This window comes from Scyliorhinus torazame, chromosome 12 (genome assembly GCF_047496885.1).
Source record: "Scyliorhinus torazame isolate Kashiwa2021f chromosome 12, sScyTor2.1, whole genome shotgun sequence".
Taxonomy (NCBI): Eukaryota; Metazoa; Chordata; class Chondrichthyes; order Carcharhiniformes; family Scyliorhinidae; genus Scyliorhinus; species Scyliorhinus torazame.
Window position 1 is genome coordinate 23,012,261 of NC_092718.1, and position 72,089 is coordinate 23,084,349.

The window sequence follows — 72,089 nt, forward strand, 5'->3', positions numbered from 1 at the left end:
TCTGGGATAATACGGATAGTGGACGAGTCTGGAATTTGAGATCCTGCCCATGCTATGCAAATTAAAGGTAACGGGCTGATTGTGCTCATCAAAAAGGCAATCGACTGCCATAATGCGTTGAGAATGGGATGAAGAGCTTTCAGAGTGGGATTCACACTTGACGTGTTGGCTTTTTTAGTGTTTTGTGACCACAGGAATTGTTCCAAAAAGTAAATAAATGGAAAATCGATAACATTTCTGATCAACAAACCTGTGACCTCCTGCAGAGAGGTACGTTTCAGAACTGACCATGCTCTTGTGCTGCTAAAGAGGCGGGCATGGGGATAGTTGTCTCTAAGGGAGCTGCATCCTCCAGTGGGGATGAGGTGATGGAGCATCCCAACGTAGATGTTTGAATGCACTGGCTTAGATTGCATGGTTGGCTGTAACACGAGATGCCTTGATAAGGCATAGGTTTCGACAGGTTCCGAGGACCTGGTCTCACAGATGTGAGAAGAGCATCTGTCCAAGTGTCAATTCATGAAGAATATGAGACTCCGATTTCCATCCATTCAACACACTTGCTTGTCCATGTAAGTCACATCTATGGATCCCAGCCTGCCTCAAGCGCTTTAATGGATGATAAGGAAGTTCCACAGCATATTGAGATAAGCTCTTCATGAGGGACAATGAGGCCAGGGTTTATTTACACAATGCAGATGAGAAATGTAATAAATAATCATAACATAAACACCAAGAGGTCCCACTTGGTGACTACTGTGGAGTTTTCTTGTTTGAGTGCTCCAACACTGTGCTCTCCCATTCACTTGCAGCAGTAAAGAGATGTAAGGCACCCCTTCCCCTGGATGACCATGACAGTCCTCCATTTGTATGGCTGATGCTTTGAGGGTTCCACCACATTAGAAGACTCCTGCTGTGTGACAGGAGGAGCTTCTGTTGCTGCGGCACTAGGCAAGGTTGGGGTCAATGATGAATTGACTGGGAGAAGCGACCACTGTCAGAAGTGCTCTGAGAGATGCCCCCACATACAGGAGCTGCTGATCAACCTGCCACTAGGGCCATATGGACCTTCCTGCAAGGTGGCGCAGTGCCCTGGTTCCCTGTTGCCCCTGTGAGGTGGCGCAGTGCCCTGGTTCCCTGTTGCCCCTGTGAGGTGGCGCAGTGCCCTGGTTCCCTGTTGCCCTAGCTCTGGACTCAAACTCAGAGCCAGCACACCGGTGTACAGATCAGAGTGTGTATCAGCAATACATTCAGTTTCCTGTCAGACTGTCCATGGAAGAAGCTTGTCACCTCGAAGAGTGGGTGGTCGCAGTGCACAAGTGGACACCTCCACAGTCCGGGCCAGAGCATGCAACCTTTGGTATATCCACCCACCTCGCGCTGGTGTGACAGACTGAGAGAGGATGCAAAGATGCATCGTCCAAGGGCTCTTCACCATCCTCTGAGGAAAATGATAAGCCTGCCTTGAGATCACCGCACTCTAAGGTGACTTCACCTGTGCCAAAGCTAGAAATAACGGAGTTAGTGCTGTCTCAGAACCATTCGACTGAAGCACAGTCACAATGCTCAGCAACAGTCCTGTTATATGAACCATGAGATATGAAATGATGAGCGTCTATGCAGAATTGCAGTTACATTATAAGCTTCTGACTATGAGGATCCCCTGGGTATTAGCATTGGTCAGATTTCCGTGGTCCTGACATCTATCAATTCACCTCCCATTTTCCCTTTTCCTTCTTTATCCACATGCCTGACATTTGCAATCTCACCAGACCCTCACCTTTGCCAATTGACATTGAGGGTTCCAAAGAGGGCAGCAGGAGCTGCTCCTCAAAGGGGGTTGATTGTCATCCTGTCTGGCACATCCCGTCCAGCGTGGAGTCTCCCTGGCATTATGATCAAACCTCCGCTGAAAACTGAGGTAGTGGGTGCCTGGAACTCGCTGCCGGAGGAGGTGGTGGAAAGAGGGATGATAGTGACGTTTAAGGGGCATCTTGACAAATACATGAATAGGATGGGAATAGAGGGATATGGACCCCGGAAGTGTGGAAGATTTTAGTTTGGACGGGCAGCATGGTCGACACAGGCTTGGAGGGCCGAAGGGCCTGTTCCTGTGCTGTACTTGTCATTGTTCTTTGTTCTTCTTTGACATTTCTATCACCATGACTGTTTTCTGGATGTCATCCCACCCACGCAAGACCTGCACATTACTTGGCAGAAAAAGTGCTGATCACCCTCTTCTCCTGCACAGGCTCTCTCACCACCCCCTCCCACAACCCCCCCCCCCCTTCACTAAGGTGAAGGGTACATACTGACATTGACACAAAGGGCCTCACTGCCTTTGACCTCTAGTCAACCTCATGTCTACAGCCTTTGAGATGATAACCTGCAGCTTCCGAGCACAATCACCCACCAACTGAGAAGTTGCTCCCCCTGGCCAATCTCAGGAAATGATTAAACCCATTCTAGTGCTAAGTTGATTGCGCCGCATTAGCCCAATGTTGCTGACCTCCTCGGGTGGCACATCTTTCTGAGGGATATCTCCTCTTTCCATCAGCTGGAATTAGTATTTTCTGTCAACTGGACACAGCCCAGAAGAGGACACTCTGAGTCACCATCAAATCTAGGGACTGCTTTGCCCCTTTTCCCCTTTCTCAGTGGCCTCCATCAGACAACTCCTCGATGTTGAGATCTGGGACGTTTTGAAGGTTCAGTTAGAATGCCACCTGTGAGCAGTGACGAGCTTGACACATTTCATAGTAAGAACATCGAACAGTACAGCACAACCCTTCGGCCCATTATGTTATGCCGAACATTTATCCTAATCTAAGATCAACTTAACCTACACCCCTTCAATTTACTGCTGTCCCATGTGCCTGTCCACGAGTCGCTTAAATGTTCCTAATGACTCTGACTCGACCACATCCGGAGGCAGTGCATTCCACACACCCACCACTCTGTCACCTTAAACTAATATCTCCTCGTGACAGCCATTTCCGCACTGGGGAAAAGTCTGACTATCCACTCTATCCATGTCTCTCATCACCTTGTACACCTATATAAAGTCACTTCTCTGCCTTCTTCGCTCCAGTGAGAAAAGCCATAGCTCCTTCAACCTTTCTTCATAAGACATGCCCTCCAGTCCAGGCAGCATCCTGGTAAATCTCCTCTGCACCCTCTCCAAAGCATTCACATCCTTCCTATAATGAGGCGACCAGAACTGGACACAGTATTCCAAGTGTGGTCTAACCAGGGTTTTATAAAGCTGCAGCAAACCTCGCGGCTCTTAAACTCAATCCCCCTGTTAATGAAAGTCAACACACCATACGCCTTCTTAACAACCCTGGGTGGCAACTTTGAGGGATCTATGTACGTGGACCCCAAGATCCCTCTGTTCCTCCACACCTCCAAGAATCCTGCCTTTAACCCTGTATTCCGCATTCAAATTCGACCTTTCAAAATGAATTACTTCACATTTATCAAGGTTGAACTCCCATCTGCCACTTCTCAGCCCAGCTCTGCACCCTGTCAATGTCCTGTTGTAACCTGCAACAGCCCTTGACATGATCTACAACTTCACCAACCTTTGTGTCATCGGCAAACTTACCAACCCACCATTCCACTTCCTCATCCAAATCATCTATAAAAACCACAAAGAGCACAGGTCCCAGAACAGATCCCTGCGGGACACCACTAGTCGCCGACCTCCAGGTGGAATACTTTCCATCCACTACTACTCGCTGTTTTCTTTCGGCCAGCCAATTCTGTATCCAGACAGCCAAATTTCCCTGTATCCCATGCCCCTAACTTTCTGAATGAGCCTACCATGGGGAACCTTATCAAATGCCTTACTGAAATCCATATACACCACATCCACTGCCCAACATTCATCAATGTGTCTTGTCACATCCTCAAAGAATTCAATGAGGCTTGTGAGGCATGACCTGCCCTTCACAAAGCCATGATGACTATCTTTAATCACACTGTTTTTCTAAATAATCATAAATCCTTTCTTTCAGGATCCTTTCCAATATTTTGCTCACCGCAGACGTAAGACTGATGGGTCTGTAATTCCCAGGGATTTCCCTATTTCCTTTCTTGAACAGGGGAGCAACATTCGCCTCCCTCCAATCATCTGATACTACTCCAGTGGAGAGTGAGGACGTAAAGATCATCGCCAACGGCGCAGCAATATCCTCCCTCGCTTCCCGTAGTAACCTTGGGTATATCCCATCAGGTTCAGGGGACTTATCTATCCAGATGCGTCTCAAAATTTCCAGCACATCCACCTTCTTAATATCAACCTGTTCGAGCTTATTAACCTGGTTCACGCTGATCTCACAAGCAACAAGGTCCTTCTCTCTAGTAAATACTCAATCAAAATATTCATTTAGGACCTCACCTACCTCCTCAGACTCGAGGCACAAGTTCCCTCCACTACCCCTGATCGGCCCTACTCTCGCTCTGACCATCCTCTTATTTCTCTCACAATTGTAGAACGCCTAATCCTTTCCGCCAGGGCTTTTTCATGCCCCCTTCTAGCTCTCCTATGTCCACTTTTGAATTCCTTCCTGGCGACCTTGTAACCCTCTAGAGCCGTGCCAGATCCTTGCTTCCTCAACCTTAAGTAAGCTTCCTTCTTCCTCTTGACTAGAAGCTCCACTTCTCTTGTCATCCAAGGCTCCTTCACCTTACCATTCCTTCCTTGTCTCAGTGGGACAAAACTATCCAGCACTCGCAGCAAGTGCTCCTTAAACAACCCCCATGTTACTGTTGTGCATTTCCCCGAGAACATCTGTTCCCAATTTATGCTCCTCATCTCCTGCTAATAGCGGTTTAATTTCCCCTCCACCCCCCCCCCCCCCCCCCAATTAAATACCTTCTGTTCCTATTCCTCTCCATGACTATGGTAAAGGTCAAGGAGTTGTGGTCACTGTCAACAAAATATTCTCCCACTGAAAATTCTGGGCCGCGATTCTTTGAGCCTCTGTACCGCTTGCGCGGGGGCGCTCCCAGCGCTAATCGCGCGCGGTCGACTCGGCGCCAGTCGGGTGCCATTGAAAGAAGCCCAATTCTCCGCCGGCAACTCGTAGTTCCACCCAGCAGGAGCTCGGCGTGGCGGCTGCGGACTCAGTTCACTGCCGCGCTGGGGGGGGGGGGGGCGGGGATCCGTCACCGTGGGGGGTCTCTGTGGGGCCACCGATCGTTAGGCGCGCGCAATCTGGCAGGGGGCCTATATTGTCGGTGCCGGTCCTTCGAGTGGGCTGGCCATTTTGCACACATTCGCGGACCTCCGCCTGGAAGTGCAGGACCCCGTATCAGCAGCCAGAGCTGTGAGGAGCACTCCGGGGACCTACTAGCCCCCTGCAAAACAGAGAATCATTCTGAACGGTCTCCAGGAAAGCCCAGAGTGATTTGAGCCCGTCTTCTCGTGGCTGTGGAGACAAAACCCCATTATCAGAGAATTCCGCCCCTGACACCTGGCCTGGTTCATTGCCAAGCACCAAATCCAATATGACCCCCACCCCCCCAGTTGGCCTATCTACATGGTTGATTCTCCGGAATCCGGCGGGCGGGCCGTACCGACGCCAAAGAGTGGCGTGAACCACTCTGGCATCGGGCCGCCTGGAAGGTGCGGAATCCTCCGCACCATCAGGGGCTAGGCCGGCGCTGGCGAGTTGGAGCATGCGCGGGAGCGCCAGCCTGTTCTGGCGTGATCCCAGCGCATGCGCAGGGGGTTCTTCTCCGTGCTGGCCATGGTGGACCGTTACAGCGGCCGGCGCGGAGGGAAAGAGTGCCCCCACGGCACAGGCCCGCCCGCAGATCGATGGGCCCGAATCGCGGGCCAGGCCACCGTCGAGGCCCACCCCCAGGGCCAGATCCCCTCCATGCCCGCCCGAGGACTCCGCAGGTCGCCCGCAGAGCCAGGTCCGGGCGGTAAGGACCTTGTTTGATTTACGCTGGCGGGACTGGCCGAAAACGGGCGGCCACTCGGTCCATCGCGAAGCGGCGAATCGCCCGAGGGGGGGCCACTGCCAACGGCCTCCGACCGGCATGACGCGATTCCTGCCCCCACTGAAAAACCGGCGCCGGAGAATCCGGCAGCCGGCGGCGGGGCGGGATTCACGCCGACCCCCCCCCCCCCTCCCCCCCCCCCCCTCGGCGATTCTCTGGCCCGATGGGGGGTCGGAGAATCCCGCCCATTGAGTCAGGAATCCTTCCTGGACACCAGACAAAATCTGCTCCATCCAAATCATTTGCACTAAGGACATTCCAGTCAATATTAGGGAAGTTGAAGTCACTCATGACAACGACTCTGTTACTTCTGCACGTTTCCAAGATCTGCCGCCCAATGTGTTCCTTCATCTCTCTGCTGTTATTGAAGGGTCTATAGGAAACTCCCAAGAAAGTGACTGCTCCTTTCTTGTTTCTGACTTCCACCCATACTGACTCAGTAGACAAACCCTCCTCAACTACCTCCTTTTCTGCAGCTGTGATGTACTCCCTAATTAACAGTGCCACTCCCCCTCCTCTTTTACCTCCCTCCCTATTCTTCTTAAAACATCTAAACCCCGGAACATCTAACAACCATTGGGTGCACTTCCCGCAGGTGTAGTCACTGGGGACACTAGTAGTGTCCCTTACCTCCCACATCCTATAGGAGCAGCATGCAACTGCCCTAACTTCCATCCCCTCTGATCTGAATTCCCAACGAGATTTAAAAGGAAAAAAAAATAAAGATTAAACACCCATTAGGCCCTTAACAAAAATATACTGCTGCTACTCTCTCAAGTGAACCCTCTAAAATTGGTAATTCTGCTGAATGATACAAATATAGCTTGTTGCCCCCTAAAAAAAACAACTCTTGCCTTACAGAATGTAGCGAGATTCTGCCCTGTGAACCAGCTGGAACTCTTTGTAACCTCCCTTCACGCTCTTTGAGGAAATGTAGGAAATGAAAGGAGCACCTTCCTCCCTCCTTACCAAACTCCCTCAGCCACCAAAATCTCACTTTAGCACTCTAATGCAGCCCAACATCAGCACTCTAATGCAGCCCAAACTCAGCACTGTAAGATGGCTCACTCTTATTCTGACTGACTCTAGCCTCTGAAAACTGGCTTAATCCAGTACAAGTTGCAGCTGTAAGTAGAGCCAGAGTAAACTCTGTTTAAAGCTGGTATAAAACTCATCTTCTAACCCAAACAGCAACTTTTAAGTTAATTTCTTACATAAAAGAAAGACTAGACTTTAGCTAGAAATGAACCCTTAATATCTCTCAGTCACCGAACTCCCACTTCAGCACTCTAATGCAGCCCAAAGTCAGCACTGTAAGATGGCTCACTGTTATTCTGTCTGACTCTAGCCTCTGAAAACTGGCTCAAGGTGAACTCCCACTTTAGCACTCTAATGCAGCCCAAAGTCAGCACTCCAGTGCAAAGTCAGCTTTATAAGATGGCTCACTGTTATTCTGTCTGACTCTAGCCTCTGAAAACTGGTTCAATCCAGTTATCTAATTAATACGTTGCAGCTTCAAGTAGAGCCTGAGTAAACTCTGTTTAAAGCTGGTTTAAAACTCACCACCTCACCCAAACAGCAACTTTTAAGTTAATTTCCTAAATTAAATAAAGACTAGACTTTAGATAGAAATGAACCCTTAATATCCCTCAGTCACCGAACTCCCACTGTAGCACTCTAATGCAGCCCAAAGTCAGCACTCCAGTGAAAACCTTTAAGCTTTAAAAAGTGAACATTAGCCTTCAGGGCCTGTAGATATCGCTTCCAAAATGACGTTGATTTATGAACAGTTGATCCATTTGCTGGGTCACCTGACACTGCCCCATGCCAGGTGTCCCTTTTAAATCGCTGACCTTCTGGGTCACGGCCAATACGTTCCCACGCCAGCGATCCTGCCCTCCAGCTCTGATTGGGCAGGATTCCCTCGGCCTGCAGCTCTTAACCCACATGGCACTTGCAACTGGCCCAATTGATGCATTATTCGGCGTCTTTGACTAGTGGGCTCGGAAAATGAAATGCCAGTCGTGTCCGAATGTGGGACCCACCTGCCTGGGTCCAGGTGTGGTGCCTGTCCACTGTGTCCGGACATGTTGTTCATCCCATTGTGCTTTGGAATTGTTCAAAGTACTTCAGATGATCTGAAGCCAGATCAGAAATCAAAGTGTGAATTTAGTCAGTAATCCCTCCCTGTGACAGCATGAGATCTCTCTTGGCACACACTGTCTAATTGAAGAGGCTCTACATTGCAGTGTAACACATTCACTTGATTTGAAGCACAAAGCCATCAGTTAATTAGCTCCTTCATTCTGGAGTTGTGGTCACTCAATTATACACCATTCATTGCACAAGAAGTTAGAATGACTCTCGAGGGTTCCATGTAAAGGACCATTAAGGACCATATGAATAGACTCTAGTGTACTTGTGTTAATGGCGTCCTTAATTTTCCCTTAACATCAGCCTTTACAGAGTCTTCGGGCTTCGGGTGTAAATTAATGAATACTTTTTAATTGATATTATTTTGGGCAATCATTTTATTCTGAAATCAGCATTTAATTCTAACTTTCGATTTTATCCTCCTGAAGGGCTTTGGAGTTTTATCCGTCAGTACTCTTATTTCTTTAACTTGGCTCAGTTGGGAAAGCTGCTCAATGTTAAATCGGTCAGCTGTTTATTTAAGCATTGCTCCAGCACTTGGGCACATAACTAAGTCTGTCAGCTCCGGGACGGAGAGGGTCAGAGGAGCTGTCCTATCCATGGATCAGGACCTGCCTGTCCATTCCTGTGGCTCAATTGGTTGTTTCAGATCAAAAGACAGTACTGGAAGAAGAGACAAGGTTTCACCCACTATCCTGGCCAACATTGTTCCCAAAATAAAAACCATTGATAATTTGCATAATGTTAATTCTATTCATCACATGTAAAGTTCAACATTATTTTATTTGTGTGATTTTTCTTTAATTTTGATCGTTTATCCAATTGCAGTTTATGGGATCTTGCTATACGCACAACGACTGCTATATTTTTCTCCAGATAAGTCACTTGTGATGAAAGTCCATATTGTTCCCACGCCACAAAACTTATCTGGTGTGCGCGAAGGTATGCACTGGGAATTTGGATTCAGCTTAACAGAGGTCACAGACCTGAAACGTTGGCCTCGATCTTCCCAAAGGGAACAAAGTCCCCGAGCGAGCGTGTTTACCGCGTGTTTCCCGCCACTCACGGCGCCGAGAAACACATAACTATTCAACACGTCTCACTTTCAATACGGAGCCTGAACGGGAACGCGTGGCCAATGCCGCACCTAGCCCCGTTTTTTTACAATGGAGACCGCCACGCACCGGAACCCTCCCAAAACAAACCCTGACCTCCCCATCCATTGCAGGCTGCTCACAGCCAAAGGCAGTTAAAATGACCTTCAGCATAGAACCAAGAACAGGGCTCTGTCCTGGAAATGTTTGGCAGGAGGTAGCAGCTGTAGTTGCCCCTGTTATGGATCTCCGCAATATTTAAAGATGGCTTGAGGGCATCACGGACAAAAAGCCCCTGACCACCACCATCTCAACGCCCCCTCCTAGCCCAAGGGCGAACTTTGGCCTGAAACATTTCAGCCCCCCCAACCAAGCCCAACCCCTCCCCTAGTGCCCTTGAACTGCATGCCTGAAAATGTAAATAGCTGCTCACCTGAGTTCCCCTCAGCAGCCATTGTGCCAGCTTCACATTTTAAAATAGTAATACTAAACAACGCCAGTGTGATTTCTCACTGGGGAGCCAGTCAATTCCTGGGAGATGGTTACATTCGACTTCAATCTCACCAGTGAGATAGAAATTAATGCAAATTTGAGTTCTATTTGGGAGAGAGATCCATAACTTGCCATCGGGAGCAAGCTGGTTAGATAGCAAACTGGTTTGTAATGGGCGCGAATCTCGATTTTGGCCTTTCCCGCTATTCAACCGGTGGTTAAATCGCGCCATCGTCATTTTTTGGGAAAATCACACCCATTGGGCCGGATTCTACCGTCCAGCCCGCCGCAAGATCACCACGGGTGGGGCACAGACTATGTAAAGGTCCATTGACCTCTGGCGCGAATTTCCCATCGACAGATGGGCGCGGCCGGAGAAACCCGCCCATTGTCTTTGTCTTGGTGTCAATCCATGATGACACTTCTGTGAAGTGCTCTGGATTGTTTTACTATGTTAACGGTGCTATATAAATGCAAGTTGTTATTGAATTAGAAGGAGGAAGCTGAAATTAAATGAACTACAGGAGATATGATGGCCTGGGATGTCTGCCAGCGCGTCTGTTACTTCTGTGCTGGACATTGTCTGTTGTGGCTGCAGAGGCGGATTCATGAGTGGCAGTCTGGCATGGATAAATAGCGTTGGTCCAAGGCCAAATTATACTTTCATCTTCCAGCTGGCCCTTTTCTGCCATCTGGTCATTTCTTTTATCCTGTGCTTTTTCCACACCCTTCCTGGCTCTTTGTCCACGGGCACCCTGGTCAGCAGTGAGCTTTTCCCGTGTGTCAACTCCAATCCCAGTTAACTTGAAGTCTCACTTTGCAATCTTCCTTGTATCGCAGAAGTGGCGACCTAGTCTTCTCTTGCCAAGTCTTTGGGTATGCTGCAGTCATCAATTCAGCTCACATGACCCAGCCAATGGAGCCATCAATGACTCCAAGGAAAACAGCACCACTGTATGCTGTGTGTGGTGTACTTCCACATTCAGCACTGTCTTGCCAGAAGGTGTCCAATATTCATCTGAGGCAGTGGGGGTGCAAGCTGTTTAGTTGCTTTTCCTTCCTTGCCTAAGTTCCCCACTTGTGTAAAGGAGGGTGCAGAACACCAGGCCGGCACACACGGAGCTTTGTATTTTTGGTTACTTTGCTGTTGGGCTACATTTGACTTCTCAACTTTGACATGACAGCTGCAGCCTTGGCAATCCAATTTCTGCACCAAGGGACAGGTTTCTGATAATCATTGATCGAAGTGGTTGAAGACCACCTTATCCTGCAGGTTATTTTTGATGGAAGGTGGAATCTCCCATGTCCTGGCCCATGACATTGATCTTCCTGACGCTGATTGTCATTCCAAACTCCTTCCAGGCCTGCGAGAGCTGGTCTACAAGCTGTGGCAACTGAACTTCAGGATGGGATGGCAACGCAGAGTCATCAGCAAACAGCAACTCACCAACTGGGACATCAAACACTTTGACCTTGTGGGGAGGAGAGGGGGAAAGTCTTGCAAAGTTGAACAGCTTGCTGTCAGTGCTGGCATGCAATGGTGTGGGTCAGCCTCTCCTTTTTCCTATACCGTCAGATGTACCTCTAAAAATTAGCCTCTCCATCACCACCTTTCAATGTTCAAGGTATTTGATTAGATACCTTTAAGGAGAAAACAGAGGGGGCTGATTGGAGAGGCAACAGTGGGGGCTGATTGGAGAGGCAAGAGACCTGGGGCCAACCTGTGATCTCCATTAACCCACTTTTTCCTCAACATTCCTTGATACATTTGGTTAACAAACATTTATCAACCCCAGACTTAAAATTGACATTTGACTCCGAATTAACTGCCATTTGTGGAAGAGAATTCTAGTTTTGTTTTTTTTAAATTCATTTTTTACAGGATGTGGGCTTCGCTGGCTAGGACAGCATTTGTTGCCCATCAATTTCCCTTGAGAAGGTGGTGGTGAGCCGCCTTCTGGAACCTCTGCAGTCCGTGGTGTAGGTACACCCACTGTGCTGTTCGGGAGGGAGTTCAAGGATTTTGACCCAGCGACAGTGAAGGAACGGCGATTTATATTTTCAAGTCAGGATGGTGAGTGACTTGGGAGGGGAACCTCCAGGTGGTGGGGTTCCCAGGTATCTGTTGCTCTTGTCCTTCTAGATGATAGCGGTTGTGGGTTTGGAAGGTGCTGCCTAAGGAGCCTTGTTGAGTTCCTGCAGTGCATCTTGTAGATGGTACACATGGCTGCTATTGCTGGTGGAGGGAATGAATGTTTTAGGAAGGGGTGCCAATCAAACGGGCTGCTTTGCCCTGGATGGTGTTGAGCTTCTTGAGCGGGGTTGGAGTTGCACTCATCCAGTGAACCTTTGCTTTACCTCCTCCATGGCAAGTATATTTGTTTGATATGGAGAGCAAAACTGCATACGTATTCCTGGTATATTTTTTCATTCTATCATGGGATGTGGGTTTCGCTGACAAGGCCAACATACTTTCCCATCCCTAATTGCCCTTGCATTTCAGAAGGCAGTTAAGAGTCCACCACTTTTCTGTGGGTCTAGGGTCATATGTCGGCTAGACGAGGTAAGGATGGCAGATTTCCTTCCCTATAGGGCATTCGTGATGAGTTTTTATGACAATCGATCGTAGTTTCATGGTCACCATGACTGAGACCAGCTTCATATTCCTGAGTTGGTGACTGAATTTAGATTCCACCATCTGCCATCATGGAATTTGGATAAGTTCTGTATTCAGGTCACATGATCTCTCACCACCAACTGCTATGGGCTTAAGCTCTCCTCTTTGGTTAGCCTGTCAATCATCGGGGCACTCATCAATAATATCAGCCACAAAACCCACAATCCTCTATTCTCCAGAAACTGCTCTCTCCACAGTGTGGGTAGCCACCAGCCAGAATGTGCTTGTGCCAGGCTTATATTGTGGTCCTGCTAGTTTTTAATCCACCTGGAACAAAATGATAGAACTTGCACCTATGATTTTTCCCGTGAACTGCTTGAATATCTGAGGGGTGAATGTCTGACTCTGGGAAACTCCAGGTTTGTGCTGTGTTTGCTAATATCTACCAAATCGGCAACTGGAGATGCTAGTTGGTGTTAGTTTAGGAAAAGGCAAATTGATCAGAATTCCTTCTCCTTATTCAATGATCTTTGAAGCAAAATGTTACTTGTGTGCATGATTAGATAATGTAGCAGAGTGGGTAACTTCCCTGTCTCTGAGCCAGAAACTCCCAGTTCGAGTCCCACCCCAAGGCTTGATGGGCAAGGAAGGTGCGTTTATCATGCAGCCAAACAGGGTGAGTGTCTCAACCTGCAGATCCTTCCAAACACACCAATGTCTTGGCAGTAAGCGTGGGAGAGACACCTGGCCAGACACTCTTGGTGTGAAGAGGTGCTCCTCAAGCCAGAAGCCCCTGGCGACAGAGTAGCAGCCTGTTCCAGGAATAAATAGCTATGGGAACAAACAAAAGTTCTGTCTCCTCTACAGGCTTGGTAACTGGATCCCCCGGTGTCTTTGGTGATTGTCAGCTGGGTCAGTACCTGGTGGCAGTAACTGAGTAGACTCTTCTATGGCCGGGGGGGCGGAGCCAGCGAGTGTGAGGCAGACAACAGGCGGACGCTGTTCAGATCAGTACGGAAGGAGATTTGGGGGGGGGGGGGGGAGATTTCAATGTGCCTGTTTGTGTCCTCAATATTTTACTTATGTTTGATGCCAATGGAATGAAGAATCACCTAAACTGGAGCTTTCATGTGTTCTGCATTGCATTTAAAGTTTGCACATGCAAATGGACACTTCATAGTTAAGTGGCAACTGTTTGGAAAACCTCACCCCTTCAATATTCAGCATCTCCGGGACAGAGAAAATTGGCAGGAAAAGAAATAGGCTACCTATTCTTCCAATTGCAAACTATGACAAAGCATACTTGCAATTCAGTTTACAGAATTGCCACATGATATTGTCATGCCTTGAGTGATCACTGAACAAACGAGCCAAAGAGCTTTCACCATTTGCAAATGGACAATTTCAGAAACATCCAATACCCACAGAAGATATTTGGAATGGGGAATGGTTTGATGACAATTCTGCCTGTAGCATTACTTGATATTTTGGGCGTGATTCTTCGGCCGCACCCCGGCGACCGGAAATTCCCGCCCGAGGTCAATTGCCCTTTACGTGGTCCGCGTCCCGCCCGTGACAATCTTGCAGTGGGCAGGGCGGAATTATCCAGCCCTTAGATTTATTGTCACATGTACCGAGGGACAGTGAAAAGTATTGTTCTGCATACAGTCCAGACAGATTATCCATACATTAAACATTGGCCATACGATAGAATCACAATGTAAATACATAGACATCAGGTGAAGCATATGGAGCGTAGTACTACAACAGTGGAGAAGATGCTTAGAGAGATCTGTTCAGCCTATAAGAGGGCCATTCAGGAGTCTGGTAACGGCGAGGAAGAAGCTGTTTTTGAATCTGTTAGTGAGTGTTCTCAGACTTTTGTATCTTCTGCCCGATGGAAGAGGTTGGAAAAGAGAATAACCTGGAGAAGATGCTTAGAGAGATCTGTTCAGCCTATAAGAGGGCCATTTAGGAGTCTGGTAACGGCGAGGAAGAAGCTGTTTTTGAATCTGTTAGTGAGTGTTCTCAGACTTTTGTATCTTCTGCCCGATGGAAGAGGTTGGGAAAGAGAATAACCTGGGTGGGAGGGGTCTTTGATTCTCATAGATTATCATAGAATTTACAGTGCAGAAGGAGGCCATTTGGCCCATCGAGTCTGCACTGACTCTTGGAAAGAGCACCCTACCCAAGGTCAACACCTCCACCCTATCCCCATAACCCAGTAACCCCACCCAACACTAAGGGCAATTTTGGACACTAAGGGCAATTTATCATGGCCAATCCACCTAACCTGCACATCTTTGGGCTGTGGGAGGTAACCGGAGCACCCGGAGGAAACCCACGCACACACTGGGAGGATGTGCAGACTCCGCACAGACAGTGACCCAAGCCGGAATCGAACCTGGGACCCTGGAGCTGTGAAGCAATTGTGCTATCCACAATGCTACCATGCTGCCCCCTATGCTGCCTGCTTTCCCAAGGCAGCTGGAGGCTTAGCGTCAATGGATGGGAGGCGGGATTGTGTGATGGACAGAGAGCTGTGTTCACGACTCTCTGTAGTTTCTTACGGTCTTGGGCCGAACAGTTGTCATGTCAGGCTGTGATGCAGCCAGATAGGATGCTTTCTATGGTGCATCCTATAAAAATTGGTAATTTTGTTGGACTGGAGAGAGAACTAAAGGGCCCAATAACGTTTTATCCTGAACTTCCCACACACCATCTGAGCAGTTAAAGCTTCATGTTGGATGATCGGAATGGGCGCCTTAAATGCATAACTGGCCCAACCATCCTGTACCTTGACAAAGCACCCATGGAGTTCACAGTTAAGGCTGCAAAAATCAGACATTTTAAATGAGAACCAAGAAGATTGCAATGTACAGAAAAAGCCATCGGTCAACGGTAAAAAATAAAGTTAACATAGATGGACATCAGGTAGGTATCCTTCAATGTGACTGCGGTTATCAATGTTAAAAAACATTGTGGCTAAGAAAGTAGTCAGAATTGTTGACTTTTCAATTGACACAATTTCACGGTATGTACAGATGTTTTCTTGTTGTACCAGTCCTTGGGCAACAGCCCCGTAATGTAAATGGGTTGGATTCCAGATTGTATACAACCTCAGACCGAGCAGAAAGGTTCCAGAATATTAAGAAAATATTAATGCCTCATCACGTCTCTCAAACACCTGAGGCGTTACACAGGCAATGGATTACTTCTGAAATGTGGTCATTCTGAATGTAGGCAAATGCATCGGCCAACTTGTAAACAGCAATAGGATTCATTATTTGGTTTTGGTTGAAGAAGAAACATTGGCCAGGACAGCATGAAAATTATCACAGGATCTTCACAGCCACCCGAGCTGGCAGACAGGGCCCAGGCTTCACATCACATCCAAAAGACAACACTCCTTTAGTACTTCACTGGAGTATCATTTTAGATTGCGTTCAAGTCCCTGGAATGAAACTTGAACCAAAGGTGAGTGTTAACAAATCAGCCAAGTTTGAAGTTTTGACACTTTAGCGTTCAAAATAAACCTCTGCGTGAACATCTTATTTGTTCACTTTTTTTTGTTTGTTTATTGCTGTTCAACATTTCTCCAAAAAGAGATGGATTTATTTACATCAACCTTTGTCTAAATTTTCACAAGAACAGATATAAGCAATGGGAGTAAGTTCCCTCTACACTATAGGTCAAATCTCTATCAGTTAAAGCTCCAATTTCCCCCAGTTAAATAGCCTCAGGACTCAAATCAGACGAGTCTCAGAGCACCACAAAGCAGTAAATGTAAACAGGAGATCGATGGAGCTACAGACAGACGTCTGCAGTCAGGCACTGAAGGTTCCCCTAACTCAGGTATGTGAATGGAGTCACTGTCGTGGAAGGTTCTGAAATATTGGATTTTCTTTATATGGGCAATGAGAGATCTCAGTGTCTTTATGCTATGATCATATTGGGATGTATTTTGTGGCTTTCTTCCAAATTGTGCCTTCGATTCCATTGATGGGTGCAGGTCTGAAGTTTTCGCTAGGCAGGACCTCTGCTGGGGCCTTGATTCCAGGGGATGGTCTGATGCTGGTCTTGCCGACTACCTGACTGGCTTATGGTAAGGTGAGCCTTCTAAAAGACACTGCAGGTCTCCCACTGGCTCCCCAGCAAGACCCCTGATGCCTCAATAAGATTCTGCGACAACTCCTTGCTCGACTGATGGAAAATGATTCCCATTGCCTTGCTTTCTCCACATATCTTCCTGTTAGATTTGCCTGTTTCCCTTAAAATTGGCAACAGTCTCCATCCCAATCACTCCATGAATTCTTCCCAAATGCTCTCATTTGAATTGCGGATAGCGATGAGGACTGTCTGAGGATACAGCAGGATTTAGATTGTCTGGAGACTTGGGCGGAGAGATGGCAGATGGAGTTTAACCTGGACAAATGTGAGGTAATGCATTTTGGAAGGGCTAATGCAGGTAGGGAATATACAGTGAATGGTAGAACCCTCAAGAGTATTGAAAGTCAAAGAGATCTAGGAGTACAGGTCCACAGATCACTGAAAGGGGCTACACAGGTGGAGAAGGTAGTCAAGAAGGCATACGGCATGCTTGCCTTCATTGGCCGGGGCATTGAGTATAAGAATTGGCAAGTCATGTTGCAGCTGTATAGAACCTTAGTTAGGCCACACTTGGAGTATAGTGTTCAATTCTGGTCGCCACACTACCAGAAGGATGTGGAGGCTTTAGAGAGGGTGCAGAAGAGATTTACCAGTATGTTGCCTGGTATGGAGGGCATAAGCTATGAGGAGCGATTGAATAAACTCGGTTTGTTCTCACTGGAACGAAGGAGGTTGAGGGGCGACCTGATAGAGGTATACAAAATTATGAGGGGCATAGACAGAGTGGATAGTCAGAGGCTTTTCCCCAGGGTAGAGGGGTCAATTACTAGGGGGCATAGGTTTAAGGTGAGAGGGGCAAAGTTTAGAGTAGATGTACGAGGCAAGTTTTTTACGCAGAGGGTAGTGGGTGCCTGGAACTCACTACCGGAGGAGGTAGTGGAGGCAGGGACGATAGGGACATTTAAGGGGCATCTTGACAAATATATGAATAGGATGGGAATAGAAGGATACGGACCCAGGAAGTGTAGAAGATTGTAGTTTAGTCGGGCAGTATGGTCGGCACGGGCTTGGAGGGCCGAAGGGCCTGTTCCTGTGCTGTACATTTCTTTGTTCTTTGTTCTTTGTTTGTTAATCTTTCTTTGTCTTTGCTCTTCTGGAATCTTGTACTATTTGAGATGTCTACTAGATACAATGAAACTGGCATTGATTTGGTATTTAGATTGATGGTTGATAAAACAACCTTTTTTTTTTTTGGTCTGCTGTAAACTTTGAAAAATCATCTAAATGCTGCCCTTCAGAAACTATTTGGTGCCAAACTATTTGGTGCCAAAGCAGTATCAAAATAATTAATCCTCCTGGTGCTGGGAACAAAGGCATTGTGACTGTATCAGTTTGTAGCAGTCTTGCCTTTGATTCAGATGCTCACATGTTTCAACCTCAACTCAGATTTGGATGTATAGTCTAGGCTAGACTCTTGCAGCCATGAAGGAGTACTGCAGTGAATGGGGGCCATATTTTGAATGAGCTGCTCAGTTGAATCACGTCTGCTTGTTCAAATGGATTTTTAAGGCTTATAATGAGGCAAAAGTACTTTTGAAGGGGGGGGGGGATTGTAGGTTATCCTTCATCTGGATATATCACAGTGGTTAGCACTGTTGCTTCACAGGGTCCCAGGTTCGATTCCCGGCTTGGGTCACTGTCTGTGCGGAGTCTGCACGTTCTTCCTGTGTCTGCGTGGGTTTCATCCGGTTTCCTCTCTCAAGTCCCAAAAGACGTGCTGTTAGGTAATTTGGACATTCTGAATTCTCCCTCCGTGTACCCGAACAGGCGCCGGAATGTGGCGACTAGGGGCTTTTCACAGTAACTTCATTGCAGTGTTAATGTAAGTCTACTAGTGACAATAAAGATTCTTATTATTATTATCTTGTTTTCTGTTGAGCTGGATAGTGGAAGTTACTGTTGAATTCACGATAAATAGAACACACTGACGATAGAAATTATGAACAAGGTTTATTTCAATACAATTCTAATACTGCACCTCGACTCCCCCAAAATCTCCTCCCCCAATCAGCACCTAGGCAGGGTTTTTTATACAGCTAGGGCTCTCCTTGTACAGGGGAAACCCTACCCCATTAAAGGGGAAATTCCGCATCCCCTAAAGGGAAAATTCATATTCCAGGGAGATCTTGGGAAATCGTATTATCCTGATCCCTGGACCTCCATTGGGGTTACAACAGTTAGAAAGCTCAATGCAAACAATATTGAATGTTCTTCAATAATGTTCATGTTTAGGGGATTTGCCCCAATGAGATTAAGTTGCACAGTCAGTAATTATATATAGTCTGTGGAAGAAATTGTTCTGGCGAAACAAATGCCTGCACATAAAATCATTAGAATGTTACAGCGGAGAAATGAGTCTTTTCAGCCCCTCATGCTTGAATGCTAACCAGTTAATTCCATTCCCATGCCATTCCTTACAATCCTACTTAACAGGGAGATAACGTCTGGGTAACTGAAGGGAGAAAAACATTAATTGTGTTTCTCGCTTGACAGATGCTGCCAGACATGGGTTTTTCCAGCATTTTCTGCCTTTGTTATTTTAAGTAGTTCTTATTTCATATTTTCTGATCATCTCATGAAAAATATGATGCAGCTCCATATGAATATGGAGATCTTTTGGAGATTATACATTTTTTTTTAAAAAGTTATGCTTTCAATTTTTAAAATTGGCCGTTGGAATAACCGTGATTGGCAAAGATTAAAATCCATTTAAAAATAGGCAACTGGTTGAAATAAGCTCACATCATTCAATATGAAACATGGTTAAAATTAACATTTCTGATCACAGCGAATCTTTTAAGACCAGCACAGTCTGCTTTATTTAATTCTAAATTCTAAAGTTCTCAAGGTAACTGTAATTTGCATCACATTTCCTCAAAATTTACCAAGGGATAGTAACATAAGAACTAGAAGCAGGAGTGGGCCATCAGGCCATTCGAGCCTGCTCCACCATTCAATGAGATCATGGCTGATCTTTTGTGGGCTCAGCTCCACTTTCCCGCCCGAACACCATAACCCTTTATTCTTCAAAAAACTGTCTCTTTATCTTGAAAAATGAAGGAGCCTCAGCTGCTTCACTGGACAGGGAATTCCATAGATTCACAACCCTTTGGGTGAAGAAGTTCCTCCTAAACTCAGTCCTAAATCTACTTCCCCTTATTTTGAGGCTATGCCCCCTTGTTCTGCTTTCACCCACCAGTGGTAACAACCTTCCCGCATCTATCCTATCTATTTACTTCATAATTTTATATGTTTCTATAAGATTCTCCGCATCCTTCTAAATTCCAATGAGTGCAGTCCCAGTCTACTCAACCTCTCCTCTTAATCCAACCCCCTCAACTCTGGGATTAACCTAGTGAATCTCTTCTGCACACCCTCCAGTGCCAGTACGTCCTTTCCCAGGTAAGGAGAAACTGAATACAATACTCCAGGTGTGGCCTCACAAACACCTTGTACAGTTGCAGCATAACCTCCCTAGTCTTAAATTCCATCCCTCTAGCAATGAAGGACAACTCCATTCACTGCCTTAACCACCTGTTGCACCTGTAAACCAACTTTTTGCGACTCATCACTAGCACACCCAGGTCCCTCTGCACAGCAGCATGTTTTAATATTTTATCATTTAAATAATAATCCCTTTTGCTGTTATTCCTACCAAAATGGATAACCTCACATTTGTCAACATTGTATTACATCTGCCAGACGTTAGCCCATCCACTTAAACTATCCAAATCCCTCTGCAGACTTCCAGTATCCTCTGCACTTTTTGCTTCAGCACTCATCTTAGTGTGGTCTGCAAACTTGGACACATTGCACTTGGTCCCCAACTCCAAATCATCTATGTAAATTGTGAACAATTGTGGGCCCAACACTGATCCCTGAGGGACACCACTAGCTACTGATTGCCAACCAGAGAAACACTGATTAACCCCCCCTCTTTGCTTTCTATTAATTAATCAATCCTCTATCCATGCTACTACATTACCCTTAACACCATGCAACCTTTTGTGTGGCACCTTGTCAAAAGCTTTCTGGAAATCCAGATATACCAAACAATTCCACTAAATTAGTTAGGCACAACCTGCCCTTTATGAACCCATGCTGCGTCTGTCCAATGGGACAATTTCCATTCAGAGGCCTTGCTATTTCTTCCGTGATGATAGATTCCAGCATCGTCCCTACTATTGAAGTTAAGCTAACTGGCCTATAATTACCCGCTTTCTGCCTACCTCCTTTTTTATACAGTGGTGTCACGTTTGCTATTTTCCAATCCGTCAGGACCACACCAGAGTCTAGTGAATTTTGGTAAATTATCACGAATGCATTTGCAATTTCCCTAGCCATCTCTTTTAGTACCCTGAGATGCATTCCATCGGGGCCAGGAGACTTGTCTACCTTTCACCCCATTAGCTTCTCCATCACTACCTCCTTGGTAATAACAATCGTCTCAAGGTCCCCTTTGACAAAGGGTCATCTGGACTCGAAACATTAGCTCTTTTCTCTCCCTACAGATGCTTTCAGACCTGCTGAGATTTTCCAGCATTTTCTCTTTAGTCGCAAGGTCCTTACCTGTCATAGCCTCATTTCCATCAGTCATTGGCATGTTATTTGTGTCTTCCACTGTGAAGACCGACCCAAAAAGCCTGTTCAGTTCCTCAGCCATTGTCTCATCTCCCATTATTAAATCTCCCTTGTCATCCTCTAAATGACCAATATTTATCTTAGCCACTCTTTTTTGTTTTATATATTTGTAGAAACTTTTACAATCTGTTTTTATATTCTAAGCAAGTTTACTCTCCTAATTTATCTTACTCTTCTTTATAGCTTTTTTAGTAGCTTTCTGTTGCCCCCTAAAGATTTCCCAATCCCCTAGTCTCCCACTAATCTTTGCCAATTTGTCTGCTTTTTCCTTCCATTTGATACTCCCTTATTTCCTTGGATATCCGCGGCCGATTTTCCCTCTTTCTACCGTCCTTCCTTTTTGTTGGTATAAACTTTTGCTGAGCACTGAAAAATCGCTTGGAAGGTTCTCCACTGTTCTTCAACTGTTTCACCATAAATTCTTGCTCCCAGTCTACCTTAGCCAGCTCTTCTCTCATCCCGTTGTAATCTCCTTTGTTGAAGCACAAAACACTTGATTTTACCTTCTCACCCTCCGTCTGTATTTTAAATTCCACCATATTGTGATTGCTCCTTCCGAGAGGATCCCTAACTATGAGATCATTAATCAATCCTGTCTCATTACACAGGACCAGATCTAGGACCGCTTGTTCGCTCGTAGGTTCCATTACATACTGTTCTAGGAAATTATTGCGGATACATTCTATAAACTCCTCCTCAAGGCTGCCTTGACTGATCCTGGTTAAACCACTCGACATATAAATTTAAATCCCCCATGATAACTGGTCTACCATTTCTATATGCATCAGTTATTTCTTTGCTTATTGCCCGCCCCACCATAATGTTACTATTTGGTGGCCTGTAGACTACTATCAGTGACTTTTTTTTTTTTTTTTTTGCCTTACTATTCCTGATTTCCACCCAAATGGATTCAACCTTATCCTCCATAGCACCGATGTCACCCCTCACTACTGCCCGGATATGAAGTGTCTGCATCTTGCTTTATAGACCTGCCAATCAATTTTGTGTTCTCCCCATGACAGGCTGTCACCTGATTGGATCCGAGAGTCTTAACAAGCTCCCATATAGGGGCGGCACGGTGATGCAGTCGTTAAGACTGCTGCCTCATGGCGCCGAGGACCCGGGTTTGATCCCGGCCCTGGACCACTGTCCGTGTGGAGTTTGCACATTCTCCCCGTGTCTGCATGCGTCTCAGCCCACAACCCAAAGATGTGCAGGGTAGGTGGATTGGCCACGCTTAATTGCCCCTTAATTGGGGAAAAAAAGAAATAGGTACTCTAAATTTATTTACTTTTTTAAATAAGATCCCATATGCTTGGCTGACAGCTCTGAAAAGAAATGAATGAAACAACTTTTGTTACAATAATTAAAGGAGTGACAAGTTAGATTATTATGACTTGGGTTATTTTTGTACAGGTACTTTTAGATCAAAACAATTAACATTATGATATGGGAGTTTAATTTTCTATTTTTTTCATGCATCTATTATATACATTTCCCTCCCGGTCCTAGATTTTTTTGTACATGTTTTTAATCCTCATTCTGTAGCTGACTGTTCAGTAGTGCAAGAACCTGCTTGGACTTGACTGTAGTGGCCTCTCTCTTTTTGGGTCGGTCGTGCCGAAAGATTCAGGGTTCAAGCCCACCTCCAGGAATTGGGCACAAAATTTAAGGTTAAATTAGCACTTAAAAATTGCTGAAGAAATGCTGCACTACCAGAGGTGCTGGCTTTCTGATAAGATGTTAAACCAAGGCCTCAAGCAGGTGAGTTGTTCTGATGTACTGGCCAATATTCCTCCCCTCATCTGTTTTTTTATGATATTGGTTTTTTATGATATTGGTTATGTTGTTATACATTGATGTTTGTGTATTCTTGCTGTGCACAGATTGGCTGCTGCATTTCCTACATTACGACAATGGCTGTTCTTCAAAAATACTTCATTGGCTGTAAAATGCTTCTGACACATCAGTGTCATAGTTATTGGGTGCAGTTTTATGACCACACTACATCCGAAAAGCAGCGCACCACGGCACAGCACAGCCAATAGAAGCCGGGAAACTCCGCTACTGGGATCTACCCGGCTCACACCGCCTCACGAGATCTAATGCAATTGCACGAGACGTCACTTTTTAGCAAATCTGCAAATGAAAGCGAGACCGCGAGTCTCAATTTAATGTGCAGATTCCCGAAGAACCCGAGGCGAGGGATCTCCCTCCTTCATCTCGAAGACCTTGGGCGAGTGCCGTTCAGTACTAGGCTCTACAAACGGGGACCAGATGAGACGGCACTCGTAGGGGTCGCCCTGGGGATCGGAGGCCCCAGGTGCATGCCCTTTGGGTAGGGTGGCAGCATGGCACCCTAGCAATGCCACCTGGGCACCAGCCTGACACTGAAGCTGGCATTTGTTTGCACAGTGTTGATCTGGCCGGGGTGCACTGCTTGGGTGTGGGTGGGGGGGGGGGGGGGGGCAGCATAGTCGCTTCCGATCTCCCGCTACACTGAGGAGTTCCAGTGAGCGGCCGCACAATCCCGCTGAGGCCCTCTATCTAACGTGAATGCCTTTTTATAGCGTTGTGTTTCCCAGCACTGCGAGTTCCATCAAGCATCTATTTACTCCAATCCCGCATTCCAGCACTTGGCCCATAGCCTTGTATGCACAAGTGCTCATCTAAATGCTTCTTAAATGTTGTGAGGGTCCCCCCCCCCCCACCGGCACTTCAGGCAGTGAGTTCCAGATTCCCACCACCTCTGGGTGAAAAAGATTTTCCTCGCGTCCACTCTAAACCTCCTGTCCATTATCTGAAATCTATGCCCCTTGGTTGTTGATCCCTCCGCTGAGGGGAAAAATTCCTTCCTATTCTGGTTGTGAAAGGTGCTATACAAATGCTGTCTACGGTCAACTGGTCCACTGGCATATCTGAAGAATGACCACTCTGCAGAAGCTGGGCACAGGCATTGAACTGCATCGCACTGTGGATTGGTGGCTTCAGGCGAGGAGGGAACCTGCTTTGACGCAGTGATGTGAAAAATGCACCAATTCCAACACCTTTCTGCCCACCACTGAAATTACATGGAGGAGGAGGAGGAGATTATTGGAAATCAGCACGGTCCACCAGAGCGTGCAGACTGTGGAGCCTCTTCATAACCACTCCTACACTGGGTCACCAAATCAAGGTACCAACATACCAATCGTTTCCCCAGAAGGGAAGGGAGAGAAAGTCAAATGGGTGACCATTATTAAGTGGATCCTTACTGAATGGCCCATAGTGACGGAAGGCCAAAGAAGGTCAAGGGGAATAAAATACGTTTTCTAAAGAGTGCAGCTCACCCTTGGCAATCTACACCCATGTTGGAAAACCACTAGAGGGGGTGAGTGAGAATGAAACAAGAGTTCTATGCCTTAATGTAGTTTGTATTTTCATTTAAGGAGAGCTCAAAGAACTCAGTAAAGGTACTGCCATCCATACATTACTCTGACAGTGTGAGGCTCAAATAGCTCAGATGGTGAAGTGAGGAATTGGCTCAAACTGTGCAGTGCAAAGTTTGCTTTTTGAGTTTATGTATTTCTTGTGTCATTGGCTGTTTATTCATTTATTTCACTCCCTCCCTTCTGGAGAACCTTGTGGAGTATTAGAAGGTTTTGATCTCTGTTACGTTGCCCACACTTTCATTATTCCCGCATGAGCCTAGCTGCTGATAGCTGGAAGATTATTCAACTGTGGCAGGAATCACAGCTGAACATGATCCTTCATTCCATGTGCGCACATGTGCATTTTCAGTAGAGCAGGCCTCCTTACCAACATATGTCCACTTTCTATACCTCGGTTGTAGTGCTCTCTGCAGAGATCAGCATGGTCCTGGGATCTGATTCAAGATCTTCCAAATCCATGTGGCTCTGTTTCTCACTGGGCCTTCAGGGAAGCCTGAATAATCGAACAGAATTCACTGTCTGCGTGCAGGTTAATGTCTCGCCAAATGGAATTTGGTTTGAGTAGAACGGGAGTACTCGAATCGGAGCCACTATTGGTGAGCCACTGAATTTGACATATGCATTTTCGACTGGAAAGATTGAGCTGAAGGATCAAGTTAGACAGAGTAGGGAAGATTTGGAAAGAAACATGCACAATAAGAAAAGAGAGAAAAGAAGGATATTCACCTGGTTTTGGTAAATGAGTGATCAGTCAGAATCCCTACTTCAAAAACGATGTTCAAGGAGTTGATTAACAGGAATGAAGTGCTACGTCAATGGAACGAGCTAGGAACGTAAGCTCACCTCATATGAACCCCACCTTTGGTGAACAAGGGATCAGTGCTGAAAGGGAGCTTGGAAAAGTACAGATCACAGATCAGCGACTCTGATAATCTAACCTTCCCTCATCACTGGGCGAGGTGTCATTATAGATCATGCATCTAAAGCTAGGGTGAGTTTTGAACTCCCCGGCCTTCTGGATCGAGGACAGTGGTAATACAACTGAGCTAAGCTGACTTGGGCATTTTCAGGCAGTCCGGTTGTGGAAATAAATGGGAAACTTCATCCTTGGGCCAAAACCTTTTCATAAACGGAGCAGTTTAATCAAAGAACCATCACAGCTTGATTCAGCTGTGTGAATGTGCCAGTAATACTTCAATTAGGGTTAATATAAATGATCGTTATCTGGGAATTGGAAGTGCCCTCTCTTCACAAGGACAGTGTACATGAAGGTCAGTGCCTTGGACCATTGTGAATTCTGCCGTAGTCAGCACTTTGGCCATATCCCACAAGGGGCGATGGTTAATTTTTTTATTTGGCACGCTTGCCAAGAGAACACACTGCCTTATTATTTCCGAGGTATTTTGAATATTTTCCCAAATCTGAACCATTTCAGCCTCACTGTTTATTCAGTGTCTGGACACTAAGGTGGGAAGTTGGCACAAGAGATCTACTGAAAATAAAACAAAAGTTGGACAAGAGACTTTGAATCCGTTAACTATGAAGTCATTTCTCATAACTTACACAGCAGACATGGATGAAAAGGTTCTGGAATTTCTAACCGTTTTCTTCGGCGACTATTTAAACTTATTTTCTTGCCTAGTATATCTGTGATGTTTTGCTTCTGTGGCACTCGAGAGGAATTTGATATATTTTTTTGAATCAATGTATCTCCTAACTAGCCTCAGGCATTTTTCTTTTCAGCCTGTGGGCTAGGGGAAAGGCTGATCTGTGATCTGTACTTTTCCAAGCTCCCTTTCAGCACTGGTCCCTTGCTCACCAAAGGTGTGGTTCATATGAGGTGAGCTTACGTTCCTAGCTCGTTCCATTGACGTAGCACTTCATTCCTGTTCACAAGCTGGCTCCGAGTTTAAACTCAGTCAGTCAGGATGGGTCTATGAGTGCCAGCAATGTGTACTGATGGAAGCCACGTCCCCATACTCGATCACTAACTTAACTAAGATAGCATAAAGTATGCAGTCATGATTTGTACTCAACTAGGAGAGGAACATTGACGTCTGTGTTGGGGTGAGGAGGGGAAGTAGTGTCCAATTTTGGACATTGGGGTTGGGACTTAAACTTGAGCATGAAATGCAGCCCAACAGGTGTTCAGCTCATATTGAATGGGCTGTGGGATGGCCAGCCAGTTGTTAATAATAATAATAATAATAATCGCTTATTGTCACAAGTAGGCTTCAATGAAGTTACTGTGAAAAGCTTCTAGTCGCCACATTCCGTCGCCTGTTCGGGGAGGCTGGTACAGGAATTGAACCCGCGCTGCTGGCCTTGTTCTGCATTACAAGCCAGCTGATTAGCCCACTGTGCTAAACCAGTTTAGATCCATACTGATTTAAGGACCTTTCTTTAATCTGTCATTGGTCGAAACTTCTTCCTAAAACCGGGGAACTGGCGGGAAGTAATGGAAATTTTGATGATTAAGCGACTGCCTGCTGAGGAGAATGTGTGGAGGTAAAAGATTTTTTGTTGTTATAAATTTAGAGTACCCAATTATTAATTTTTTTCCAATCAAGGGGTAATTTAGCGGGCCAATCCACCCAACCTACACATCTTTGGGTTGTGGGGGTGAAACCGACGCAGACACGGGGAGAATGCGCAAACTTCCACACGGACAGTGACCAAGGGCCGGGATTCAAACCCGGGTCCTCAACGCCGTGGACCTAGTGCGAACCACTGCGCCACATGCCGACCTGTGAAGGTAAAAGATGGTGATGCCTGGAGGGCGGGGGGAGAGGAATGGGCACAGTGGTTAGCACTGTTCTTCACAGCGCCAGGGGTCCAGGTTCAATTCCCGGCTTGGTCACTGTCTGTGCGGAGTCTGCATGTTCTCCCCGTGTCTGCGTGGGTTTCCTCTGGCTCCGGTTTCCTCCCACAAGTCCCGAAAGACGTGCTGTTAGGTGATTTGGACATTCTGAATTCTACCTCCGTGTACCCGAATTGGCGCCGGAGTGTGGCGACTAGGGGCTTTTTCACAGTAACTTCATTGTAGTGTTAATGTAAGCCTACTTGTGACAATAATAAAGATTATTATTATTCTTCTTCTACGATGTTTGCTTTGTGTGGTGAGGAGGAGCAGGAGTTACTAAATTTAATTTGCCTGGTCTTCAAGCTGCGTTGCTGAGGCAACTCCTCGCTCCTTATTTCCTTTGCAAGATGACATTGGGATCATCTTGAGGCAACATGACCCCAATTTGCAGACGTTTGAATTTCAGATGAGTGTCTCATGGCCCTGAAAATGAGGCATGTTAAAAGTTGAACAGAAGAGGAAGTAGCTATCTCACCCATTCCATTTTAACCACTACCTGGTAAACGAGGCCTCTATTTAGGCCTCAAAATTGGACAGAATATCCATCTTTTGAGGCAGGAGTTGGGGAAAATGCCCTGATTTGGGCACTCACCTCCGGGTTGGGGGCGGGGGACTGGGGGCTGAGAGGGAGGGGTGACAATGGCTCCAGAGACGTGATCTGCATTGCCTGGTGATGAGCGCAGCTGGCAGTCAGGCCAGCTGACCCAGGGAACACTTGTGGGCCCAATTTAAGGAAGCCGACTTTTCATGACTCGGGGGCCCTCCTCTGAAAGGCACCCAGGAAATCTCTCGCCGTGACGGGAAGGAAGTTGTGAAGGGAAAGTAAGGTAGCCTGGGTGAAGATATCATTGCACTGACATGTGACTACACATTTTCCAATTTAGGCCAGCCGGTTATCTTTACTGCAAGAGGTGGCCCGTGAAGAGCCTTCTATAGGAAATGTTAGATGCTGCAATCTGCCGTATGCAGATGTATAAGGGGTGTCCACAGAGCTGGCATCCACTGTTTGTAAAGATCCACCGCACCCTGCCATCTGGATGCCAATAACTTTGCAGCTGCTACAGGTCACGACACTGCACAGCAAGAAAAATGAGTGTGGCTCCTCAGGTTGGTACCAGGACCCCCCACACAGCCACGTGATCAGCCACGCACCATTTCATCTGTCACATTTTCAACTGTGGGCAGTCAAAAATCGCTCGCTCATATCAGTGACGTTAGCATACCGTTTTTGCAGGCATGTGACTCCCAAGGGGGTATTCCAGCAGGGTCGTTTTAAGTTGCAGGTAACACCTTGACGTTCTGGGGTGCTCACATACACACGAAGAACAAACCGACTCACCCCAACTACGCAAGTGTGTGGCCAGGACCTGTAGTTCTCTCGTTGCAAAGTGAAAATCACAACTTCCTGTTCTCTCCTATCTGTTATAAATGGCCCGGCTGATTTGTAAATGTTGTGTGTGTTGTGCCCTCAATAACGACTCTTAGAGAGTAAACGGTAAAGAAGGCTTCAATAAGCTAAGAACTAGCCTGGTGCCAAGACGGGTGCTAACTGGGTGCCACCCACAAGGCGGCCCCTTATATACGATCCCAGGTAGCCAGAGGCGGAGTCCCCCAGGGTTCCAAGCCCAGTCTTAAAGGGGACATCACCTTACATGATGATAAGGGTACAGTAATACAGTAACCGTTCATCACATTCACCCCCTGTTTTTAAAAAAGGTCCAGCGGGGGTGAAGTGCCATCATAAATCCATTCGTCTCAGCGGCCTGATCGTCCTTATCGACCTCCTCAGCTCTGGCAGTGGTGCGGCAGTCCCAGGCGTCTTAGTTGAGGGTACGTCCGGGAGCATGGTGGTCGGAGCCTTGGTCCGGGTCGGGGCGCAGGGGGAATAGTTGGGGCTGGTGCCAGTGGGGTGTGTAGCGGGGGGGGGGGGGGGGGGCGCTAGGGGGCGCGCGTGGTAGGTGCCCACCAACGGGGAGTGGGGCCAGGAGAGGGGATGTTGTAGTGGGTGCCGGATCCTGCAGGGGAGCAGCGAGGGAGGGGGCGTCTGTAGTGGGGGAACCAGTGGGTGCCAAATCCCGGAGGGAAACCGTACCTTGCCTGCCGTCGGGGTATTCGACGTAGGCGTAACTGGGGTTTGCGTGTAGTAATCGGACCTTCTCGACCAGGGGGTCGGTTTTATGGCTCCTCGTGTGCCTCCGGAGAAGAACAGGTCCTGGAGCCGTCAGCCAAGGTGGAAGCGAGACCCCGGAGGTAGACTTCCTGAGAAAGACAAACAATCGGTTGTGAAGGGTCTCCTTAGTGGCCGTGCAGAGGAGCGACCTAATGGAGTGTAGGGCGTCGGGTAGGACCTCCTGCCAGCGGGTGGTTGGGAGACTTCTCGACCGTAGGGCCAGAAGGACAGCCTGCCAAACTGTCACGTTCTCTCTCTCTCTACACCTGCCCGTTTCCCTGCGGGTTATAACTGGTCGTTTTGTTCGAGGCGATGCCTTTGCTGAGCAGATATTTATACTGTTCATCGCTCATGAACGATGTACCCCTGTCGCTGTGGATATAAGGAGGAAACCGACCAGGGTGAAGATGATGTGCAGTGCCTTTATCACGGTGGCAAAGGTCATGTCGGGGCAGGGGGAGAACTCATCGATAACGGTGAGGAAATAGGCATTGCGGTTGGTGGACGGGAGGGGGCCCTTGAAGTCCACGCTTAGTCGCTCAAAGGGCCCCCGAGGTCTTCACGAGCCGAGCCTTGTCTGGCCGGTAAAAGTGCGGTTTGCACTCCGCACAGATCTGGCAGGCCCTGACCTTGGCCTTGACCTCCTTGGTTGAGTAAGGTAGGTTGCGGGACTTGATAAAGAAGACGAGCCGGGTAACCCCCGGGTGGCAGAGATCATTGTGGATGGCTTGCAGGCGGTCCTCCTGCGCATTGGCGCACGTGCCGCGGGACAGAGCATCTGGCGGCTCGTTGAGCTCCCCTGGACGATACTTGATATCGTACACCTCAAACTTTTATCGTTTTTTATTTTGCCCCGTTGTGCGTAATCGAATATAAAGGCGACCAACCGTTGGTCAGTGACGAGGGTGAACCGCTTACCGGCTAGGTAGTGCCTCCAGCGCCGCACAGCCTCCACAATGGTTTATGCCTCCTTCTCGACTGCAGAGTGCCGAATCTCGGAGGCGGTGAGGGTTCGGGAGAAGAACGCTACTGGTCTGCCTGTCTGGTTGAGGGTAGCAGCCAGGGCGATGTCTGACGCATCGCTCTCTACCCGGAAGGGGATATTTTCGTCCACCGCGCGTATAGCGGCCTTGGTGATATCGGCCTTGATGCGGTTGAAGGCCAATCGAGCCTCCGCCGACGGGGGAAATATCATGGTCTTAATGAGTGGACGGGCTTTGTCTGCATATTTGGGGACCCACTGGGCATAATAGGAGAAGAGCCCCAAGCACCATTTGAGGGCCTTGAGGCTGCGGGGAAGGGGGAGTTCCTTTAGGGGGAGCATGGGGTCAGGGTCGAGACCTAGGACCCCGTTTTCCACGACATAGCCGAGGATGGCTAGCCGTGTTGTGTGGAAAACGCATTTTTCCTTGTTATAGGTCAGGTTGAGGGCTCGGGCGGTCTGGAGGAACTTTTCGAGGTTTGCGTCATGGTCCTGCTGGTCATGGCCGTAGATGGTGACATTGTCCAAGTACGTGTATGTAGCCCACAAACCGTACTGGTCCACCATTTGGTCCATCGCCCTTTGGAAGACGGAGACCCCATTTGTGATACCGAAGGGGACCCTGAGGAAGTGGAAGAGCTGGCCGGCTGCTTCGAAGGCAGTATAGGGGCGGTCTTTCGGTCGGATGGGGAGCTGGTGGTAGGCGGATTTGAGATCGACCGTGAAAAATATTCGGTATTGGGCGATATGATTTACCATTTCTGCTATGCGAGGAAGGAGGTACGCATTGAGCTGCGTGAAGCGGTTTATGGTCTGGCTATAATCCACGACCATCCGTTTATTTTCCCCGGACCAGACTACCACCACTTGTGCTGTCCAGGGGCTGTTGCTAGCCTCGATGGCCCCCTCTCCCAGTAAACACCGGACCTCTGACTTGATAAAAGTCATGTCTTGGGCACTGTACCGCCAGCACCTGGTGGCGTCGGGCTTACAGTCGGGAGTGAGGTTCGCGAATAGAGAGGGGGGTGCGACTTTCAGTGTCACAAAGCTGCATACCGTGAGGGGGGGCAAGGGTCCGCCGAACTTCAGTGTCAGGCTTCGGTGGCTGCACTGGAAATCCAGTCCGAGCAGTAGGGGGGAGCAGAGGTGGGGGAAGGATATAAAGTTTGAAATGGGTATATTCGGCGCCCTGGATCGAGAGATCCGCGATACAGTACCCCTTGATTTGTACCGAGTGGGACCCGGATGCGAGGGCTATGGTTTGGGACAATGGATGGGTGCGCAAGGAGCAGCGCCTTACCGTTTCTGGATGAATAAAGCTCTCCGTGCTCCCGGAGTCGAAGAGGTATGAAGTATCGCGCCCGTTGACTTGGACCTTCATCATCGAGTTCTGCAGATGTTTTGGCTGAGTTTGGTCGAGGGTGATCGCTCCCAATTGCTGGTAGTCCGAGTCCTCAGCCGAGTCAGACTCTTAAAACGGCCGCCGCCGTCGGTCGCTCATGTCGGGTCGAGGAGATGGCCGCCGACAAGATGGGCACTCCCATGATTCGCACGAGGCGGATGAAGCGTAAGAAGAGGGCGTGTCGGGTCGATGCGCAGCCGCATTGCGAGGCCTGCAGGCCTGTGAGCCTGATTTTTGGGCCTGCTGTTCTTTGTTCTTCTGGCCCCTGGGCCTGGCCAGGCAGACCCTCGCAAAATGCCGCTTCTTCTCGCAGTCGCTGCAGATAACGCAGCTGGCTGGGCAGCGTGTGTGTGGATGCTGGCCCTGCCTGCAGAAGTAGCACGGTGTGCCCCCAGTCTGAGTGGGTCGCTGCGTGGCGCAGGCTGAGTCTGAGGCAGTCCGAGGGAGGCTCGCAGAGTCCGCGGGGTAGGTACCCAAATTATGTCGGGCCACCTCCAGCGAAGAGGCGACCGTTACCGTGTCCTGGAGGTCCTTTGCCCCATTTTTGAGTAGCCGCTGCCAGATGTAGGTCGAGCGGATGCTGGACACTAACGCGTCTCTGATGTGCAGGTTCATATGGGTTTCCCGTGTCACATCCTGATGGTCACAGTCCCTGGCAAGCGCGGTGAGTTTTTCAACAAATTCGTCGAGCGATTCCACCGAGTGCTGCAGGCATGTAGAGAGCAGGTGCCTGGCATGTACCTCGTTGATGCGTTTGACGAACCGCTTGCGGAGTAACTCGACCGCCTCTTCATAGGTAGTCGCTTTTTCGAGCGTGGCAGAAATTCTGTGACTCACCCGGGCATGGAGTAGGCGCAGTTTGCATGGCCCCAGGATGGGAGTCTCTGAGGAGTCCAGGTAGGCCTCGAAACATCGGAGCCAGTATTTAAAATTTTATTTTGCCTCCGGTGTCCGTGCTTCCAGGTTGAGCTTCTCTGGTTTTAGGCCTGCGTCCATCCTGATGTAGTTTAGCTTATTAAATTGTTGTACCCTCAATAACGACACTTAGAATTTCAGCGGGAGCGGAGTGCAGAGGCCTGTCGGGAGATGAGTATTAGCTTTAAAAACACTTACCTTGCAGGAGCAGCCCTTGGAATTTCGGCGGGAGGTGAGTATTAGCTTTAAAAACACTTAACTTGCAGGAGCAGCCCTTAAAATTTCGGAAGTTCGACCCGTGGACTTCTGGGAAGGTTCCCCCCCCCCCCAACCAATAAATTCTGGTGGAGAGGAAACCCGAGACACTACATGTGTAATGGCTCCCACCCGCCCTCCTCCTCTAACCTAATAAAAAGACCCATTGGTGTGAGGTAAGTGCCATATTATATTATTATTTTTTTATTTATTAACCAGATCTTGGTTGGAAGTTAGAGGGATGGCAGGAAAGGGAGTGCAATGTTCCTCCTGCAGGATGTTTGAGGTGAGGGATGTCGTTAGTGTCCCTGCTGATTTTACCTGCAGGAAGTGCTGCCATCTCCAGCTCCTCCAAGACCGAGTTAGGGAACCGGAGCTGGAGTTGGATGAACTTCGGATCATTCGGGAGGCAGAGGGGTCATAGATAGCAGCTTCAGGGAATTAGTTACACCAAAGATTGGAGATAGATGGGTAACTGTAAGAGGGACTGGGAAGAAGCAGTCAGTGCAGGGATCCCCTGCGGTCATTCCCCTGAGTAACAGGTATACCGCTTTGGATACTTGTGGGGGGGGGGGGACTTACCAGGGGTAAGGCATGGGGTAGGGGCCTCTGGCACGGAGTCTGTCCCTGTTGCTCAGAAGGGAAGGGGGGAGAGGAGCAGAGCATGAGTAATTGGGGACTCGATAGTCAGGGGCACAGATAGGAGATTTTGTGTGTGCGAGAGAGACTCACGTTTGGTATGTTGCCTCCCAGGTGCAAGGGTACGTGATGTCTCGGATTGTGTTTTCCGGGTCCTTAAGGGGAGGGGGAGCAGCCCCAAGTTGTGGTCCACATTGGCACTAACGACATAGGTAGGAAAGGGGACAAGGATGTCAGGCAGGCTTTCAGGGAGCTAGGATGGAAGCTCAGAACGAGAACAAACAGAGTTGTTATCTCTGGGTTGTTGCCCGTGCCACATGATAATGAGATGAGGAATAGGGAGAGAGAGCAATTAAACACGTGGCTACAGGGATGGTGCAGGCAGGAGGGATTCAGATTTCTGGATAACTGGGGCTCTTTCTGGGGAAGTTGGGACCTCTACAGACAGGATGGTCTACATCTGAACCCGAGGGGCACAAATATCCTGGGGGGGAGATTTGTTAGTGCTCTTTGGGGGGGTTTAAACTAATGCAGCAGGGGCATGGGAACCTGGATTGTAGTTTTAGGGTAAGGGAGAATGAGAGTATAGAGGTCAGGAGCACAGATTTGACGTCGCAGGAGGGGGCCAGTGTTCAGGTAGGTGGTTTGAAGTGTGTCTACTTCAATGCCAGGAGTATACGAAATAAGGTAGGGGAACTGGCAGAATGGGTTGGTACCTGGGACTTCGATGTTGTGGCCATTTCGGAGACATGGATAGAGCAGGGACAGGAATGGTTGTTGCAGGTTCCGGGGTTTAGGTGTTTTAGTAAGCTCAGAGAAGGAGGCAAAAGAGGGGGAGGTGTGGTGCTGCTAGTCAAGAACAGTATTACGGTGGCGGAGAGAATGCTAGATGAGGACTCTCCTTCCGAGGTAGTATGGGCTGAGGTTGGAAACAGGAAAGGAGAGGTCACCCTGTTGGGAGTTTTCTATAGGCCTCCAAATAGTTCTAGGGATGTAGAGGAAAGGATGGTGAAGATGATTCTGGATAAGAGCAAAAGTAACAGGATAGTTATTATGGGAGACTTTTAACTTTCCAAATATTGACTGGAAAAGATATAGTTCGAGTACATTAGATGGGTCGTTTTTTGTACAATGTGTACAGGAGGGTTTCCTGACACAATATGTTGACAGGCCAACAAGAGGCGAGGCCACATTGGATTTGGTTTTGGGTAATGAACCAGGCCAGGTGTTAGATTTGGAGGTAGGTGAGCACTTTGGGGACAGTGACCACAATTCGGTGACGTTTACGTTAGTGATGGAAAGGGATAAGTATACCCCGCAGGGCAAGAGTTATAGCTGGGGGAAGGGCAATTATGATGCCATTAGACATGACTTGGGAGGGGTAAGTTGGAGAAGTAGGCTGCAAGTGTTGGGCACACTGGATATGTGGAGCTTGTTCAAGGATCAGCTACTGCGTGTTCTTGATAAGTATGTACCGGTCAGGCAGGGAGGAAGGCGTAGAGAGAGGGAACCGTGGTTTACCAAAGAAGAGGAATCTCTTGTTAAGAGGAAGAAGGAGGCCTATGTGAAGATGAGGTGTGAAGTTTCAGTTGGGGCGCTTGATAGTTACAAGGTAGCGAGGAAGGATCTAAAGAGAGAGCTAAGACGAGCAAGGAGGGGACATGAGAAGTATTTGGCAGGTAGGATCAAGGAAAACCCAAAAGCCTTCTATAGGTATGTCAGGAATAAAAGAATGACGAGGGTAAGAGTAGGGCCAGTCAAGAACAGGGATGGGAAGTTGTGTGTGGAGTCTGAAGAGATAGGCGAGATACTAAATGAATATTTTTCGTCAGTATTCTCTCAGGAAAAAGAGAATGTTGTGGAGGAGAATGCTGAGATCCAGGCTATTAGAATAGATGGCATTGAGGTACGTAGGGAAGAGGTGTTGGCAATTCTGGACAGGCTGAAAATAGATAAGTCCCCGGGGCCTGATGGGACTTATCCTAGGATCCTCTGGGAAGCCAGGGAAGAGATTGCTGAGCCTTTGGCTTTGATTTTTATGTCATCATTGGCTACAGGAATAGTGCCAGAGGACTGGAGGATAGCAAATGTGGTTCCTTTGTTCAAGAAGGGGAGTAGAGACAACCCCGGCAACTATAGACTGGTGAGCCTCACGTCTGTTGTGGGTAGTCTTGGAGGGGATTATAAGAGACGAGATTTATAATCATCTAGATAGGAATAATATGATTAGGGATAGTCAGCATGGCTTTGTGAAGGGTAGGTCGTGCCTCACAAACCTTATCGAGTTCTTTGAGAAGGTGACTGAACAGGTAGACGAGGGTAGAGCAGTTGATGTGGTGTATATGGATTTCAGTAAAGCGTTTGATAAGGTTCCCCACGGTAGGCTATTGTAGAAAATACGGAGGCTGGGGATTGAGGGTGATTTAGAGATGTGGATCAGAAATTGGTTAGCTGAAAGAAGACAGAGGGTGGTGGTTGATGGGAAATGTTCAGAATGGAGTTCAGTTACAAGTGGCGTACCACAAGGATCTGTTCTGGGGCCGTTGCTGTTTGTCATTTTTATAAATGACCTAGAGGAGGGCGCAGAAGGGTGGGTGAGTAAATTTGCAGATGACACTAAAGTCGGTGGTGTTGTCGACAGTGTGGAAGGATGTAGCAGGTTACAGAGGGATATAGATCAGCTGCAGAGCTGGGCTGGGAGGTGGCAAATGGAGTTTAATGTAGAGAAGTGTGAGGTGATTCACTTTGGAAGGAATAACAGGAATGCGGAATATTTGGCTAATGGTAAAGTTCTTAAAAGTGTGGATGAGCAGAGGGAACTAGGTGTCCATGTACATAGATCCCTGAAAGTTGCCACCCAGGTTGATAGGGTTGTGAATAAGGCCTATGGAGTGTTGGCCTTTATTGGTAGAGGGATTGAGTTCCGGAGTCATGAGGTCATGTTGCAGCTGTACAAAACTCTGGTACGGCCGCATTTGGAGTATTGCGTACAGTTCTGGTCACCTCATTATAGGAAGAACGTGGAAGCTTTGGAACGGGTGCAGAGGAGATTTACCAGGATGTTGCCTGGTGTGGAGGGAAAATCTTATGAGGAAAGGCTGATGGACTTGAGGTTGTTTTCGTTAGAGAGAAGAAGGTTAAGAGGAGACTTAATAGAGGCATACAAAATGATCAGGGGGTTAGATAGGGTGGACAGTGAGAGCTTTCTCCCGTGGATGGAAATGGCTAGCACGAGGGGACATAGCCTTAAACTGAGGGGTAATAGATATAGGACAGAGGTCAGAGGTAGGTTCTTTACGCAAAGGGTGGTGAGGCCGTGGAATGCCCTACCTGCAACAGTAGTGAACTCGCCAACATTGAGGGCATTTAAAAGTTTATTGGATAAGCACATAGATGATAATGGCATAGTGTAGGTTAGATGGCTTTTGTTTTTTGACTTCCCATGTCGGTGCAACATTGTGGGCCGAAGGGCCTGTACTGCGCTGTATCGTTCTATGTTAGAGAGTAAACGGTAAAGAAGGCTTTAATAAGCTAAGAACTAGCCTGGTGCCGAGACGGGTGCTAACTGGGTGCTGCCATCAAGATAGGAATATATACGACTCCCAGGTGGGCGGAGACGGAGGCGGAGTCCCCCAGGGTTCCAAGCCCGGTCTTAAAGGGGACATCACCTTACATGATAAGGGTACAGTAATACAGTAACCGTTCATCACAGTGTGCTTTATACCCTGCCCCCTTTCACATCCACTAATATTGGAAAAGCTGAAGACAGGGTGGAAGGACTCCGGTACTGGGAGATCCTGCCATTTTGAACCCTCCACAGATTTATCCCTAATTCTGTGAAAATCCAGCCCATTGTGGCCCTGGCTCACCAATAGACCCTACTGCACCAGTGTGATGATTATCATCTCCCACACTATCCTTGTTAATTAATGCTGCATCCGGAAAGGTTTGTGGGGAAAGCCCTCAGCCACTCTGACTGGCTTTTTGTCTTGGTGTTTGCAAGATCTTACACATACTAAAACATTTTTTTGACAACAGTTCCTGTCTGTGAGTCACTTATTGGTGTTACCGGTGCTGTACGATTGCAGTCTTTTTTGCTTTTGCTGTTCTTTTCTGTCTTGCCTTGACCTGCAGGTGTCTCTTTATCCAATTGATTATCAGTTTTGTTAAAAGTTGAGCCTGCCTCCCAAGACAGGCACAGGAAGCTAATATTAGAACATTACAGCGCAGTACAGGCCCTTCGGCCCTCGATGTTGCGCCGACCTGTGAAACCAATCTAAAGCCCATCTACACTCTTCCATTATCATCCATAGACCATTTAAATGTCCTTAATATTGGCGAGTCCACTACTGTTGCAGACAGGGCATTCCCTATCTAATCCTCTGATCATCTTTTATGCCTCTATTAAGTCACCTCTTAACCTCCTTCTCTCTAACGAAAACAGCCTCAAGTCCCTCAGCCTTTCCTCAGAAGATCTTCCCTCCAGAATAATAAAAAGCTCCAGGGAGGAAAGATGAAAAAAAAACTAAAATAAATACTGCAACATAAATATGAAAAGAAAACATTAATTGAGCTCTGCCATACTGAAAATGGATTGTGTGACAATGGGAGCTGTATTTCATTATTAGATTTGTCCTACTGGGCACGATTTAATGGAAACTTTCTAAGTGTGATTTTGGGCGTAATTGGCAGGGTGTTTCTCGACGGCTGTGTTGGCGAGATCACATCGTCTTTAACGATTGTTCATGTCAGAGAAAATGATACTTCCCTCCCACTGACCACACATCCATTGTCTCACAGGTTCTCCATCTGATGGGGCCGGACAATCTGAAGTCTCTTCTTCGCCCCCCCCTCCCCATTGCCACCCAAGAGACCACCTTGAGCTCAGAGGAGACCACCATTGAAGAATCACCAGTTATAATAAGAATAATCTTTATTATTGTCACAAGCAGGCTTCCATTAACACTGCAATGAAATTGCCGTGAAAATTCCCTATTTGCCACATTCCGACACCTGTTCGGGTAAACCTGGGGAGGCACTTTCCCCGTGTCGGTGTGGGTCTCACCCCCAAACACAAAAAGGTGTGCAGGGTAGGCGAATTGGCCAGGCTAAATTGTCCCTTCATTGAGGAAGAAAAAAGGATTGGGTACTCTAAATTTATAAAAAATAAACATTTTTATAAAAAAGCTGGGGAGGCAGAAAACCTCCAAAGATTTCCCCGCCCCTGAAAATGTGAAAAAGGAGGAGAATAAATATATATATTTTTTAAATAAAAATTTTCCCGCCCCCTTCGTAAATTTTGCTGGACAATTTTCGGTGGATCCCCAGCATGGCCTTGAGCTTTCACCTCAAGCTTCTTGGATATCACGGAAGTTGGAACATTGGAGCAAGGGGCAGACTACAGAACAGGCAATGAGAGCTCAGGGTCGAGTTACTCCCCCTCAAACCCAGGGTTTTCTTTCAGCTGCTCTTCAAATTCCTTGAGGGCCATCACACAGCCGTTATGGGATGGGTTCACCCAATCGCTGGAGGTCTGCAATGGACTTGTCTTCCAGCTCTGCATCGCGAGCAATACCCTCGAGCCTTTGCAATCTTCCCCACCTTCCAGCAGTGCAGAGACACACACCTCATTAGTGGACAGGCTTGTGGACAGGCGCCTGGGTGCAATCTGGTGAGCACCACACAGTTTCTGATGCACATCAGGTGGAGGCAGGAACACCCAAGGGATTCAGCTGTCAGAGGGCAGCACGGTAGCATTGTGGTTAGCACAATTGCTTCACAGCTCCAGGGTCCCAGGTTCGATTCCCGGCTTGGGTCACTGTCTGTGCGGAGTCTGCACGTTCTCCCCGTGTGTGCGTGGGTTTCCTCCGGGTGCTCCGGTTTCCTCCCACAGTCCAAAGATGTGCGGGTTAGGTGGATTGGCCATGCTAAATTGGCCTTAGTGTCCAAAATTGCCCTTAGCGTTGGGTGGGGTAACTGGGGTAGGTGGGGTTACTGGGTTGTGGGGATAGGGTGGAGGTGTGGGCTTGGGTAGGGTGCTCTTTCTAAGAGCCAGTGCAGACTCGATGGGCCGAATGGCCTCCTTCTGCACTGTAAATTCTATGAATCCCGGCTGAGCCCCAGTCAGATGCTGTGCCTCTGGACAAGGCTATCCTAGGTCTGATGCAGATGATAGGACACAGCCGTGAGATTCAGGAGGGGATGTCAGCAACATTCCAGTGAGAGCATAACTGATTGGAGAAGTCCCAAAGGCTATGGGCACTGGAGGTGGTGCCAACAATGCGTGGCACCGAGGCCAACGCAGCTAGTGTGGCAACCACAGTGAAAAACCTGGAACACGATGTCAGCGTATTAAGTGGTGGTGCCCAAGACATGACTCAGTCTGCGGTGACCATGGCTGAGGGCTTTGACACATGTCCCACTTGCTGAGGGAATGGACATAGTCAGGGAGGAGGAGGAAGCACTGGACGCCAACCCGGGACCTGCCATCAAGGAGACCACGTGGGCTCCATTTCTTCCGAATCCGCCCCCCCCCCCCTCCTGACTCTGGCCAAGGGCAACAGGCAGATCAGGTAGGCACAGCGATGCCAGTTACACTGGTAAATCAGCCGGGGCCCCATGGCTCCAGGCCCTCCAGAGGACGTCTGCCAAGAGCATCAAAGATCACAGGGTGTGGAAAGCAGCAAGCTGCCTCCATCTCTGGACACACCTAAATATAGCAGTAGACCACGAAAGATCAAGGAGAGGATCATTGAATGGGCACTGGGTGAGGGGGGTGGGCACATATCTGTAGCTAGGGGGGAATGGAAATGTCAAATGTTTCAATTAAAACTGGTCATACCTGATACATGTGAAACCTTTGTCACGTTAATCCTCACAGCGGGCCTGCCTGCACTCCCACCTCTTGTTGCCCTCTGCTTCCCAAGGCCCCCCCCCCCCCCCCCCCCCCCGCTGGGCACAATGGTCCAAGATCAAACGGCCCGATGCAGACTCCGTTCAGAGGATGGGTGTGAGCGTGATGTCAGCAGAAAGACAGGAGTCACACTTTGGCATAAACTGAGGTGTAGCAGAGCTTACCTCACAGCAAGTGATCATCACTCTCTTGCCTTGTACAGTGACCCACTGACAGTGCTGACACAGGCCCATCTCCCCGGAGTGATGTTACACAGACCCTTGGGCGGTGGAACAGGGTAGTCAGAGAAGTGGGGCGTCATTCTCCGACCCCCCGCCGGGTCGGAGAATGGCCGTTGGCCGCCGTGAATCCCGCCCCCGCCGAAGTCTCCGCTCCCGGAGATTGGGCGGGGGCGGGAATCCGGCCGCGCCGGTTGGCGGGACCCCCCGCTGGATTCTCTGGCCCGGATGGGCCGAAGTCCCGCCCAGGAATTGCCTGTCCCGCCGACGTAAATCAAACCTGGTATTTACCGGCGGGACCAGGCAGCGTGGGCGGGCTCCGGGGTCCTGGGGGGGGGGTGCGGGGCGATCTGACCCCGGGGGGTGCCCCCACGGTGGCCTGGCCCACGATCGGGGCCCACCGATCCGCGGGCGGGCCTGTGCCGTGGGGGCACTCTTTCCCTTCCGCCTCTGCCACGGTCTCCACCATGGCGGAGGCGGAAGTGACTCTCCCCACTGCGCATGCGCGGGAAACTGACAGCGACCGCTGACACTCCCGCGCATGCGCTGGGAAACTGACAGCGGCCGCTGACACTCCCGCGCATGCGCCGCATTTCCGCGCCAGCTGGCGGGGCAACAAACGCCATTTCCGCCAGCTGGCGAGGCGGAAATCCCTCCGGCGTCGGCCTAGCCCCTCAATGTTGGGGCTAGGCCGCCAAAGATGCGGAGACTTCCGCACCTTTTTGCCGGCGCGATGCCCGTCTGATTTGCGCCGGCTTTGGCGCCAGTCGGCGGGCATCCCGCCGTTGGGGGAGAATTTTGCCCGTGGTGTGGGAGGAAAGAGGGAATGCCGGGGAGTGGGGAAGGATGTATTGGGAGGAGAAGGGTTGAGCTGATGGACATAGTCTCGTCCTGTGAGACTTCGTGCCTCACTGGTCATCCGGACATGCTGGACCCTTGCCGCCGGCTGTCCTCCATCCTCCAGCTCCTCCTGCAGGTCCTCCGCAGATTTGTCCTGCATCCCCTCCTGGTCCGACGCCTCCTCTGCATGTCCCTCCTCGTCTTCCTCCTCCAGCATGTTGCCCCACTGCTGCACAAAGTTGTGGAGAGCACAGCAGACCTTTGGTGGGGTGTACTGCAGTGCACCACCAGTCCAGGCACCGGAACACATTTTGAACAGTCCGATGCACTGCTCAATAACGGAGCACGGGTGGCAACAAGGGTGTTGTTATATCGGGTCTTAGCCTCAGTCTCCGGCCTCCACACTGGTGTCATCAGCCAGGACCTCAGCGGGTGCATCTTATCCCCAAAGAGCCAAACCTTCAACCTGAGGTGGTCCTCAAAGACACAGGGGAGTGTCCCAGGAGGTAGCTGTCACGCATGCTCCCTGGATAGCGAGCATACATGTGCATGGTCCAGACGGAGGCTGTGGTCATACACAGGTTGAACATTCAGGGAGTGGAACCCTTTCCTGTGAATGTAGAGCATTCCTTGATGCCCCAGTGCACACAAGGCATCATGCATGCCATCAGTTACCCCCTGGACTTGGGGCATTCTGGTGATGGTGAGTGGGGCTGGTCCAGCTCAAGGTTGATAAAATCTGATGCCCAGCCATGCAAGGAATCCACGATGTCACGGATGCACTTGTGAGCTGTAGCTTGAAAAATGCCACACATCCCCGCTGGAGCCCAGGAATGATTCGGTTGCAGAGACGCACAGGGCTGTCGTAACCTTCACGGTCACAGGGAGCAGGTGTCCTCCTCCATGGGATGCCAGGTCCGCAGGGACGTGGCACAGGTGCCGCAGTATCCCTTTGTTGAGATGGAGTCTCCTACGGCGCATGCTGTCAGTCATCTTGAAAGACCAATGGCACTCGTCCACCTTGAGCCTTCGCTGACGTCCCCCTCTGAGCTCCTCCTCTGCCTGATGGGCGGCCGGGTCTTCAGGATGCACAGCAGCCCCCTGGACATGGGTTGTCGCCTCCAGGCTGTGCTGACACTGTTGCCTTCTCTGGTGTCTGGTCGCCTGGGCTGCCACCAGTACCACAAGGGCAGCCTCTGCAGGACTGACATAACCAGCCATATTGTTTAGATCTGTAAGGAATTGGAGAAAGAGACAGACTGACAATCAGTCAGGGCTTCCACCCCGGGACCCTCAAATCCCCGAAGCCTCCCCCACCCTTGCGTGTCCCACCTTTGCTGAGTGCCATCCACCGAGCCAATTGTGCTGGAAAACCTCACTCTGCACACTCGCCCTCAGCCACAGCTGGATCCCCTTGACTCCAGACCTCTTGAGGGAACATTAGGGAGATCCTACTCGGGTGCCCTCTCCTGATCCACACACACACCCTTTAGTCTTGAGGATATCCCCAGTGCTGAAGCCCAGCTCCTGAGTGTTTGATTGTTGCCTGCCGCCTCTATGATGCTGACGCTTCCGGAGGTCAGGCAAACTGCTCAGGCTTCAAAGTCTGATTGCAATGCGATGCAATAAGCAACATCTGAGACAAGACGCGTGCAGCCACGAGAAGCCACTTGAGAGCTGGAAGTATTTGGTAGGACAGACCGGCAGTGCCTGCAGTTGCCCCTGTTATGGGTATCCACAATATTTAAAGACGGCTTAAAGGCCTCACAAAGGAAAAGCCCCTGGTGGTGATATGCATCACCGAATATACACAAGGGGTTAATGTAAATACACTATAACTAAGTAAACACTAGAGGGAGCACCGGAGATGTCATGCCATGCAGACATACAGCTAATGAACACACAGAATAGGACACAACCAATGAGCAGTCAAGACACCCAGAGGTTGCATTACCACTAGGGGGCACTTCACAACCCATATAAAAGGACAGGGCACACATGCTCGGTCTCTTTCCACAGACAGATATCTAGAGAGTACATCAGGGTTTAACAACAGCTTCACACTCAGCACGTGGCTTAGAGCAGGCTGGTAAAGATAGACTGAGTTACTACAGTTAGATTAGCAGAGAGTCAAACTCATTGAAGAGCCGTGTTAATAGTTCAATAACCAAGTTGAACTCATTTCATAGTCTGGAGCTTCCTTTGTCAAAGCATACATCAAGGAAGCAGCTTATACTAAACGAAGCAGCATAACACAACACCCCCCCCACCCCGACCAAGCTCAGCCCCCCTGCGGGGTCCCCTAATCACCCCGAGCACTGGGGCAGCAGCTCCAGTGCCCTTGACCTGCATGCCGGAAAATGGAAATGGCTACTCACCTCTTCACTTCCCCTCAGCAGCCATTGCGCCAGCTTCACGTTTTTGAAAAGGAGTACTAAACGCCGCCCGCGTGATTTCCCGCTGGGGAGCCGGTTAATTCCAGGGAGGCCATAGCGTTCGACTTCAATCTCTCTAATGGGACGGAAATTGATGCAATTGAGGGTAAACGATATGCTTGTTGCCATATTTGGGCGTGATCCGGAACTCCCCATCGGGGGCGGGCCGCTTAGATGGCATCGTGCCCGGTGCCAAACTCGATTTGGCCTTTCCCATTATTTAACTGGCGCGCCCAGATCCTCAGCGGGTGCAATGCGGTGGTTAAATCACGCCCATCGTATTCTGCTCCCATGCCATGAAGGGGTAGGAAGGTGACATATTATTAAAACGTGCCAGATGATGGTTTGGGGATTCATGCCTTTCCTTTCAGTGGAATTTTGAGCCTCTCACGGGTCTAAGGTGATCGGAGGTGAACCTTTTTAGGACTTGCTGTGCTGCTGCTCGGCATTTTCTATGCAGTTAGCAGCCCACAAAGGTCCCTCAGCTCAGTCTTGTGTCTCGGAGTTGCACTGTTCAAATATTAGTGCACGATGCATTCATATGACACTGCCCTCCCTACCATTTTAGCAGAAGTTTTATTTCAAAGGGGCTTATAGCTGTGTTAAGAGAAAAATTGCTGCAAATATGCAAAACGTTTAGTGCACTAATATTTGCACAGCGTAACTTAAATTCCCAGATCTCTGCCTGTTGCTCTTCCTCGTTTTGCTCAGTTCCACAGAGTGCATTCTCCTGCAGTATCCCCCCAGTTCTAATGAAGCATCCTACGAATATCAAGGGCGCCTACCGATCCATCCCCGACTGCACTTCGGAAAATCAGACCACAGGACGGTGCTCCTTCTCCCGGCTTACAAACAGAAAGTTAAGTGGGAGAATCTGATTAAGAAGGTCATGCAATGGCAATCTAAGCAGGTATGCCACCACCATCACAGACTTCATCAGTAAATGTGTCGAAGACTACGTGCTAAAGAAGGTAGTACGTGTGTTCCCTAATCGGAAACCATGGTTTAACCGGGAGACTCACTCCCTACGGAAGGCCAGGTCTGAGGCGTTCAAGGCAGGCGACCTTGACCTACACAAGAAATCTGGGAACGACCTCCACAAATCCATCAGGGATGCCAAGAGACAATACCAGACTAAGCTAGAGTCACATACTAACAACATGTACTCTCGTCGGTAGTGTCAAGGCTTAAACAACAAAACAGGCTACAAAGCAAAGCCAAGTAGAATCTCCGGCAACAGCCCACCCCTCCCTAATTAACTCAATGCGTTCTATGCTCGTTTCGAACCATTGTCAATTGCCTCAGCAGCCGCTGACACACCCATACCCACTGTCACAGCCTCTGAAGTCAGATCGGCCTTCTTGAAAGTGAACCCTCCGAAAGCAATGGGTCCTGGCTTGAGTCCCTGGTCATCCATGTGGACCAACTGGTAGGTGTGTTCGCGGACATCTTCAACCTCTCCCTACTCCATTTCGAGGTTCCCACCTGCTTCAAGACGACTACCATCCTAGCGATGCCAAAGAAGAATCGTCCGGTGGGCTTGACATCTATCATTATGAAGTGCTTTGAGAGGATGACGTCCGGTGGCCTTGACATGTACCATTATGAAGTGCTTTGAGAGGATGTCAATGGACACATCAACTCCATATTCCCAGAATGCCTTAATCCATTGCAATCCGCGTACTGCCACACGAGTCCAGAGCAGATGCTATCTCCCTGGCCCTACACTCCTCCCTGGGGCATCTCGACAACAAGGACTCCTACGCCAGTCTCCTATTGCGCGGCACGGTAGCACAGTGGTTCGCACTGTTGCTTCACAGCGTCAGGGTCCCAGGTTCGATTCCTGGTTTGGGTCACTGTCTGTGCGGAGTCCTCATGTTCTCCCTGTGTCTGCGTGGGTTTCCTCCGGGTGCTCCGGTTACCCCCCCACAAGTCCCGAAAGACGTGCTGTTAGGTGAATTGGACATTCTGAATTCTCCCGCAGTGTACCCAAACAGGTGCTGGAATGGGGCGACTAGGGGGTTTTCACACCTTCATTGCAATGTTAATGTAAGCTGACTTGTGCAATAATAAAGATGATTATTATTATTCATTGACTACAGCTCCGCCTTCAACATTATAATCCCAGCCAAGCTCAAATGAAAACTCCAAAACCTAGGACTTGGCTCCTCCCTCTGCAACTGGACCCTCAACTTCCTGACCCATAGACCACAATCAGTAAGGATAAACAACACCACCTCCACGATAGTCCTCATTACCAGGGCCCGGTAAGGCTGCGTATTTAGCCCTCTACTATATCCCTGTACACACACGATTCTGTGGCAAAACTAACTCCATCTACAAGTTTACTGATGACACGATTGTAGTGGGTCAGATCTCAAACAACGATGAGGCAGAGTACAGGAGGGAGATAGAGAACCTAGTGGAGTGGTGTAGTGACAGCAATTTCTCCCTCAATGTCAGCAAAACTAAGGAGCTGGTCATTGACTTCAGGAAGCAAAGTATCATACACGTCCCTATCTGCATCAATGGTGCCGACGGGGTGATGGTTGACAGCTTCAAATACCTAGGCGTGCACATCACCAACTATCAGTCCTGGTTCACCCACCTCGCTATGCCCAAGAAAGCACAGCAGTGCCTATACTTCCTCAGGAAACTAAGCAGATTCGGCATGTCCACATCAATTTTTAAAGATGCACCACAGAAAGCATCCTATTCAGCTGCATCACAGCTTGGTATGGGAACTGCGCTGCCCAAGACCGTAAGAAACTATAGAGAGTCGTGAACACAGTTACGTCCATCACGCGAACTCGCCTCCCATCCATTTACTGTCTATGGCACAGGCGACATGGTAGCATAGTGGTTAGCATTGTTGCTTCACAGCGCTAAGGTTCGATTCCCGCTTGTCTGTGCGGAGTCTGCACATTCTCCTCGTGTCTGCATGGGTTTCCTCCGGGTGCTCCAGTTTCCTCCCACAAGTCCTGAAATATGTGCTTGTTGGGTGAATTGGACATTCTGAATTCTCCCTCTGTGTACCCGAACAGGCGCCGGAATGTGGCGACTCAGGGATTTTCACAGTAACTTCATTGCAGTGTTAATGTGAGCCTACTTGTGACAATAATAATTGTTATTATTGAAACTCCCACTGCCTTGGGAAAGCGGGCAGCATAATCAAAGACCCCTCCCACCTGGGTTATTCTCTCTTCCAACCTCTTCCATCGGGCAGAAGATACAAAAGTCTGAGAACAAGCACTGACAGATTCAAAAACAGCTTCTTCCCCGCTGTTACCAGACTCCTGAATGACCCTCTTATGGACTGAACTGATCTCTCCATCCATCTTGTCTACTGAGTAGTACTACACTCCATATACTTCACCCGATGTCTATGTATTTACATTGTGTATCTATCGTATGTCCTGTGTTTTTCATGTATGTGACGATCTGCCTGGACTGTATGCAGAACAATACTTTTCACTGTACCTCGGTACGTGACAATATCTAAATCAAATCAACAAAGCGTTAAAACGTCCAGTCTTTTTTTTTTTATTTAAAGTAACCAATCATTTTTCTTTTCAATTAAGGGGCAATTTAGTGTGGCCAATCCACCAAACCAGCACATCTTTGGGTTGTGAGGCTGAAACCTATGCAGACATAGGGAGAATGCGCAAGCTCCACATGGACAGTGACCCAGAACGTCCCGTCTTGTTTAGATCCTGCTACGTGCTTCTAGCATTTTCCGTATTTCATTCGATTTCCGATTGCTTTCTTTCCTTAGACTGGATCTCTCCGATTACACCCAGACAGATCATGCTGGCCTCAGATGTGGCCACTTTATTATGGAGCTGAATTCTCTCAAATCAATCACATGCATTATCCCAAAAGACTTGCACAACAGTGCACTTTTAGGGAGCAGTGCTTTACAATCAAATGCGATCTGAATATGCATCTATTTAATTACAATCCAAAAAGAAGACATTTTAAAAGCCCTTTTTAAGCTTTTATCTGAACTACAGCAGTTACTTTATTCTCTTAAAAATAGCCTTAAGTATATGATTTAAGAAAAACATTACAAATGTTTATTTTCTACCTCGAGCACAGAACCTGAAATAATTTTGAATACAATCTTGTGGTGAAATCGGCTTGTTCATGCTCCACAGAACCCACAGGATTGAATTAAGGACTAATGTTTATCCTGCACTGTGACATTTGTGGTTGAATGCTCGATAAACAGACCACCCATTTGGTTTTGATTCAGAGTCAGTTTCTGAGATGGTCATTCAATAATTTGGGGATGTCAAAATCGTACAAATTTTAACCCCATCAATTGTTTTAAGTTGTGGCCGCAGAACGGCTGTTTTTACATTCGTGCGTGTTAAAGCACGTATTCCCATTTTTCACTCACGCATTTTGGAGCACGGTCACGTTGCAGTTACACATGAGGGCACCCATTTCATTCAAGAAGAACTTCCATTTATGTAGCACCTTTCACAACCTCAGGATGTGGCAAAATGGCTTCCAACCAAGTTTGAAGTCTAGTTGTGTTGTAACTTTGTTGAGCCCAGCAGTGAAATGATTACTGAGACGTTGGTACGTCCGAACAATAACTGATTTATTATATACAACTGAACTATGTACAACTATCCGTGATTAGATGTTACATTGCTGAAGTCATGAATATTCTCCCTCTCGACACCTGAACAATCCCAGAATTCCCTTCCTCCATTATGGGTGGTGCTTTTCACACAGTCTTACATGCTTATGAACCCTTGAAATTACAAGTTGGTGTTGTAACATAGGTAACCAGTGTATGCACAAACAGCAATGAGACTGATATTCTGCGTTTTCATGATGTTGATTGATAAATAGGTATTGGCCAGAATTCCTCTACTTAGCAATAGCTTTCGGTGGCCAAGGCACACGCCTCAAGTTGGAAGTTGAAGTTTGCAGAGCCTGTTGACCAACAGGAGACCACAGAAGTGATGGAGAGAAAGTCCGGAATGTTGACTCTAAGCTGAACTGAGACCCATAGTACGCTCGTAAAGTCATTTCCCTGCTTTAAGTGTTACTGTAGGGCTTAAGTGTGGGATTTTCTGGTCCCTCTCACCCTGGGACTGGAAATTCATGCCCGAGGTCAACGGATCTTTGCCTTCTCTGTTGTGTTTACAGTGCCACTCGCAATGATTCCCGGTCTAGGCCTTGGTAACGTTTCCTGAGTGGCTCCACCAGACTGTCTTCTGTTGCCTGATGGTGAAAGTCTCATATATGAACAAGTAATCTGTGAGTAGAGGCTTGCAGCATTAGGGTTTAAGTTGTATCCCCTCCCTAAAAAGGTACACCCCTACTCTTTGTCAAACTGGGCCTCGAGACTTTTACCGCCACCTGACGGGACCTAAATTTAACCTTGGTACCTCCAGCAGTACAGTTCGCCCTCAATACTGTTTTGGACGCCAACTCAAGGCATTCCTCCAATTTTTAGCCAGAACAGAGAGCCTCTCCGCTGTAGTGAAAATGGTGGACAAGCCCAGAATTCGCAATTCCAATCCCTAAACTTGGCACTTCCCGTGGAGGCACAACACGTTTTGTTCATGTGTGGCTCACTGAGGCAGCGAGTGCTGCTGTTCGAGGAGTGCTGGTCCCCCTGTGGGATTAGCTTTAAACTTGCCTTCACAGTCCCAGAATTGGCACAGACGCAAGATCAATTGTCTTACCCTAAGCCAAGGGAGTAGGAGGGTGGGGCTCATGGACTCACGAGCAATTTATTGTGTCTCTACCGACTCTGGCACCCAGGTGTCCGGAATGAACTTGTGCTTGAGAAAGGCGTGTTGTGTTTTGTGCCAATGAAGACAAGGAGCATGGCACCCACGCATGTAGAAGCCAGTCACTAAGTGTACTGACATGTGGCTCCAAATGAGATGTGGACCCATGTTTAACTGCTTTGCACGGTGGTGCAGTGGTTAGCACTACTGCCCCGCGCGCCGAGGACTCTGGTTCGATCCCGGCCCCGGGTCATTGCCGGGTTTGCACATTCTCCCCATTTCTGCGTGGGTCTCACCCCCACAGCCCAAAGGTGTGCAGGGTAGGTAGGTGGATTGGCCACACTAAATTACCCTAAAACAAAAGTGTTTTGTCTTTGAGGCGATTTGAGGATTTTATTATGCCGATGGACCCTTTGTATTTTGAATGTGTGAACAGCTACTGGAGATGTGGGAGGTGGTCTCATTCAATGGATTGCCGGTCCTGCATTTCATAATGTTTCCAGGTGTACCAACCGACTGAGAATACTCAGTTGGATAGGCATTGCCCCTGAGTAAAAAGACTTGGATAAAAATGGATCGTTTAAAATAGTTAAACCACAGTCGGTGATTTTAGATGTTGGCCAGAATCCTCCGGCCGTTGCGATTCATTTTTCCCGTTGGCAGCGTTCCCCCGCCCGTGGGTTTCTCGGCAGCATGGGGCGGCTTCAACAAGAAATCCCATTGACAAGCGGCAGGAAGACCGAATCGCACCGCGAGCGAACGCCGCACCACCGAGGAACACGCAGCTGGGGAACCGGAACGTCCAGCCCACAATCATTGCAAAATAAGAAACGCCAATGCCCTGCTCGTTAAGTGTAGTCCACCTCTTAAAATCTTATTCACAGCCATCGGGATACGTTTCGCTTTGTGGACTGTTGGGTGTTCCTTGGGCATGAGGCCCGACTTGCAACTCAACCTGATGTATTAGCTGAAACATTTTTAATTGTATTGAGGTTGTAAATCTGAGTCATTATCTGAACGAAGTCCACATCAATGTTTTATAAAGGAGGCCTTGATTATCTCGTGCAGATGTCATTAATGATTTCACTTCCCTAATGTTTGCAATGGGAATTTGTATTTATAATAATAATCTTTTATTATTGTCACAAGTAGGCTTACATTAAGACCATAAGACATAGGAGCAGAATTAGGCCACTCGGCCCATCGAGACTGCTCCGCCATTCAATCATTACATAGATTACATAGAACATACAGTGCAGAAGGAGGCCATTCGGCCCATCGAGTCTGCACCGACCCACATTAATCCCTCACTTCCACCTTATCCCCGCAACCCAATAACCCCTCCCAACCCTTATGGACACTACGGGTAATTTAGCATGGCCAATCCACCTAACCTGCACGTCTTTGGACTGTGGGAGGAAACCGGAGCACCCGGAGGAAACCCACGCGGACACGGGGAGAACGTGCAAACTCCGCACAGACAGTGACCCAGCGGGGAATCGAACCTGGGACCCTGGCGCTGTGAAGCCACAGTGCTAATCACTTGTGCTACCGTGCTGCCCACTATCATGGCTGATATTTTCTCATCCCCCATTGTCCTGCCTACTCCCATAACCACTGATCTCCTTATTAATCAAGAACCTATCTATCTCTGTCTTAAAGACACTCAGTGATTTAGCCTCCACAGCCTTCTGAGGTAAAGAGTTCCACAGATTCACCACCCTCTGGCTGAAGAAATTCCTCCTCATCTCTGTTTTAAAGGATCGTCCCTTTACTCTGAGGCGGTGTCCTCTGCTTCTAGTTTTTCCTACAAATGGAAACATCCTCTCCACTTCCACTCTATCCAGGTCTCGCAGTATCTTGTAAGTTTCAATAAGATCCCCTCTCATCCTTCTAAACACTGCAATGAAGTTACTGCGAAAATACCCTAGTCGCCACACTCCGACACCTGTTCGGATAGACAGAGGGAGAATTCAGAATGCCCAATTCACCTAACAGCACAACTTTCGGGACTTGTGGGAGGAAACCGGAGCACCCAGAGGAAACCCACGCAGATACGGAGAACGTTCAGACTCTGCACAGACAGTGACCCAAGCCGGGAATTGAACCCAGGTCCCTGGCACTTTGAAGCAACAGTCTAACTCCTGTTCCTGTGGGTGGGCCCTTTGTAATTTTTCAGTTGAATGAAAATTCACACAATCCTGTGAGTTTTTCCAGATTACAGATGTGAGCAATGCAACCAAACCCATGGAGGTAACATCATCACACAGTTTGGATCTGCAATGTTTACAGCTCACCGTGAACATGCTGTACGAAATTGCACAGCTCTTTTATAGTATTAGCACTGGCATTATGAGTTGGATGGTGCCCATCTGTGCTGGGAGATTCTGATATGTACTTGGCAAAACAGTCCTGATCTTTGTTGAGTTAGGAAACCAGTAAAGACCTTTTGATCAAGAAGCCATTCTTCAATTAGGTGAATGTTTCTGCTTTAGTTGATCGAGGTCATGTTATTTAAGTTTTAAGCATTTGTCCAAAGTGTCCCTAATTTAGGGAAAGGTAAGTGACTAATTCAGGTCCCAAAACTCCTTTGATGTTAAATACATCGCTGGACACTAGATTAGGGAGGATTATGGTTACATCAAATTCAGCTGTGAGGTCTCGTCTGCAGTCAAAGATGGAAATAACGGGCGGGATTCTCCGTGCTGAAATCGCGATCAATGCGGGGGCGGAGAATTCCCGCAATCGGGTCCGACGGCGAGACACGATTCTCCAGCGACTGTCGCGCATGCGTATTGACCAGCTGAGTTCCCGCCGAGTTCCGCTGGCGTGGTGCCCGTATGGTGTCACCTGGCGGGAGCTTGGCGTCGCGGTTCCTGGGGCCGTTCTGGTGGGGGGGCCTCCACGATGGCCAGGCCGCTGTCGGGGGCAACCGATCAGCGGGTGTGCATATTCGGGGGGGGGGGGGGCTTATCTTCCGTGCCAGGCCGCTGTAGGGCTCCGCCATGTTGCGCGGGAGCCGGTGTGAAAACGGCCACCGCGCGCATGCGCGTATCCGCGGCTGGAAGTGCTGGGGCCCGTATCGGCAGCCGGAGCTGCGTGAAGCACTCCGGCGCTGTGCTGGTCCCCTGTGGGTTGCAGAATCGCTGGGCCAAGTGGCAACGCCGGCGTGAAACACACTGGTGTTTACGCTGGCGTCAACACTTTGCCTCGATTTTGGAGAACCTCAGCCCACATTTCTATAGCAAGTTATGTATTTGAAAAAAGGATTTTATAGCTAATTGATTATTTTAGAAGCATCGATTGTCGCTATTTTGGCAACTGGAGCAGCCAGTTTTCACGCAGCCTCATAAACAGAAAATGTTTTAGGTGAAGTGAGGGAAGACTGTTGGCCAATGGGGAACTCCTTGGGCGGGATTCTCCGAAATGGAGGCAGAGTGTTCGCGCCGTCGTGAACGCCGTCGAGGTTCACGACGGCGCGTAACGGCCCCTATCCCGACCGATTCAGGGCCCGATAATGGGCTAGGAGCGGCGCCGCGTCATTTACACGCGCCAGGCCTTGGCGCCGTGTAAAGGCGGCACCGCATACATGACGCGGCCGGCGCCGCATAACTGGTATCACCCGCGCATGCGGGGGTTGGCCGGCGCCAACCCGCGCATGCGTGGTTGCCGTCCTCTCCGAGTTTGCCCCGCAAGAAAATGTCAGACGGATCCTGCGGAAGAAAGGAGGTCCTCCTTCAGAGAGGCCGGCCCGACGATCGGTGGGCACCGATCGCGGGCCAGACCCCATTTGAGGCCCCCCCCCCCCCCCCCCCGATGCAGGATTCCCCCTCCCCTCCCCCCGCAGGCCGCCCCACCAGCGTTCCCACGCTGTTCCCACCGGCAGCGACCAGGTGTGGACGGCGCCGGGGGTAACCCGCCATTTTGGGCTGGCCGCTCGGCCCATCCGGGCCTGAGAATAGCAGGGGTGCCGGAGAATCGCCATTTTGGGTGTCTCGGGCGATTCTCCGGCCTGCGGCCCGCGGAACTCGACCGGGCCGTTCTCGCCGCTTGGGAGAATTTATGTTTTTATGTTTGATTTTATGTTTGTTCTACTATAGTTGGTTACCAAATGCCACTTTAAAAGGGACAATACAGCATTCAGTCCAGTTCAGATCTAGATTCCCAGAAATCGTAGTAATCATAAAAGTTAAGAGACAAATTTTTTTTTAAAAGGTGGAAAGAATAACTTCACAACTCATTTCAAAGAAACATTCACTTTTCCGTCAAGCTCCAAGCCTTAATGAAAGCCAGAATCTACCCGAGACCGGGAGACAGGGCGTCGGACCAGCGTCGTGGGAAAATTTGGCGACCCAGGTGATTCTCCCAACTGGCGCGGGAGCGGAGAATCGCGCTGCTTGTTCTTCAATTAGAGCCATAGAATCCATCATGACTCTGCAAACGGAACACCACAATTTGTATTTGTATATCAGTGCCTTTGTAGGTAACTGATGTTTGAAATGGGGGATGTGCAAGGGAGGGTGTACAAAGATCTCAGACAGTTGTCGGTGCTGGAGGAGCTTACTGAGCTTGGGGAGAGTGAGGACCGAGGGGGATTTGGAAATAAGGCTGCAAATTTGAAATTCAAGTTGCTGCACAAACTGGGAGCCACAAACTGGGAGCCAATGTAAGTCAGCGAACACAGGTTTGATGGGCGAGACGGGATTTGGTACGGGTTATCCAGCTTCAGGTTAACATTCTTTGTCTTAGTTCACACACTAAGAACTGGCACTTTGAGAAAAGGTACCAGAGATGATAGATAATCAGCTGAGGGACCCATATACCTGCACCAGTCAAAATCCTGAGGAAAGAGGGAACTTGTACTTAAGTTGGAATTGGGTTTTAATTGTTTAATAGACTGCACCAATATATAAAGGGGATACAAGTGGCACTGTGGTGTTATTGAAGTGCTGAACACAAACTTGGAGTCGAAGATGTCTCAAGACCTGCTTTCTAGTTATTATAGAGTTACCATCGGAGCTTAACAAAGAGAGAGGGACTGAGGAAAGGCAATTTCTTTTCCTTAAAATTACAAATCAAAACAAAGGTTAAAAAAAGGCCAGTTCTCAAATAGTTTTGTTTTACTGTCTTCCTGTCTAGGGTAGATTCTGGCTTTAATTAAGGTTTGGAGCTTGACGGAAAAGTGAATGTTTCTTTGAAATGAGTTGTGAAGTTATTCTTTCCACCTTTTTTAAAAAAATTAAAAAAATTAAAAAAAATTTGTCTCTTAACTTTTATGACTACTATGATTTCTGGGAATCTAGATCTGGACTGGATTGAATGCTGTATTGTCCCTTTTAAAGTGGCATTTGGTAACCAACTATAGGAGAACAAACATAAAATCAAGCAGTTTGCCCCAACTGTTGGACACCGTTCATGTTTTGAGGTTAGTGTTGCTGCTGTTCTGTTGGAAATGTTACTGAAACTAGATTCAAGGTTTCAATTTCCTAATGATGCAATGAGACCGATACATTGAATGGCTTTACACTTCCTACTTTTAATGTACGGATTCATCCTTGCTCCACATGATTATTTACTGATTTAACTTTTTCAGTCCTATCTTTTTGTAATAAACCACACCAGGATTAATAAATGTAAGGGGTTCATAGAATCCCGAGGCCATTTGGCCCATCGGGTCTGCACTGGCCCTTGGAAAGAGCACGCTACATCAGCCTACAACTCCACCCTAACCTGTAACACAGTAACCCCACCTAACCTTTTTGACACTAAGAGGCAATTTAGCACGGCCAATCCACCAAACCTGCACATCTTTGGACTGTGGGAGGAAACCCACGCAGACACGGGGAAGAAGTGCAAACTCTACACAGGCAGTCACTGGAAGTTGCAATTGAACCCGGAATGCTGGAGCTGTGAGGCAGCAGTGCTAACCTCTATGCCACCGTTCTGCCCACGCTGGGTTAATGAATTAACCTGTGCCCAGTTAATGAATCTCATTGCAGTAGGAGGTACAGAATTTGCAGTTTGCTGTTGACCGGTTCTGCAATTTACCAGTGCCTCACCCAAGTGGTCACTCCTCACATTTTAGTTTAGACTCATGAATGACATGAGGGCATTCAACCACATGAGGAATCATAATTCAGCTTGATATCATTTTCATTCAACGCAGTCCTGGGGTTGAGAGGAGGCAGTGTTGATGGTGTCGTGGTATTTTCACTAGACTAGTCATCCAGAGACCCGAAGTAATGCTCTGCAGACCCAGGTTCGAATCCCACCATAGCAGATGGCAGAATTTGAATTCAATAAAAATCTGGAATTAAAAGTCCAATGATGGCCGTCCAACCATTGCTGATTGTCATAAAAATCCATCTGGTTCATTAATGTCTTTGGGAAGGGAATCTGTCATCCTTACCTGGTCTGGCCGAGAGCAATGTGGTTGAGTCTCAAAATACCCTCCTGAAATACAAAGAACAGTACAGTACAGGAACAGGCCCTCCATGCCTGCGCCGATCACGTGTCCTATCACGTGACCAACCGCCTTCTATACCCCGTCTGTTCATATGCCTAACCAGATAAGCCTTAAAGGTCACTAATGTATCTGCCTCAACCACCTCACTTGGCAGTGCATTCCAGGCCACCTTCTGTGTAAAAAAAAAAAAAAAAACTCTCCCCGCACATCTCCACTGAACCTTTCCCCCCTCACCTTGAACTTGTGCCCCCTTGTAATTGTCATTTCCGCCCTGGGAAATTACCTCCAACTGTTCACCCTATCTATACCCCTAATAATTTTATAAACTTGTATCATGGCTCAGTTCAAGGGCAATCTGGGATGGCCAATAAATGCTGGCCTCGCCAGTGCGCCTGCATCCCATGGTTACATCGGGTCTACCCCTGCATGAGTTTGCTTGCTATTACACACTCTGCCTTCTTTAGAGTTGACTCTCCTTTTTTTCCTCTTTTGTTTGAGTAGCGGGTCTTCCCCTAACCTGTGGCATGTGCTCAGGTGTACTACTGCTCTCGGGTAGAGGTTCAGTTCTTGCTTTACCTCCCCAGGTTGCTTATCGATTGCGTGAGGCATCACCCTCACTCTTTCGGGGCCTATTTGGAAACTATTCTGTTCCACAGTTAAATTTGCCATTCAGTGGTCAGCAAAATCAATCACCGGCTTTCTGGCTGGGACCTTTGGCTTTGTGGGGGTTGGGGCGCTTTTCCAAACATGTCCGGAACCTTCATGCCCTCAGGTGGAGGCTCAACTTCAGTTATACGCCCTGTTGGGTTTTCAACTCGGAGGCACTTTCTTCACTGAGTCTGGGGGTATTTGAGAATCCCCTGGATCCGCCTCAAAATTCAGAAAGTTGAGTTTGAATAGCCAGATCTCCTGCTAACCCAGCAGGGGTACGGCCTCCGTCCTGTTCAAAGTGTTCTGCCTGGGGTGTGACCTTCCTGTGTTCCTGGTCTGTCCTGTGTCTTTGGGGCATATCTTCACTCGCAGGGATTGGCCTAGCTTCGGCTGCTGTGCCCTGTGGCTTTTCGGCTAAGTGGGGCATCGGCATCGCTCTTCCCTGCCCTATTTCGGTATTTCCCTGTTGCCCATTTATATTCACCATGAAGCCATTTGAACACACCGCCGGGTCATTAGCACCCGCTGTTGCCATGAGAGTTTGCATTCCCTTAACCTCTTCCACCTCTCCTGGAACATCACTGCCTCCAAGTGGACGTTCAGCTCCTGCCATATTCTCTTGTGGCTTTTCAACCTGGTGAGGCATCTCCATCACTATCCACTTCTCTGCTTGGGGAATCCCCTCAGCTCCATTTTTAGACCTGCCATGAAACTTTCTGTCAAACAGATCATTGGCCCAATCCTATCCTCCTTTTTAGGCCCCTCATGGACTGCTGGCCTGCCTTGGTCCCTTTCAGTAACTCTGCATCTAACATCTGCAGCAAGGTAGAGAGCTGGAGAGTGTCTCAAGACCCCAGAGGGGGCAACAGAACTAGTGAGGGTTGGAGTTAAGGGCCAGCTTAACACCTTGTTGAACTTGGCACCTCTCACTTTCCCTTTACTTGTCTCACATTTCCCCCCTATTTAAATCTGCCAAAAAAAAATGTTATCTACCAACTCAATTTACAGGCCATTCTCTTTTCCTGGCTTATGTTCCACTGGTCTCGGCTGGACATCCAGTCACTGCACAGAAATAATCTTGGCCTCAGTAAATTCCAGAAGCCGTTCCTTAACTCCAAAGCTCACTGGCTCTCTGTTGCCTTCCCTGGGGTCCCTAAACATACAAGGCTCTTGGCCTTGCTGCAGACTTTAGTTGCGTGTTCTCTGCCTCTTTGTCTGCAAGTAGCTCCTGTCTAGCGACTCCAACACCGACTGGTCTGTGTTCCCTTCAGATCTCTGAACCATGCTGGGTTTCTGGTATTCCTACAGACCTTGGCTGGCTTCCTCCAGCCCTTTGTAGCTTCTGTTGACCTGAGTAATATTCCCTGACTACTTGGGAGTATTATTTTACAGGATGTCTTGAGTGCCTCTAATCGCCCAGTCCAGTTTATGCATTCGTCTTTTGAAAGCTGTCCATGTGGAGTTTGCACATTCTCCCCGTGTTTGCGTGGGTTTCGCCCCCATAACCCAAAGATGTGCAGGGTGGATGGATTGGCCAGGCTACATTCCCCTTAATTGAAAAAAAATGAATTGGATTCTCAATAATAAAGATGAGGGGTGGGATTTTCCATCCCGCCGCACCAGATTTCTGGTGCGGCGCGTCTCTGGGATTCTCCGTTTCGCCAGCCGGCCAATGAGATTTCCCATTGTGGGCAGTCCCACGCTGTTGGGAAATCCCTGGGCTGCCGGCGCAATGGAGAATCCCAACCGTGGAGAATCCAGCCCGAGGTATTTGATGTTTAGGGGGCATAAAGGTGCATAAATCCCCAGGGCCTGATGAGATGTATTCCAGGCTGCAATGGGAGGTAAGGGAAAAGATTGTTGGGGCCTTGACGGAGATATTTAAATCTTCGCTGGCCACAAGTGAAGGGCCAGGTGGCTGGAGGATAGCTATTGTGGTACCTTTATTCAATGGGAAGCATGGTAGAACAGTGTTTAGCTCTGTTGCTTCACAGCTCCGGGGTCCCAGGTTCGATACCCACGGTCTGTGTGGAGTCTGCACATTCTCCCCCGCGTGTGCGTGGGTTTCCTCCGGGTGCTCCGGTTTCCTCCCACAGTCCAGAGATGTGCAGGTTAGGTGGATTGGCCACGCTAAATTGCCACTAGTTGTCCAAAAAGGTTAGGTGGGGTTACTGGGTCGCGGGGATAGGGTGCAGGTGTGGACTTGGATAGGGTGCTCTTTCCAGGGGCCGGTGCAGACTCGATGGGCTGAATGGCCTCCTTCTGCACTGTAAATTCTATGATTCTAAGAAGGACAATCCAGATATTTGCAGAGATTCACCAGAATGTTGCCTGGATTGGAAAGTTTCAGCTATAAGGAGAGACCGGATAGGCTGGGATTGTTTTCCCTGAAGCAGAGGAGGCTCTGATCGAGGTGTACAAAATTACGAGAGGAATAGACAGGGTAGATCATAAGAATCTTTTCCACATGGCAGAGGTGTCCAAAACCAATGGGCATAGGTTTAAGGTGAGGAGTAAGTAGGTTAGAGGGTATCTGAGGAAACACTTTTTTTTCACCGAGAGGTTGGTGGAAATATGGAACGTGCTGCCTGAGAGGGTGGTGGAGACAAGTACTCTCGCAATATTTAAGAAAAATCTGGATGAGCACTTAAATTGCCAAGGCGTAGTAGGCTATGGACCAAGTGCTGGTGAATTGCCAAGGCGTAGTAGGCTATGGACCAAGTGCTGGTGAATGGGATTAGAATAGAATGGTATTTGATGGCCGCATATACATGGTGGGCTGAAGGGCCTGTTTCTGTGCTGTATGCCTCTATGAAAGGGGAATGGAAGTTTGGAGCTCTCGTCTAAAAATGATTCTGAGACTGAGAATATCTCAATCTAAGATTGATACACTTTTGTTAACCAAAGATACTGAGGGATATGGAGTAGAACATAGAACACACAGTGCAGAAGGAGGCCATTCGGCCCATCGAGTCTGCACCGACCCATTTAAGCCATCACTTCCACCCCATCCCTGCAACCCAATAACCCCTCCGAACCTTTTTGGTCACTAAAGGCAATTTATCATGGCCAATCCACCTAACCTGCACGTCTTTGGACTGGAGGAGGAAACCGGAGCACCCGGAGGAAATCCACGCAGGCACGGGGAGAATGTGCAGACTCCGCACCGACAGTGACCCAGCGGGGAATCGAACCTGGGACCCTGGTGCTGTGAAGCCACAGTGCTAACCACTTGTGGCACCGTGCTGCCCATAAAGGCAGGTATCTGAAGTTACGTCACCTATCAGCCATGATCTCATCAAATGGCAAAAATGGAGACACTCCTGTTCTAATAATTGGTGGTCACTCTTTCATTACCCTGCCCATTCCTTTTGATAATACCTCTCTCAATCACTATTCCTGCCTTTAAAAACCTTCTCAAAACTCTGCATCTTGATCTTTCCCTCTACCCTACCGTTCTGTTTTCTTCCTCATACCCACTCTCCACCCAATACTATGCCCAATCCGAAATTCATTGGGACACCTCTCTCTCAATGAGGACCACTGTATAAATGCAGGTCCTTTTATGGTGGCTCTGTGATGTGTCAATATGAAAGCAACGGAAATGCATATTTACCTTCAATTCACCAAGAAGCAGAGAGAGCGAGTGAACATTAGGCTTTATTAATCATGAACTTGCCCAGCCAGAGTCGGTTGTACAGATGAATGCCGCCCACAGGGTCTATATATGGCCCCGGTGAGGGCGGAGCCAGAGGCAGGGACCACTGGGGTTACAGTACAGTACCTGGAAGCAGCTCGTATCACCACTTCCAGGTCATACGTCACACGTTACACGTTACAGTATCATACATGCATTAGGTGAATACATTCACCACACATGTATTACATACATTGGTGCCGCAATGCTTGTGTCACTATCTCTCTACATAATCAAGTACAAGAAGTTTGCTGATGATTCTCTGACAGTGGCATATCATTTAGTCAAAGGCTAATCAATAAAAGGTATGCTTTCACTTCTGGAGTCTTTTCTGCTCTATTATGAACGGAACTTAAAGCATGAAGGATCACAATCGTAGTAAATGGGCATAATTTGTGCACTAGGGTGATGCTAAACTCACTTCATTGTACCTCCCAGAGTTCCCCCAAGGATCAGTCCCCATCCTCCTCTCCCGAGATGATATATTTCAAAGATACGTGGGTTTGTTTCCACATTTATGTTAACAACACTCGGCTCTCCCCGTCCAACACTCCTCGACTGTACGGTAATGGAATAGGCAGGGAAGTACAGTAATGTAATGAGCAGGTTGAAGTTGGACATGTCTCGCGCTTTGCCCAATGACGAATTTGGGAGTTGTGCTGACTCACTGCCTGCCTGTCCATCTGGTCTTCTCAGCTCTCTGGCCCTGGGTCGGAAATTGCTGCTGCATTTTTTAATACTTTTAGGTTGCCTGCCAACCCGCTCAGCCCTGGCCTAGGGATTGAGAGTTGCCCTGCTGCTTCCCTCGACGACTGCCAGCCAGCACCTACCTCCTCGCTAGGCCCTCACAGGCTCGCACCCCTGAGGCAAGCCTGGTGACCTCGCTGCAGATTAAAGGCAGCCTGCCTGGCTATCTGGCCTCCTCAGCTCTAGGCCAGGAACATGGCTGTTGTTTTCTTTCAAATAATTTTCAGAGATCCTTGTTACTGCTCTCTCACTCCCTCAAAGTCATCATCACCTCTTAACAATCTTGAACAGTGTTTTCCTGCTCTAAGGAGACTCGACCAATTACAGCCCAATGTTGCTCTGCATCGTTTGCTGATAGGCGGCTCAAATTCAGAGCCATCTGGCTCTAACTGGCGTTGCCAAAGCTACCGCCCAGCACTGGGGTCCCCCATTCGCCACGGCCCTGTGCATAGGCACAATGTGTTTCATTTTATGTCTGCCTCTGATGGGTGGCCTAAAACTTCCCCTCTGTTGTTGGGCTACTTAAGCTCACTCTACTCCTCTGTTGTTGGGCTAATTAAGCTCACTCTACTAAAACTATGGGAAGACCAAAGCCACTGTCGGACAGCCAGCACAGACTCCAGACCCTCTCCCCAACCACTGTACGAGGTTCGGTCAGTTTGTTGTCAGTCTTGAAATCCTGTTGACGGTATTCAGCTAGATTGGGTTAACATGCTGATATCTCCAGCAGAGCCTCTTCTACATTAATTGTACCATGAGAAAGATGCTGGACACAACACAGAGGGAGATACCCCAGGCCAAGCTCACACATCTAGCAAATGCAAACAGTACAATAAGAAAATCACCTTTTTTTAAATAAATAAAAACTGAATCACTACTTTTGATAGAGAAATGTATCCATTGACTTTAGCTGAGTAAGTAACGATGGACTAATGCCAAGTTTCCTCCGGGTGCTCAGGCATCCTACCACAGTCCAAAGATGTGCAGGTTAGGTGGATTGGCTTTGCTAAATTGCACTTGGTGTCCAAAAAGGTTGGGTGGGGTTACTGGGTTACAGGGATAGAGTGATGGTGGGGGCTTGTATAGGGTGCTCTTTCCAGGGGCCAGTGCAGACTCGATGGGCCAGATGGCCTCCTGCTCTGTAAATTCTATGATTACGACCCCAAACTAAACCCCAACGGTGACTAGGATACTGGGCCAAAACGCCAATATTTTAATTTATTTGTTATAATTTACGGAAAGAATAATTTGTTCCAGGAGTGATTGCATGACAAAATAGGGTATTTTTAAAACAAAACTTTATTAGGAATACAATATCAAACGTTTAACTTCACACCTAAAAAGAACAGCTTGCAAATAGCCCTTAACACCACTCAACCTCCCATTAAACAACAGGAAAAGAAACATACAGCTCCCAATCTATTTTAAAATCAGAGTATAGAGTAATGCTTGCTTTATAAAACAGATCTGGTTCCTTTTAGAATCCGTTCAGATTCTGCCTGAATGTCTTTGTAATAAGTCCACGAAGGCAGACGTCTCTTCACCAGAATCCCTTTTATTAACAAAACTAACAGCATTACAACCAGGTGCATTCAGCTTGCTGTCTCCACCGAGAGTGCAGAGGATCTGACACTCCCTGTTATATACAAAGAAGAGGTTCCCTGATTGGGCCACTAATCAGTGAACTCTTATTCCAATTGGCCAATCTCAAAGGCCTGGTTTAAGTCATTACACCCCCAACCCCAGAGTCCTCGTGACTCATGTGTCTCTTCCTTTGTTTCTGCGCCGAGTCCAGATCCTCCACTTCGGCCTCCGACGTATGGGGGTATAACGGCTAGGCAACTGTCTTCTCCGATCAAAGCACCTGAGGGGCGGTTCGCCCTCTTCCTCTGGCAGCAGGGGGACAGCCGCAGCTTCATCCATGGTGTCCATATTCGGGTCCGATGTCCTCACCAGTGGTGCCGGAGGGGCATGAATAGTCTGTCGGGGAGGACCCTCCACGGTCCAAGTATGCTGGTCTGAGTCAACTCCGGGGGAGGAAACTAATCTGAGGCTCGCACTTGTTCCAGGTGCTTTTTTACTATGTGTTCTCCCACACGTATCTCATACGACACAGGTCCTGTCCTGGCCTTGACCGTTCCTGCTACCCATGTGGGGCCTTGGCATAATTTCTGACCCATACCTTTTCACCCGCATTGAACTGCCTTTCTCGCCGCGTGTTGTTGTGGCCCCTGCATTGGGCCTCTTGGTGCTTTTCTAATCTTCCACCTAAATTTGGGAATACTAGGCTCCGCCTGGTTCGGAATCGTCTGCCCATGAGTAGCTCCACCCGTTTTGCCGAGGTCCTGTTTAGGAATAAGCGTTGGAGTTGAGTGCAATTTTATTAAATACTTTTCTCCTATCATTGATACTGCTGCGCCCGTGTCGTCCTCCATTAATGTTCGACATCCATTCAGCCTTATGGTTAATTTAATGCGTTTTGATTTTACCTTCGTTACACAATTTAGTTGTTCCTTGTCGGAGGTAGGTGGGGCTTCTAGGGTATGCATTCTCCTGTATCCCAGCTTACGTCTCCTTCTCCAAAATGGTGGTTTTAGTCTTCTATTTTTCCTCTCTGGCTCCGAACTCTGGCAACAACAACAATTTCTTGCCGGGCAGACGTCTGCAGGGGCTGCTGTCTGTCTTGTCCTAATATTCCCTTGCTTGCGAACGGTTCTGCGAGTAGGCCCGGGTTCCTTAGTATCCGAGTCATTCCTCAGGGTGGCTTTGCAGTTGCCTATCCCCCAGTGGTAGTCCCTCAACTCAGTTGCAATGGTGTGGGCGTCTACCTCCATCGGATTACCTGTAACTCGTGTCCGCTCGCTGCTTTTTCCATGGACAAAGTCAGCTGCAATGCTGGTTTGCAATCCAGTTCGGCCACTGCTACAGACGTTTTTGTATTGCTAAATTATTTATTCCACATACCAACCGGTCTCGGAGCATCTCATTTAGCGTCAGGCCAAATTCGCACGCCTCTGCTAATCGTCTTAATCTTGTTAAAAAATTAGTGACTGACTCCCCCGTGTCTCGGAATGCTGAGTAAAACCGGCACCTTTGCAGGGTCAGAGATGGCTTAGGGTCATAGTACTTTTACTAAGTCCATCAATTTTTGTATCCGGTGCCTCCGGATAATGTGCATAATGGCAAAAGCTGCCAGCCCACAGGCGGTCAGCAGAATGACCTGTTGCTTTTCATCCGGACTATATAATTCGCTCTGAAAAAGTACTTGATCTGTTCTACATATTGGGCCCAGTCTTCCACTGCAGGGTCAAAAGAATCCAACTTCCCAAATGAAGGCATTTTGCCAGCCAGTGGCTGAGCCTCAATATGTAGCGGCTGAAAGTGAGCAGGTTCCTTTGGGTCGTTCCTTTTTCCTCATCGCCACTGTAATAAGTCCACGGAGGCAAAAGTCCCTTCACCAGAATCCCTTTTATTAACAAAACCAACAGCAGTACGACCATGTGCATTCAGCTTGCCGTCTACACTGGGAGTGCAGAGGATCTGACACTCCCTGTTATATACAAAGGAGAGGTTCCCTCATTGGCCCATTAATCAGGGAACTCTTATTCCAATTGGCCAATCTCAAAAGTCCTGGTCGAAGTCATTACTGACTTCAAAAAGCGGGTTCATCTGGCCTGTTCCAGCTTCTTCCCTGTCCTAAGACAAGACTGCTTTGTTTTACATATTATTACTCTTTAAAACTATCCTATGGCGAGAGAATTGTAGACTCTGGGTCAGGCAGATCGGAATTCAGCTCCTCTCTCACCCCAAAGCCTTCTCCAAAACTAGCTGCATCTCTGCCTTGCTTGGCTCCACTCAGCAATGACCTTGTCTCCCCAAGCTGAAAAACAAATGATCTCTGCAGGCTGCAAAAGCACATTAACTCTCCAGGGACTTCCCCAGTCAACCCAACATTCCTTTGGTCAATTTCACCTTCTGGTTCCGGGAACCTCTCCGGTCTTTACAAAGCAAAATCCTTTTCTAAATCATGTCCACTGCAGTCAAACACACTATAACTTGAGGCTTTTAACCCTTCAATTGTCCCTATGTTTAAAAGCCGATATTCCTAAAATCAGAGAATCATAGAATTTACAGTGCAAAAGGAGGCCATTCAGCCCATCGAGTCTGCACTGGCACTTGGAAAGAGCACCCACTTAAGCCCACACCTATCCCCGTAAACCAGTAACCCCGCCTAACCTAAAGGCAATTTAGCATGGCCAATTCACCTAACCTGCGCATCTTTTGACTGTGGGAGGAAACCGGAGGAAACCAACGCAGACACTGGGAGAATGAGCAGACTCCACACAGACAGTGACCCAAGCCGGGAATCGAACCTGGGATCCTGGCGCTGTGAAGCCACTGTGCTAACCACTGTGCTTCCGTGCCGCCTCCATTCGTAACATCAAGTTCAGTGAACCAATTGACCTTTGTTATATGTTTACATAGTCCAGGCTTAATTTGAAAATTCCATCTGATTTGCTTTTATTTGTGTCATTTACAAAAATTCTTCTTTAATCTAAGTGATAAGATTTTGCTAGATGGACATGAGTAGAAATTTGATAGCTGTGGGGCCAGCCTTTGAGGTGTAGAAATGCATGCTAATTTTGCTGGAGTTGGCCTACATCCAACCTGGTCCCAATGCCCACCCCCAGAGTCTGCAAGGCAAGGTAGGTGCCCCTAGAAGAAAACCATTTGCAATGGGAATGCCATCTCATCCAGGATAATACGGATGTGGTCCCAAAAAAGGACTATGACTGTATTCTACCACATACAGCTTAAAAATTACATTGCTGGAATTCCTATGTTATTGCATTTGTTATTACTGAAGGGTGGCCCAGCTCCCTCACACCATTGCACTCTTTAATTTTTCCCACACAGCTGCACCTCGCTGATGGTAACATGGTTTCCTCGGATTGCTGGGATCAATGTCTCCTGCATTGGCACAGCACACAAGTTCAGCGGCACAATGATACCAAATAAAGTAATGCCTTTGGTCATGTAAACAGGTACGAACACTAAAATATTATCACCCAAAAATATCCTGCCCCCATGGTGTTCCTGAGAACCAAAGGCTAATTTGTGGGCTTTTGTGGTAAATGATAAAATCTTGCTTTAACGGTCAACTTTCTCCAAGTATAAACTTTCAGCCAATCCAGTCGCATTCACTCAAAGCCATTGTACAGGGTTTCTGATCCAAGTATAACATTCGAGCTCAAAATTCCTCATTTCAGCATGGAATGTTTACTCGAGATCTAATTTTAATGCCCAAAACTCCATTCACTGCCAAATCTCTCCTGGAGACAGTAACACATTTTCTTAAGCTATTTATTGATTAAGAAACCCCGCTGGAAGAAGAGCCAAGACTCATTTCTCTCTACTCCTACTCTGTGCAGGTAAATAGGGAACTAGGGGTTTGATGACGAACAGTTGTGGGGATTAGAACTTTAAACTTGCATTTATAGAATCATATAATCATAGAATTTACAGTCCAGAAGGAGGCCATTCGGCCCATCGAGTCTGCACCTGCCCTTACAAAGAGCACCCTACTGAAGCCCACGTATCTACCCTATCCTCGTAACCCAGTAATCCCACTTAACATTTTTTGGACACTAAGGGCAATTTAGCATGACCAATCCACCTAACCTGCACATCTTTGGACTGTGGGAGGAAACCGGAGCACCCGGAGGAAACCCACGCAGACACTGGGAGGATGTGCAGACCCCTCCGCACAGACAGTGACCCAAGCCGGAATCGAACTTGGGACCCTGGAGCTGTGAAACAACTGTGCTAACCACTCTGCTACCATGCTATATAGCACTGTTAACAATCTCAGGATGTCCAAAGATGCTTTTGTTTAAGAAAGGCTTACATTTGCAAAGCACAACCTCCAGCTGTCTCAAAGAACCTGACAGCCAAAGAAATATTTCTGAAGTGTAGTCGCTGTTGTAATGTAGGAAACGTAGCAGCCAATGTGCGCACAGCAAGCTCCCACAGCAGCAATGTGATAAAGACCAGATAATTGGCGACGGTGATTTGAGAATTTTAAATGTTCTGCTTGGCTCGCCCATCCTGCCTCCAGAGGTTCCGCACCTTTGGTGCCACTGGGAAATCCCACTGGCAGGAAGGGCTGCAAAATCCCAAAGAGTTTTGCAGGGCCACCCCCTAAGATGATATGCCCAAAACTTGGCATTAACTGTAAATTTTCCTCACACAACAGTATTGGCAACTGACACAATGATAATGCAACATTAGAAGGGGTTGCTGACCTTCTCTGGAACAGTAGAGGGTTGGGGGGAGGGGAACATTTAATTATGCAGCTGGTCTGTTGTCCTTAGAATGAGAGACCAACAATGAATAACCATATTGTAAGGATCCTCCTGTTAATCCCAACTGTTCTTTGTTTTTTCTTTTAATTTCTGTTAATCTGCTATTTCAATTTTTGTACCTGGACAACCTGATCACACGAACCTGCCTCCCATCCATTGACTCCATCTACACCTCCCGCTGCCTGGGGAAAGCGGGCAGCATAATCAAAGACCCCTCCCACCCAGCTTACTCACTCTTCCAACTTCTTCCATCGGGCAGGAGATACAGAAATCTGAGAACACGCATGAACAGACTCAAAAACAGCTTCTTCCCCACTGTTACCAGGCTCCTAAATGACCATCTTATGGACTGACCTGATTAACACTACACCCTGTATGCTTCATCCGATGCCGGTAGTTTATGTAGTTACATTGCATACCTTGTGTTGCCCTATTATGTATTTTCTTTTCTTTTCATTTACTTCATGATCTGTTTGAACTGCTCGCAGAAAAATATTTTTCACTGTACCTTGGTACACGTGACCATAAACAAAATCCAATCCAATTAATGGGAGCTATGCCTTTAAGATGAACTGCACCTTTAATTTGAGAATATGGAATCCTGGGGCTGTGCAGTGGTTAGCATTGCTGCCTCACGGCGCCGAGCTCCCAGGGTCGATCCCGGCTCTGGGTCACTGTCCGTGTGGAGTTTGCACATTCTCCCCGTGTTTGCGTGGGTTTCGCCCCCACAACCCAAAGATGTGCAGGGTAGGTGGATTGGTCACGCTAAAATTACTCCTTAATTGGAAAATAAAATGAATTGGGTACTCTAAATTTTTTTCAAAAGAATAGGAAACCCCAGCAGGTTGTGCAGTTTGGTTTGACATCAGTGATGACATGTCTTGATGGGCCTGGCTGTCGGCCATTCGACTGTTTCAGATTGCCCGGGCTTAAATGCGGATTGGTGCTGACCATTCTGGAATGTTCTGCAAAGGCAGGAAGAGGTTCAGTCTCATTTTGAACTCTGTGCTGAAGGAGGTTCTTTGAGTTCACTCTCCCTGAAAGGGTAACCCTCTCTCAAACAACTGGTTGGAGACTCTGTTTTCTCCTCAGTAAGGCTAGAGGACATGCCAGTGAGACTGGAAACCAAGGAAGAGAAAAACCCAGGCTGAGAACTGGGTTTGTGGGGAGACAAAGAAAATCTTAAAGAAATCCAGAAGAGCCACCGTGCCAATTTTCCAATGAATTAGCCATCATCGTGGTAGCATCGCTGGAAACAATAATAGTTTTTATTATTGTCACAAGTAGGCTTACATTCACTGCAATGAAGTTACTGTGAAAATCCCCCAGTCACCACACTCCACATCCTGCTCGGGTACACTGAGGGAGAATTCAGAATGTCCAATTCACCTAACAGCACTTCTTTCCGAACTTGTGGGAGGAGACCGGAGCACCCGGAGAAAACCGATGCAGACACAGGGAGAACGTGCAGGCTCCACACAGATAGTGACCCAAGCCGGGAATCGAACCCAGGTCCCTGGCACCATGAAGCAACCGTGCTGACCGCTGTGTTACCATGCTGCCCATCTTGCACCCCAGCAGATTTTGTCACCACACGTCCCCCCCAAATCAGCTCACCCCCTCCAAACTTGTGTTTCAGTACAGTTCAATAAGCTCCAGTTACCATCTGGAGTGCTGCTCAGTTGTCCGAATCTGGGTCAAAGATTTCCCCTGTTTACAGCAGGGTCCCAGAGCACATTCTGAACATATTTACAGTTTCCGCTTAGAGAAACCTTGGAGAAGCAGAGTTAGAGTTTTAAGAAGGAGATTACAGAGTCTAGGACCTAGATGGTTGAAGGCAGTGTCGCCACTGGTGGGTTCAAGGGAAGGAGCAATGCATAAGAGACTAGAGTTGGAGGATGGCTAAATTTGCAGAGGGATGTAGGGCTGGTAGAAGTTACAGAGATAGGGACGGATGAAGTCTCGGAGAGGTTGGAACATAAGGATGAGAGTTAAACAGCCAAGCAATTATATTTAAAAATAAATGCATAGCTTTCAATTAAAATTTGCACTGATATCATAGTGTTCTTGTTTGCATTTATATATTTTCCTTATTCATTCAAGCATGTGGGTTTTGCTAGGTTCGCATTTATTGCCCATCCCTAATTGCCCTTTTGAAGGTAGTGGTGAGCTGCTGTCTTAACCGCTGCAGTCCATGACATGTAGGTACACCCACAGTGCATTAGGAAGGCAGTTCCAGGACTTGAACCCAGCGGCAGTTCCAGGACTTGAACCCAGCGACAACGAAGGAATGTCCTTCGAGATGGTAGTGGTCGTGGGTTTTTAGAAGGTATCGAAGGTGAGTTCCTGCCATGCACCTTGCAGATGATGCACACTGCTGCGTGGTGGTGGTGGAGAGAGTGAATGGGTTGCCAGTCAAGCGGGCTGCTTTGTCAAGCTTGTTGAGCGGTGTTGGAGCTGCACTCATCCAGGCAAGCCTTTAATTTCGACACGCAGTGACTACTATGTCGGCCATGAAGCGCAGAGTCATTGAACCATACAGCACGGAGGCCGTTCAGCCCATCATGCCTTTTTCCAGCTCAATGATCTGCATTTCTGGTTAGCCCCACTTGCTCTTTCCCCACAATATGTTTCAAGGGCAGCACGGTAGCATAGTGGTTAGCACAATTGCTTTGCAGCTCCAAGGTCCCAGGTTCGATTCCCGGATGGGTCACTGTCTGTGTGGAATCTGCACGTTCTCCCCGTGTGTGCGTGGGTTTCCTCCGGGTGCTCCGGTTTCCTCCCACAGTCCAAAGATGTGCAGGTTAGGTGGATTGGCCTTGCTAAATTGCCCTTAGTGTCCAAAATTGCACTTAGTGTTGGTTGAATGGGGTTAGTGGGTTATGGGGATAGGGTGGTGGTGTTGACCTTGGGTAGGGTGCTCTTTCCAAGAGCCGGTGCAGACTCGATGGGCCGAATGGCCTCCTTCTGCACTGTAAATTCTATGAAGTATATAGACAATTCCCATTTGAAAAGCTATTATTGAGTGTGCTTACATCACCCTTTGGAGCAATGTATTCCGGATCACAACACCTCGCTGGGTAAAATATAAATTCCCATCTCCCCTTCTGCTTCTCCTGCCAGTTACTTAAAATCTGGGCCTTCTTTGCTACTGACTTTCCTGCCAATGAAAACAGTTGTTCTTTATTTGCACGCACTATCAGAACCCTTCAGAGTGGATTTGTTATTTTTGTGATTTGTGGTTGCCAAGATAAAGGAAGCCATGGCAAAGCAGTGGGAAACTTTGTTGTACTCTAAGCACCCATAGTTAGCGCTAATTCTATAATTCTATTTTATTTGTGGACCGAGAGCCTTTTTCCTCAGATGGTGATGGCTAGCACAAGGGGACATAGCTTTAAATTGAGGGGAGGTAGATATAGGACAGGTGTCAGAGGTAGGTTCTTTACTCGGAGAATAGTAGGGGCGTGGAATGCTCTGCCTGCAACAGTAGTGGACTTGCCAACACTAAGGGCATTTAAATGGTCATTGGATAAACATATGGATGATAATGGAATAGTGTAGATGGGCTTTGGATTGGTTTCACAGGTCGGCGCAACATCGAGGGCCGACATGCCTGTACTGCGCTGTAATGTTCTATTCTATTCTATTCTAATAGTGCCCAGGTTGTTTGAAATGGTCTCATTCATGGTCAAGCTCTTTATTAAGCGTGACTCGTTCCCCGCAGTTCAGCAACAGACTGGAGCTGCGGGGAGAATTCCTGGTTCTTATACTCCGCCTTCAGGGCGGAGCTAGAGATCAACAGCCAACCAGGGCCCGGGATCTGTCAGCCAATGACATCACGGCTTCACAGTCCCACATGACCCCTAATGCATACTACCACATTCACCCCTTGTTAAAAATGAACCCGGCGGGGTGGTGCTTCGCATGGTGGTAGGGGTTTACAAGGCTGGTCCTGGGAGGAAAAAAACTTTTGCATGTCATTACAGTGCCCTACACTGGGCTATGTACAGGGTTTTTTGTTTTGAACTATTTACAGTATTCGTAAGAGGGAAAAGGAAAAAAAAACATTCTCGTTAAAGTCCACAACATTCTAGTGTTACACCGATGCCACGAGTCGGGCGGGCGGTCTGGTCGTCCTTGTCGATCGCCTCAGCCCCGGTG